Consider the following 72,089-nt stretch of genomic DNA (forward strand, 5'->3'; position numbering starts at 1 on the left):
TTATCTGAATAGATTCCTTAAAAAATATATATATGATGGAACAGTAGCAGAAATGGAACTGGAAAATCACAATACGTTTAGAAATAATAGTGTATGTTGTGTTCTGGCTGAGTGAGATTTTCAAATTTTATTAAAAAAGTGAATTATATTGCATCAAATGAGCAGAACAAGAAGAAAAAACAAATAAATAAAAACTGCATATAGATATGTATAGATGTATGGATTTTCTACCGCAATGCTGACAGAGAAATAGTGATGCTGCCACTGCTGAATACTGGTGCAAGTCCTGTAGAAATTAGAAGTCTTGTTCCTGTCGAGGGCAACAAGTCCTTGCCTCTTATCTGCAGTCCAGCTGAGTTGGTTGGTCCTATCAGCAGGCTGTTATCTTGGTGCCCTCATAAACCTCAGCACTGTATGAGCTACCCAGGCCTTATCACAGTCTGTCCTCCTAGAGAAGGATCCATGGCCGCCGGGCCTTCACCGACCCTGGATCGACCTCTCCTTGGTTCTCCTCTTCCAGCCTCGTTGGTCTGTTTTACCCTGAGCTCTCTCTCTCTTTCTCTCTCTCGCTGTCTCTCTCTCTTTCCCTCCATTCATTTTCTTGCCCTTCTGCTCTCACTCTCCCTCCCTCTTGCTCTCAATGTCATGGCAGATCTCGTCGGATTTAAAGGGAGCCTGCAGTATGTAGCTTCTGAATAAAAAAAACCCATCGTATTCCTCCCCCAAAAAGTTACATCTAGGTAAAAAAATTAAAACAACCATCCTTGATTCTGTGCTCTCAGGGTCTTTATGTGCTCAGGTGGTGGAGGACACGTGTGTTTTGGTCTCTCTCCTCATACTCTCAGTCTGAGAACCTAATCATAACATGATTTGACATTAGAGATCCTTGTAATGCGGCAAAAGCAACCATTTTATCTAATCGCTGCTTTCTCACGAGCTCAAATTGGAAACACTGAGTGGTTCCTATCTTATTTTCAATTACAGCCGTCTATCAGCTGAGAATATTCACCAAAGAAAAAATGCTTTTCGTAGTCTCTCTTTAAATCTATTTAAATTTTCCTAAAAACCTAATGCTTTGCGCCTGACAGCAACAATATGTGTGCATGTGTCTTCATGCTGGGATGCCACATTGGTATTCATGGTGTGCTGTAGTTAGAGCACCCAGCATCCAGCACATTACAGCCAACCAATTATTCCATAACAATTGAGAACATGCATATTAGAAATGTCAAATTACAAAAACTAAATGTGCTCAGTGCTTGCCTTGCAAGACAATAACTGGGTAAACAAGACCGCACACCTTTGCCAAAGTCGACAATAAGATACATAGATAAATACATAATTGCAGCAAATCTAAACCAGGGCGGAATATACAATAATAACCTTTCAGAAGGACGTCATGACTATACATTAGGACAGGAAATTTAATTTTCGGAGGGAAGCAAACTGGTTAAAGAAGTCATGTGGAGAGATAACATATACACACGTGGACAAAATTGTTGGTACCCCTCAGTTAAAGAAGGAAAAACCCACAATTCTCACTGAAATCACTTGAAACTCACAAAAGTAACAATAAATAAAAATTTATTGAAAATTAAATAATCAAAAACAGCCATTACTTTTGAATTGTTGATTAACATAATTATTTAAAAAAACAAACTAATGAAACAGGCCTGGACAAAAATGATGGTACCTCTATAAAAGATTGAAAACTATTTGACCAGAGTGACATGATTAACTCAGGTGTGTCATTTAATTGACATCACAGGTGTTTCCAAACTCATAATCAGTCAGTCTGCCTATTTAAAGGGAGACAAGTAGTCACCCTGCTGTTTGGTGAAAAGGTGTGTACCACACTGAACATGGACAACAGAAAGCGAAGGAGAGAATTGTCCCAGGACATCCGAAAAAAAATTATAGACAAACATCTTAAAGGTAAAGGCTATAAGACCATCTCTAAACAGCTTGAAGTTCCTGTGACAACAGTGGCTCATATTATTCAGAAGTTCAAGACCCACGGGACAGTAGCCAACCTCCCTGGACGTGGCCGCAAGAGGAAAATTGATGACAAATTGAAGAGACGGATCGTTGGAATTGTATCCAAAGAGCCCAGAGCAACCTCCAAAGAAATTAAAGGTGAACTCCAAGGCCAAGGTACATCAGTGTCAGATCGCACCATTCGTCGTTGTTTGAGCCAAAGTGGACTTCATGGGAGACGACCAAGGAGGACACCACTGCTGAAAAAAACTCATAAAAAAGCGAGAGTGGAATTTGCAAAAATGCATGTTGACAAGCCACAAAGCTTCTGGGAGAATGTCCTTTGGACAGATGAGACCAAACTGGAGCTTTTTGGTAAGACACATCAACTCTATGTTCATAGACTCAAAAACCAAGCATACGAAGAAAAGAACACTGTCCCTACGGTGAAACATGGAGGAGGCTCAGTAATGTTTTGGGGCTGCTTTGCTGCATCTGGCACAGGGTGTCTTGAAAGTGTGCAAGGTACGATGAAATCTGAAGACTATCAAGGCATTCTGGAGAGAAATGTGCTGCCTAGTGTCAGAAAGCTTGGTCTCAGTCGCAGGTCATGGGTCTTCCAACAGGACAACGATCCAAAACACACAGCCAAAAACACCCAAGAATGGCTGAGAGAAAAGCGTTGGACTATTCTAAAGTGGCCTTCTATGAGCCCAGATCTGAATCCCATTGAACATATGTGGAAGGAGCTGAAACATGCCATTTGGAGAAGACACCCATCAAACCTGAGACAACTGGAGCTGTTTGCTCATGAGGAGTGGGCCAAAATACCTGTTGACAGCTGCAGAACGCTCATTGACAAATACAGAAATCGTTTAATTGCAGTGATTGCCTCAAAAGGTTGTGCAACAAAATATTAAGTTATGGGTACCATCATTTTTGTCCAGCCCTATTTCATTAGTTTGTTTTTTTAAATAATTATGTTAATCAACAATTCAAAAGTAATGGCTGTTTTTGATTATTTAATTTTCAATAAATTTTTATTTATTGTTACTTTTGTGAGTTTCAAGTGATTTCAGTGAGAATTGTGGGTTTTTCCTTCTTTAACTGAGGGGTACCAACAATTTTGTCCACGTGTGTATACTGTTTACAAAAGCACAACTATTCGGAAAATGAAAGACAAAATACACTGGGCTATTAACATATAGTAAATGGAATTTTATGAATGCTATGAACTATATATTTTCAGAGATTTTTTTTCATTTCATTCCTTAGATATTTAGTCCTGTAAGTAACATCTACACTAGTAAACACAACTCCTGACATTACAACAGTGTTGCAATGGACTGCCGGCATATGTTGCTGACCAGATCATACATCCATACTTGACTTTTTTTTAGCACAAAAATAAAAAAAAGTTGCAAACACCAAAATTTTACAAGATGCAAAATCCTGATCCTGTAATCAAAACCATCATACGGCCATCGCAAATGAAAAATAATTGCTTTGTTGAACCCTTTTGCTTTACACAGAGAATTAGCAAACACTGTAGACTGGGCAACTTGCACGTTTATTAAGGCTGACAGGAAAATGAAAGAGCATCAAAGACCTTTGATGACCCCCTATTCGTGCAAAATTGCCTGTCTCTCACCAGGACATTAAAAAAGGACATTTCATGTGCAAGTAAACCTGTTGAGACTCATGCTAATTGACAGGCTCAAGAATTGGCTCTACTGCTGGGCTGCTCCTATCTCAGGTAGCTGCGTGCTGAGTGGAGCGACACTGGTGAGTTTACAGTGGCAGTAATTATTGGAGTGGCGACAGTGACAGCAGCACTAATGAGTGTTGACAGCCACACCCCCATGGCTGTTTGTTCTAATAGCCTAAACATCAGGCATAGAATGAATTAGTTTTTGCACTCAAACACACACACACACACACACACACACACACACACACACACACACACACACACACACACACACACACACACACACACACACACACACACACACACACACACACACACACACACACACACACACACAAACAAGTCAGCAAACTGACAGACATGTGAGCCTGATCCCTGCCACTAATGCGTGATGTGCATGCAAACAAAAACACAGGCATAACATGCACAATTACTGAAATGACAACTGTTCTAATGCAGAGGAAGTCTGCTGAGCATTCTGCCTCTTTGGGAACAAAACAACTTTCATGATGTTGCTTTCATTGTTGCCCTGTAAAACTGCAACCTGGTCCTGTTGAGTATCTCTGTAACGGTTGGGGGTTGGGTGCCTTGTTCACGGACGCCTCAAGGGTAACATTTTCCTGTGCTTTGATTTGTGTCCTTCTAGTCTAGGGGTTCAAATCTGCGGCTTTCATAAGATAGAACAACATGTTTCCTGGGTAAAATGTTTGTCAGTGAATAGTATTAGTTATATTATCTTCCTCATTTGTGGTTGACTTGGGTGACATGTTTTAGTACATTACATTTTAATGAACTGCACAAAAACTGCATGAGTTTAAAGCCTTACTGGTCTCTGCGTCAGATTTGTCAAACTACCCCTGCTTTAAACTGGTTAACCAAGTCAAGCCCAACATACATAAGAAAATCTTTTCACTGTTAACTGCAGATGTAATATATGAAAAAAGTTATATGTGGCAAATTGTTTAGTAGGTGCCTGTATAGCAGTTGTTGTGCGAGATAATTCCAATTCACCCACCCTGTGACCGCTGCATTAGTCGGCACCCTGTCACCTGCAATTTCTATGTTGAAAATGAATAGGCATGAGCAGTGGGATTGAGTTGCTCTTTTCAGAACAAGAGCAAGGCGAGGCCTAACAACAGAAAACAACTGCTTGCATTTGCCTGATCATTATATTGTGACAACTTATCTGCCTCTAATTTGGAAATAATGAATTATATTAGCCGCAAATCCTGTTCCCTTCTAATTAGTGGCTCTGGGACCAGGTTTGTCGTTCATGAGACGTTCGAGAATGGAGTAATTACATTGTATAAATCAATTAAGGCCCTCCAATTGTGTACACTGTGTTTTCCAAAGCAGATTAAATGGTGCTTATGATAAAGACAGAACCTGTCCAGTACACTGTGAAGTGGGAAATTAAAAGGAGGAACAGGGAGGGAAGGATAAGTAAGGGAAACGAGTCGGAGGAGAAGGGAGGACAGAGGAATCAAAACAGGGCTACAAGGGCAAGGGCATGCTGAGAGGATAATTTGCACTTCCAACTCTCACATACAGCCAGCGAGACCGATGTGTGCAGAAGGGCAGAAAGAGTAAGGGGAGGAAAAAAGAAGGAAAAAACATGCTCGTCTGGTTCGATGCCTTATTAAATTCTGGGAACAATTTAGAAATCTTTTGATTTGACAGCTCAATTTTCTAAAATGCTTTTTCTCATTTAAATACAGTGTAAATTACAAATGCTAAATCATCATTTTGAGGCATTCCTAAATGGACTTAAATATTTTGCTGCATAATTATCAGTAAACTAGTTTGTCTTATTTCATCAAGCCAGTTTCATTAGTCATAATTGTTTCTGTAATATTTATTGCTGTGAAATTAGTCATAATATTTTAAGCTATATGAGTCATCTGTCTCTGCAAAACTAACATTATCTAAAGATGCTCCAGTGGAAAACTGTCAGTAATACTACTCGATGGTTGTCATTCATGATTTATGCTGTATAATGTGAATTACTGTCGTGGAAATTGGGCAAAACACACATGTATGCAAATACTACTGAAACAGCTTTTGAGTATAGAAATGTATAAACTGAAAGTGAGTTCTGATTTTCACAACAATCTGAATCATTGCTTCAGGCATATTGTCATCTTTTAGCTTTTCATTTTTTTTATTTTGTACAGCAACAAATGAATTTAGAGCAGCGTAAATCTAAAGATCATATGACTGAGATTTGGACTGTTCTGCATAGAACGTTTTGATACAGTCTGGCATTAGTGGGGAGAATTAAAGGTGACATTGTATGAGAAATACACATGTTTGACATGACATCTACACAGTAACACTTAAAATGATACAATGACAAATGACACAGTGGTAATAGTCATATAGCTACTTTTTTTCTCCTATTCAACACATTTTATTCTTCTTTACAAGATATATTTTAATGACCCTGGATAAGAAATGTCATAGCTGTCGTTTGTTTCCCTCAATTATTACCCATAATCATTATATCCACCCTTCCTCTCCTATATGTGTCTTCCAAAGCAAATATAGAGCATTTAAACGGATGTGATGTGTATCCTAGAGCCAGGGGCATCTATGCCATGAGGTACTAACCATGAGGGTAATGGGGAAGAGTGATGATGAATAGCCTGAAGCAAAAGAGGTTCCGAGAGAGGTGTGAAGATAAGCTTTGTTTATTTATCCAGGAAATCTTATTGAGATTAATATCTCCTTTGCAAAACCGAGCTGAGAGCTAATTGATATTGGCTTGCAGGTCCCAACAAAGGTAATCCCAATGTGTAACAAGCAATTAGGAAACAGATCCAGTAACAGAATAAAATCAACACAATTGTTGGTCAAATTCACAAATAACCGGTGACAACGAAAACATCAGGAGACTGGACAAAGACAGGCTCCTGAAAGAGAGAATGTGAACATAATAAAAAGAGAGGAAAAGGAACCTTAGGAAGAGATGTACGAACAAATTAGAGGGCGAGATTAAAAAGATTTCTGTTTGTAGCCAATAGCTCACTAAACAGTGTTTGATGTGGTTTAATGTGTGATCCTCTTGTGCACAGATGAAAAAAAGTGGTCTAGTACTGTGGACCATGAAGACAGACGATGTTGTCAGTGGTTTGTTCAAATCTAACACCCACAGGGTCCAGCCTAGTTTCATCAAAATTTCGATTCTGTTCAACTAGATTGCAAAAGGAAATATTTGCAATTCAGTGCAATTAAGAAAGTTGCTGATTAACATATTTGGAAAGCTGCAAATACTTTGATAGTGACTGTGACAGTAATATATTCACTGACCACACTTTTTTTTTTCTAAAAGGGAATGGAAAACACTACAAAATTCACAGCTTTTATTGTGCAAACAGACTAATGTTTCAACAATACTATGTCTTCATCACAGACTGATAAAACACTGCGAGTTTAGTGTCGACTGTGCTACAGCCTCCTTTTGTACTCTGGAAATTTGTTGACTTCAAGCTGAAAAGCACCTGATTCAGCAGCAGTTTCCTGGAAGATGCACAGATGCACTCTATTTACACATCTTTTTTTTGTACCAAAATGTCAGATCATGCAGGACATTATTCATCTGAAATGATTATAGAATTGTTTCATTTCTTTGTCTATATTTAAGCCATCATAACGCATGGTTAAGCTTTGGATTTGGGGCAATAGAAATCCCTTGTGACTTGAGACATGGTGTGTTTACTTACATACAATGCGTTAAGTTCTGGGCTTACAGTATGGTTTGAAATTAACAACTGAAATATAAGACCCAGTCAGTAACAGCTGCAAAATTACAAAATGAGGCCAGAATCAACAACACTGGCCTGCACGGATTACAGTCACGTGAAAGAATTTTAAAATACAGAAAGTATCTCTATCCCCATCACCAAGCCACTGTGAGTTTCGAAAACTTTTACTTGTGCCTCATCAAAATTGCAAATGACAGAAGAAATAACACCCTTACAACAATGAGTCAGTGACACTGATGTCACTGACATTCACCTCAGCCGACTCCTGCTGACACCAATGCAGCTCCTGAATGTGGCTTAATTAATGAGAAGAAGATGAGGTCTGAAGGTGGCCTGGCCAGCAAATGAACCTAAACGCATCCCGGAAAATAAATTCAACAGAAACATCATTTGTAGGAGACATCGTCCTTGTCACATTCAGAGAATATTAAAGACTCGTGAGTCAACATTACTGAATTATTTTACTTCTTTTCTGCAAAGCCTTTTATCGGTTTATATTCCAAAGAATATTTCGTGCCGACTTGTCCAGCTATAGCGTTCTCTGTACTGAACTCAAAGAAGCCTTGTATACACATATGTCGATCGGTTTTCCTCTTATTTTAAATGTACAAAACCCTCCATAGTGACAGTGATGACAAGGGCTCACTTTCCAGCGACTAAGTCATAAATAAATAAAAAAGAAGTGGAGGCTTGCGTGACAAGAAGCAATTTAACAAGCTACTCTTTCCTCTTCGGGAGAGAGGTTAGTGTTTTGGCCTAACTCCTTGTCAAATGTCACAGTTTCTGATGGTGACAGAATTTTCTGGTGCAAGCAAAACAAACGTTAAATGAATTTGGTGTGAATCCCTTACAGACTGGAGAGGAGGAGGGGTGGAAATGGAGCGAGCTTTTAGCAATACACACCATCGCACACGTCACTATTATAAGATCAGGTCAGGTTGTGCTGAAAAAAGACATAGAGCGTCCTCTGCTGATGTCTGCGGCCTTCGGTCTTCTGGTGGCTATTTTGCTATGATGATAGCATGATTATGCTTGTAATATTTTTTTGAGACGTTCTCTTCAGCTGAAATTCTTTCAGTAGCAAAACAGGAAATCCTTGAAACACTTAAAAAAATGGAAAGGGGCAAAAAGTGAAAATCATTCAGTGTTATTTCATTGCTGCTACACTAAACCCATCCAAAATATATCCTCCAAAAATTACAAAACCAGTCGTAAAAAAGTCATTATACTATAAGGTCATGTATGCTGCTGAAATCTGTAAAAACAAAGGCATAAAAAAGGCTAGTCCTGCTGATTTAAAATTTTACAGATAAGGATAAAGACACCAAGGGAGGAAGTTGTAGCAGCGGGAAGAGATAAAGAACTGAATGCATCAAGAGAGGTTCTACAAGTTAGTCAAGACATTAAAGAGAACTTTGGAATATTTTGGATTAAGTCTGGATGGTGTTCTCTTGTCTGTGAAGTCTAAACAAAGAGAATTCAGTCATCAGTTCTGCTTGACTGTCGAGGCAGAAAAACAACTTGGAAGAGTGCAGCATGGACTTTTTAAAGTTGGATAACATTAAAAAAAACATTAAAGAAAAATAAAAAGGAAAAGAAAATTTTGTGATCCTGCCAATCACAGCTGCTTGCCAAATTGATTCTTAATTGGACCACCTCAAAAAGCAGTTGGGAAAACAGTACATTCGCAAAATGCCTCCAGACTATCCCGGCAGCGGAAACATTTCTTTCCTCCCCTGGTTTTTGAAGAAAGTCATCAATACAAAATCATTGTATTGCCCCTCTCAATGTGTCTGCACTACTGCTGGAACAAAATGATAAACTGTAGGTTTGAGATGCATTTGAACAAAAGCATTTTGGTGGTATGATAACCACAATATTGGAAATTTAACTTTTGACTTCAATCTGCTACTAAGCTGCATTTTGAACAGTTTATGTTGATGTATTTAGAACTCTGAAACCTTCTTACCAGCAACAGACTGTAACATTAGAACAGCTGTGGAGTTTCACTTTTACTTGGATGAGCAACTCCAACAACATGTAGTCATAAACCATAAAAGGCTCCAAACAGAAGGTACATAAAGTATGAGCAAATACACGAAACTAAGATTTCAGAACAGTGACGAACATGACCTTGTTCAAAAAGCAACCCTTCATCCCAAAAAAATGCATTTCTTTATAATTAAACTGCATCCTCTTTTGAAAGAAATGTAATTTTGTTTTAAAAAATAAAATAAAACAAAATTAAAAAACAGTTCCTCACCAAAAGATAAGACTGTGGGGTAAGTATTGAAAGAACCAAAAAGTCCATGTAATGAGGGTAAAGATGGAGAACTTTCACGCATTCGACTGTTGTTCACATACGTGCATGCTGAAGGTCACAGTCTGTTGAAGCCAGCAGTACCATGGCCTCTGGAAAAAGCAGAGACATCTTCCTGAGGTCCCCAAGACAGGCACCCTCATCATCCCGGCTGTGATTTGAGAACCAGTCCATGACACCACAAACAGGATTGGAGACAAGGACAGCTCTCACCTTGGTTGTACAGGGAGCGAATGGCTCGTACTAACAAGCTAAGCATCCTATGCTCCCACAGTGTGCCCCACAGAGTCCCTCAGGGGAATCCATAAAACACATGTAGACTGGTTTTTCAAACTTCCATGTCCCCCTAAGCAATTCTGCAGCTGCTCCACTGCCCCATGACCACAACAGAATCTGCATTGCTCCTCCTTCTCCTGGGGAGGCTGAGAGGTGTGATTCCCTGAAAATTGGAGAACACTCTCCAGTCCCCCTTTTTAAAAGGGGAATCACTACCCCAGTATGCCACCCTACAGGCACTGTACTCAATGACTACACAACATTATAGAGACATGTCAGCCAAGACACTTCAGCAATGTCCAGAGCTTTCATCTTGGGGTAAATCTCATCTACACCTGAAGTTTTGGCACCGAGGAGTGTCTTGACTACCTCAGCAACCTGTACCACTGATATGGGCCAATCTGTGGTACCTGAAAAGAGTATGGGCAGCAGCAGTTCAATATGATTTAAAGCGACAAACACTTAAACACACTTTTGTTTCTCCTTTTTCTTTTACACCTGAAAATCACATTTTTGGTACATGTGGGACTTACACTGGGATTTTGACAAGGGGTATATTATGGAACTTTAAATATAAATCTAATATAGCCTGCTTTTAAATATTAATCTAATATAGCCTGCTTTCAAATTTTGTAATAAAAACAAACAAGATATATCTGCATAAAAGTCTTTTTTTTTTTACCAAAGAAATAATAACATATGTTGCTCTAACTCTGTTAGCCCTCAGTTACTTTCATTTTTTATAATTAAATTTCAGTCCTTATTGGTTTAAGAGAAAAAAAAATTAAGCATACTGCACAGATTCATCCTAAATATTATTACCAGCAATAGCTGTCTTACAATTCAGCCTTTTCCACCACTGTGCTGTTACCAGATGCTGACTGTCCAAGAACTTACAAGGCTAATTTATAGAAATACAAAGTGTCACAACAACATGCTTCCTTGAAAAAGCATAATAAAAGACAGATCAATGACAAATTACAACAACAGGGAAACAGGGAAAGCTGAAACATCTTTGGAGATACACAGGGAATGCAGATGCTTCCACAAAGGTGCACTGCATGGTACAATTAAGCAATTATCATCAATCATGTTCTGTAACATCTATAAAAATGCTGAGAAGGCCCAGTTGAGTCTGATATTGTACCAACATAGCAAGAGAAAAAGATCTAAGAGACTTTAAAAGAGGCTCATTGTTGAAGCACAGATGGAAGGAGCTTTAGTCACAAAGACAGTCACAGCCAGTGGAGTTCCACTGACTAAAAAGATGTCTGCATTGAGATTTATTGGAAAGACAATAGCAAATAGGGTTGGATTTAGTGGTTGACCGTACACATTTGATGACTGTGATGGTTGTGCATAAATGAGACATGTTAGGAAAAACTAATCTCTTTCTTATCAATGTGATCAGACTGAGAACAATCTGTCGACAGTTACATAAAGAGGGAAATTATAGTTGGATTGCAGCAGATAAACCTTTGTGTGGAAGATAAATGCACACTTGAGAACTTGATGGTACTAAACCATACAAACCAGTCTAGAGAGGAGTGGAAAAAACATGATATGGTCAGATGAATCATCCTTGACCATATTCTCCACAGGTGGTTGAGCATGTGTGGAGCACACCAAGAGAACAGCCCATAGCTAAATACAGTGATGGCTCTGCTATGCTGTGGGGGGCATTTTGCTGGCATGGGGTTGGTCTTTTAGAAGAAAAGTCACTGAAAATCCAAATAAACATCATTATCATGTGAAGCATTTCTTTTGTGATGGGAGTGGTCTCTTCCAGGATGAAAATGATCACTTCCATATGTCATAAGGGGTCACTGACTGGTTTAATGTTAACTGCAACCATAAGCGATGGCTTTCAAAGTTAGCATCTCAGTGCAATTAAACATTTATGGGAAATTTTGGAGATTCTAAGTAAGACATTGTTCCCCATCACCATCATCAAAGATCCCATTTGGAAGAATGGTGTTTAATCCCTCCAGTGGAGTTCCAATAGAAACAATGCCAAGGCTCAATGAAGCTATTCTGTTAGCAAGTGGTGGCTGAGATTTATACGTAGACACTTTATGTTACCTTTAACTTGTCAATCATTTGTATATTCACATAATTATCAAAAATGGCAAACTGAAATATATACATTCTGCCAAGATGCTTTATATTAAAAAAATATAAAACCTACAAGCAAAAACAGCATAAATGTCTTCATTGCAGAGCATTAAAAATTTGTTTTAGATAGTAGCACAGTGTAGTTTTTAACACAGTTTTACAATCCAGTGTATTCTACTACTATTGTTGTACATGATAACTACGCAGTTGGTACCATGTGTTACCTTACCACTCAATTTGTGTGTGGAGTTAAGAAAGAGAGCGATTGTGTTGTTAAATATGTTACCTTCATACTTGCACCCCTCAATTTCTTTAGACACCTGCTATTATTTGGACAAGAAGATAGGGCTGTATTTTTCATAGCACGATAGCTCTTGCAATGCGACTTCACTAATAGTATTTATTGTTCATCGGTTTGCTTTTCTCTTGGGTAATGACCAGAGCGCAGAATTCAGGCGTATTCAAAGGCTGAAAGAACTCTTAATGCTTCTAGTTATTTTTAAAGAATGAAATAACAAAGCAATCGTTAGGGCCATGGTGATTGCATAAATCCCTCACTGTGAAATATCCTCTGGAGAAAATCATAGCGCATTAAGGCTTGAGGCTTGTCAAAAGCCAAGTCCAGACTGATGTAGCTGGCATCCTTTGATAATTGTCTCCAGTTAGGTAAAGCATGTGCTAAGGACAGGAATATGTAACAGCATGACTAGTGCCTGGCCAACCTTCATGTCTGTTGATATATGCCATCACAGTCAGATTGTGCATGAGTTTTCTGAAAATATTCTTTTTTCTATGCATTTGGCATTTTGTCCTCTTTTAGATCACTGAAAACTGGCCTTTTGGAAAACCTCTTCCATGGTGCAGGCTTTCAGAACTGCCATTTGCATTACTAAAGTGTGGACACTGAGAAACTGAAACTTCTGGAAACAATGGCACAGACACCCATGTTTACTTCCTTTCTTCCTTGGGTCTTCTTCAGTCCCTGTGCGTCCTGTCCTGGTTTGTCGAGTTCTTTTCTCTTGACTTGACAACTAGGCAACCAACTGTTTCCTCCTGTTTACAACAGCGTGCACCTGCTCAGTGTATGTGAATGATTAGGCAATAGATTTTTCAAGCGCTGTAGTATAATCAGAGATAAAGTTGTTCTAAAATATTCCTTGTTATTGTTTAAAATGACATTTTAAAATGAAAACGTATTTGGGCTGACATAGCCCAAGTCATCTCGGTCTTTGAAGTGGAACATTCATAGAATTTTTCTACACCACTATCATTTCTCGATGTTTCAATCCTGTTTTAGAGTGCAAAGCCAGGGACAGGATACCTCCATTTACTTAGTGAGATATGCATCCTTTGGGTCTTTCAGAGTATGATACCCTAATGAATAATTAAAATTTTGACGAGCAAAAAAATAGCTGGCAGGGAATGCTTGACACCTCAAATGACAACGTGTCACAAACTCTGTGACTGCTGACTTTGGTAGCCCCACTGACAGGGCAGCCATCTTGAGGCCCAGAAGTAGCAGATGACTTCTCAACCCTTTGACACCTCCACAACTTGTTTGTCTGTGTAATGATAGCCTGAAAAAGAAACATAAGCACAGGGGAAATGGGGCCAATAACACAAAAGCCAATGAATTTTTAAGTGTTGTCGTAGACATGAAAACAAAGGTGATTTATTTTCAGTTCATCCTGACACTTGGAACGACAACAAAGTCATCAAAATGTGAGTAAATGAGGTAGTCATGACAAATAAATAGAAAAATAAGCAAAAACAAAGCCCAAATGGAAGAATTAATTCTTGGAAAGAGGTGTCTCTAGACAGAAGTTAAGTACGTGCATGAAAAGTGTGACGGGTTTCCTGGCTTACTGAATCCCCCATATCCTACCACATACCTCTTTCTATATCCTTAAAGACTTTGCGTAAACCGTGCAATACAGCTCAGGCAGGCTGACAAAAAAGAAAAATGAGGAAGTGAACTCTTAAGCAATGCTCCTTTTGTTGACATTCCGGGGTGATAACCTCTTGGACCAGGTGAACTCAAGTTGGGTTTTATAAAGCGGTGAATATATATTGTCAAAAATACTGTTTGGATCTTTTCTTGCTTTGCATTCTTTTCTACCCAGTCCTCCATCAGCTTGTTCATCTGTGGGTTGTTTTGCCATAGCATGCTCTTCTGTGCTCAAATGATTAAATCATTAAAAAAAATTCTTTCTTATTTTTTAAAAGCAAATGTTTGTCATCTGATCTTTAATGCACTATTTATTCCACAAGAGTGCAAGTTAAAAAAAAAAACAAACAGCTATCTGCAACTAAAACATTTTTCAGTGAGCAGATGAAGTGTGAAGCAATCTATTCGGTGCATTTCCGAGCTTCGATTCCAATACCCACAACTCTTGGAAGTAGAGAGGGTGTAATTTTGTCGGCACATCTCAGACAATAGTTCAGCACTGGCAAAATGAAGCCGTCATCTTTGCTAAGTTATGTTCCTCAAACAGAAAGAAAAAGGCAGCAGTTTAATGATTGCACTACATATGAGAACTCCACAAGCTTTGACTTTATATCATGGAATGGAAGGAACTGAACAGACAGGGAGGGAAAGACACAGAGACAGATAATGTAGCAAGCAGGTATTCAGACAGTCTGAGTCATGAATCAGGACATCCTATTCCTGCTTCATATCCCTTGTTGTATTGTTCAGTTTCTATTTCTGCAACAATAGGTATCTGGTGAGCTATAGTTTCTCAAGCTCTGTAGGAGCTGAAAGTGTGCTTTCCACTTATTATATTCTAGGAAGAAATCAAAGATGGGAATTAAAAGTAGCAAAGGAAGCAAACAATAGAACTTAATTGCATATATTGAAAAACACAGTGACAACACAACTAACTGACAAGTTACGCTAACTTTAAAGGTATCACATTACCCTAGACTACACAGACATTTAATAAGGGTTCAGTGCCTGTGTAGTGTAGTCTTTTTAGTGTAGACCTACTTGGCTTGACCTGGTCCTTCATCCCAATATCATCATAGCATGGTCTGCACCCTGCACCCCACCACATCCAGGTCCCAGTCCTGCACCAAACATTCCTTCCTTAAGGTCACAGTCAAGACCTACTCACCCGTTTCAGACAAATGAGGTTAACACCAGTACTGTCCAGTTAATAACCCCCTAAACTGCAGAAAAAATTTTCATCTCTCAATTGTGTTTTCCACAGTTTCAGTGCATCTCATCTTCGTCACATCTTTGACTTTACGCCTCGTCAACTTACAAAGCTTTAATTAAAGGATCAGTGTGAAGGATTTAGTGGCATCTAGTGATAAGGTTGCAGACTGCAACCAGATGATTACCATACACTTCACCCTCTCCTACAGGGGGAGATAAAAATGTGGTAGATCATCTGAAGAAGCAGTGCCCACGTTGTGCTCATTTAGAAAGACGGTCGTACAACATGATGGACTTTATGGAAGAGCTGCACCCGATATTATGGATATAATGAAAACAATATACCAGTCTGTTATTAGATCCCTCTAAAATAGTCTATGGTAACTTGAATAGGTCTTAGCAACCACAAGTCACCTAGGAATTACCTCAGCACATTGCCCATAGCTATCGGAATCTTCTGGAAATCTTATCATCCATGTTTTTGAATATGATATTGCAAAACTATTCACATATTACAAATTTAAAGTTGGTCTGACATGTTTTTTCTCTACTTAGCAAAATCCCTGTGGTTGTACTCGTTCTCTTCTCTAACACAGAGTATATAAAATTCTCTTCCAGAAAAGTACCCTTGAGGTAAAGTAAACACAGATCCAAAGCAGCGAGCAGCAGTTCACCATTCTGTCCACAGTAAGGTGGAGATCAAAGGCAGCCGTTCCTCCTCAGTGCCTGGGAACACATGCTTTGATCCTCTATTGGCTTGACCTCCATTCGACCTCGTGATTTCAAACAAAGGCCTTTGTTCTCATTCTCAGACCTCAGGAAGGACCTAGACGAGTGCAAACTCAAAAGTTTGAAGAGTATGAAAGATGGGTGTAATTCAGTTAGGGGCGAAATGAGACATAATGTCAGGAATGGAACAAGAAAATTGCAGGTCCTAAGTGAAAAGCTCCATAGAGATGTATTAGAATATGTATCACACTAGATATTGCTCAAAGTATGTATTGTATGTTTCATAAAGTACTACCATTTTCCTTTATTAACACTTAATTCTTTAGAGCTGAATCCACAACATTACACACATAAAGTACTGACGGAATTACAAAATGTGTACATAATATATTTTAACCCAGACTTTACTGGGTTTCAGTGGCATGTGTCAAATGACAACCTCTATGTGATCAGGTATATGAGTAGGCAAGAACTGTCAGCAAGTGTGACATTTCAACTATAGCATTTCTAAAACTGATAGTCAAACATTGTTTTCTGACCAGACCTTTTGGGTTCTTCTCTAGCAGCAGATGGTTCTCTCATCTTGTGTCATCTCTCTGATATGATGGACCATGTTCCCATATTGACTTATGTTTTGATAACTACGCCTGGCCTTTTATAGATCATAAAATATTGTTGTCAGTTACATTTTGTTCTGCATTTAATGTGTCAGTTCTTGCAGAACACTCAGAAGACACTTCAACTTTGGAAATCAATCATTTCGGTTAACTCTACGTATCAGAGTATGTAGTATATAGAAAGGGTGTGTCATTCTTGTTTTGCACTTGTTTAGAGGTTAAGAGATATTGCTTCATCACAACAAGTTCTGCATCGACTGTTTTCTCCCTTTTTGATAGTTTTTTCTGTCTGGTGGTGCCACATTGTAAAGATTATTCCACTTTCTTCTGACACACTGAAACCAGATGCATGATGTTTTAACTGATGCAATACTCTGATGCAGAGAAGCAGACATGTGTACAGTTTGCAACAACAACCTCCAAACACACACAGAGACACACACACTCCCCAGTCTACACTTTCTCAGCACTAGGACATAATTTCTCCAGTCTAATATGAAACCCACTCTACAGCTGTGCTTCACCCTATATCCCATTACACTGACAATCATCATCTTCCCCCCCCTATGTCAAAGTGTGTCAGGGACTCTGTAGAAGGACTTTGGCCTTGTGTCATACTGCTCCAGTCAGAATGGAAGAGAAATATTTATACCTGCCAGACAGATAGACTGATGTTTAATTCATTGGTTTAAGACTGTGGCCCCACTGACCCCGGACTCTGGGAGACGGAGGTTTTCCTGGGTTTATAACCCCTCATTAACACCCAGTAGGGACACACTCCTTAAATGGGTTCACTCGTGTGCATGGGTTTGTGTGAGCAAGGTTGTGTAGGTGTGTTTCGGGTGTGACTGTTTATATGATGAACAGCGATTTTTATGCAAATGTCTTCCATATAATGTGGTGTTATTTTTTATTTGCCCAGCTGCTTCATGTATCTGTCTATTTGCTGTGTGTGTAGGGGTGTGCCTGCCATGAAAAATAGCCACTGCAGCAGCATTTGTTTGCCCCCTGACCCAGCTGTTGGCCTCCCTGTCAGCTAGTACACACCATATTGCTCCCAAGGCTGTATTCGATACAACCCTTACCATACGAAGTCATTGTTATTCAGGTAAAAGAAATGTAGCGAATGCTGGCAATGAAACGATAATTTATAAAATGAGAGTGAGACGCCTTGAGGGTAAATGATGGGGACGGAGGGAGGACAGGTGCAAGAGTTTGGACATAGTGATGACTCCTCTGGGATTAAGAACTGCTCCCAGCTTTTTATATCTCAATATTTCTGACCTTACCACAACTTTTTCACCCTGTTTCTTGGGGAATAACGTGTACATGAAAAGCTAAATTATCCGCTAAGGACTGATATCAGATCAAAAGCCTGTGCTGGCTAAATGATATAAAGATGAAGAAATAAGGACACAGTATGCTCTTTTTTCTGAATTACTTTATGGCTGCCTGCTCAAGTCCAAAACAAGTGTAAAAAAAAAAACACACGACATAATAGAGCAATCACAGAGGATGTTGAAATCACTTATAACATACGTAGAAGTAACGAAAAGGAATCTGAAGATAAAGGAACACCCTAACACTCTGTCGAGGGTGTGCTATCGAAAGTAAGCATGAGAAAACAGATGGGGTAGCTAAATTGGTATTCAGTCAGTCTTGGTGTTGTGTGCCATCTGTTGAGAATAAGATGGCACCTTCAGATTGCAGAGGATAGATGAGAGGGCCACTTGCTGGTTGCAATCATCCTGTGGAAGCCACAACTTCCAGACTTCACTAGGAGAGTTAAAGGGGCTAAAAAACTGATCTGAAATGTTCTATATTTGTCTGTGCAGTAAATATCTATGATTAAATAGGTTCAATCAGTTTATTCAGATATGCTTGTGCAGGAGTGGTTTGATCGGGTTTATTTGACCGTGGCCTGCCAACATAAGAACAAGCAGCCTCACATGCATCATCGTGTTTTTTTCATTTAAATGTTGCCATGCCTGCTAGGTGTCACTGATAACTGCTGGAGACACAAGCTGTCAGAAAGAACAAATGAGTGTCATGCCTTGCCAAACACACACTCAACTGCTGTCAACTTACTGAGATGCATCTCTCTTTTGCCCCATTAAAATATTCTCATTCCATGTCACATTGGTTTTGACAGTTTCTGACCTGACAGTGCCAACAAACTTTATTAAAGAGCAACATACATTTTTTACTCTTTGAGTTGATAACCAAATAAATAGCAGTGATTAATAGCAAAATTACAAATATACTCACATTTCAGCACATTTACACACAAGCACCTACACATGCACACACACAAGGGCTGTTATAATTGATACTGTGAGCAGTGCAGATGTGAATTCAGCAAGACAGATGCAGGGGTTCAACTCTGGTACCACTGCCTGATTTGCATGAGCTGCTACTTGCTTGTCAGTCATTAGGACGTGTTCAAACTCACAGCACACTGGCAGCTGAAGAAGTCTCCCAACAAGGGAGCGCAGTCATGCTCGTGTGTCAGAGGAGGAATGTGAGAGGCTTGTGTGCCACAGCTTGATTTATACATACGGCTGTATTGCACCATGATAAGGCTGGAACAGGCTTATCATGGTGCAATACAAAGAAAACAAGACAACACTGACTCAAAGCCACCAAAGTCAGTCAAGTGGATGGTTTAATTTTCTCATCTCTTGTTTATGAGAAATACTAAATGTGCAAGTTCATTCATGCTAAGGCTAAGTGGCTAATTTGATTATATAGTTCGGGAATCCTTAGGCTTAATGGAATGACTCATGCATCACTTTACATTTATCTCTGCGCATTCCCTTCTCATTTCTATAACGTTTTACTGCGTTTTGCGTGGATAAGCAGTGGTGACAAGAGCTGACAAGACATTTCATTATATATATATGTATGTGTGTGTGAGTTGTGTGTGTATTTGTGCACCCAGACGCACTCAGGCCCAACAGGTTTTTTTAATTCCTGGTCCTGCAAACCGAGCATCTTGGATACAGTTTCATGCATTCTTATTTATACACTTCTGCATGTTAGAAGCAGAAAACAGACCGGAGGTCACAGAAAAGACTGAAACTTCTCTGTTCGAGAGTCCTGTGAAGTCTCAGAAATGACACTTTCAGTACTTATCGACTTCACATCTCTCATTCTCAGATGTGCGCTGTTGTCTTCAAGAGGACATTGAGTGGAGGCTCATTCGATGTCAAATAATCAAAATTTTAGAACAACATCTGGTCATAAAGTTTTACTGCAACAAGTAGAAATATTTATAAAAACATTTGTGACAATTGACTGAAATTTATCAAATATTTTTTAAGATATACAGCCAAACAATCTTTTTGAGAATGTAATACTTGATTACAATTTTTTTTTTTAAATCTAAATGGTTCCACAAATATGACAAAGAACATCTACATACAGTTTCAATATAGGCAAATCCATTACTTTTGGATACCACTTTGAGGACATGCACTTCGGTTTGGAGCAGATTTGTTATGTAGTTTTGTAATTTCTTTGTGAATTACCAAAAAATCTTGGCCTTTAAGACTAATGTCACAAGACGGACTATGAAAAGACTGTTCTAGTCAAAGCACAGGTATATTTATAATAACTGCTGAAGAGTTTGCCTTCACACATTTTCTAAAAAAGTACATGAATTCAAGAGGGATAATAAATAACACTTCACTCTGTGTTTCTCCAGGCCAAGGATTTTTTTTTAACAATGAACATTTATCTAATCAGTATCTGTTGAACCTTTGATACACAGAGACCTTTACATCAGGAGATATCACATTTCTTCACCAAAAATAAAAAATAAAAAATCTTCTTGGGTTTATAATCTTCACTACAGAAAAAAAGTGCTGAAATCCCTACAAACCACATGCAGCAACAGCTAAAGGAAGTCTGAGGATTTAATTTCATAAGGCAAAACTGATTTCTCAGTTACAAATCCATCATTGATGATGCACCTGTGACAACAAATAGGAGCAATACTCAGCACTCCGTCCCAAAAGAGACACAGGGAGCCACAGTGAACGTACTCACACAAATGTATGGAGTGGAATAGGTGATGTCCAAAGTGACTGAGAACAACATTATGTACCTGAATTCAAAAATAGTTCTTGTCAATTATAAATGGAAAACAGTTTTCAAACCTCAGAACTGTGTTCTACATGGATTAGGATTTCTACCAGTACTTTTAATCTCTTTGTGGAACAACTTGTCCTACCTGCTCACTCTGAAAGTTCAATGAATGTAGCTTCATTTTGTGCCCAAACATTTAATGTAGAAAGTATTCTATATGTTTTCCTTTGTAGTATAGTGACATGCAACTTCATATAGTTCAGAAAATATAAGTAGTTGACTTGTGCATTAACTTTTTTTTGGGTTAATCTGTGCTCAAACATGGGACTTTTAATGATTATCTTCTACTAAGGCTGATTCTGAATCAGTGACATGATGAGCAATGACAGTAAAAAAAAGTTCAAACTTTAATTTTAATTAGTTCCTGAGATATTGTTATTTAAAATAGCCTCAAATTCCAATACGCAAAAATGTGGTGAAAGTGGGTCACCAAGCAATTTTTAAAAATGCCAGAAAATACTTAACTGGTCAAAGTAAGAACTGGAAATTTATACAAAAGTTACAGGAATCATAAAACACAGATTTTCATGAATGTTATCTAATAACTTCTAATAAGATTTTGAACCACTTTCTGATGATGACCACTTTTATAAAGCATTTACATTGTACTGTATTGCATTGTTTAGCTACAGGACAAGGAATTTAACCAGAGGAACATGTTTTCCCCACAGTTATGTGTGGTGATGGTTTATCTCCAGCCATTAGTTACAACCTGGAGCCTCTCTTAAGGGTGGCATTTTTAAGTGTGGAGCAAAAAGTACCATTCAACTGTGTGACTGTTGTGCCTATGAGTTGTCCTCACAGTACCTGTGATGGTCAGAGTTGTTCCAGATAAACTGCTCTTCCATTCAAAGCTCTGTGTTGTAAATTTCAAGTGACACTAGGCTGAATCAGTGTGTCTCAGGTCTCAGATTCTCAGAGTGGAGTCTCTTTCTACTTCAAGGACCTCAACACAACCTGCATACTGAGGATCCTCTCTATTATCCCAAGACTGTGGATGACACCACTGATGACTAAGTTCAGGGCTGAAACAGAATTTTGATTCAATATGATCTTCATGACCGTTGTACATGCAAGAAAAGTCCACCGAAGAGCCTTTAGCACAGCACAGATACTTCTGCTGATGTACATCACTCTGTTGCATGTGTAGTAGAGACATTCGTGTTCAGGCAAATTTAGTATTTCCTGATGACTCTTGAACACACCACCAAAGAATCAGGTCAACTCCTCCTATGGTCCCGCCCCTGACTGAGGGTATTTAAAACACCTGTGGCATCATGGCTCCCTTTTGTCTCTGCTTGATGTTTGCCACATGCTCCCTTGTGACTCTGAGGTAAGTGTAATCAGGATTGTTTAAAGGTTTTTTTTTGCTGTTTCGAAGAGTATTCATTCATATGCAGATGGTGATGAAGTGCATTTGTTTGACAGTCCCCCATTTGTCTCATGTTGGTGTCTGTTTGGCTGAGGTTTGTGATACCAAGTTTGTCTGCCCTGATGTAATATGGATGCTGCCAGTTCCCATCAATTCTTTGCAACCAAGACAGTTATACCAATTTATGGCTTCTTTTGGCCAGCAGTTAACAAGAGTGTGATGGTTTCAAGGTAATCTGTTGGATTTTATTGGCTGCTGTTTTGGCTTTGGTTGTACTAGCTTTGTCTTACTTTTGCTGTGTTTGCCTTCATTCTGTATTTTAGACTGAGCCAACAGTTTTTTTTCTTTTTTTTGTAAATATCCCCCTTTGGCAGAGCTGGTTGCTGGCTGGTGGTGGAGGTTAAGCATTACAATGTGTTTGTTTTCCTTCACGGGCTGTTGTGTAAGAGCACTGAAACACCTTATCTTACAGTTTGTAGTGATTGTGACTAGCCACCTGTCATCATTTCAGCTAAACTACTATTGATAGCATACAGTTTCAGTACATGTGATAGTCATTCCAGGTAAACTACTCATTCCAGGTCAACAGACATGTTGTGAATTTGAAGTGATTCATTGAAGCAGAGCAAATGCTCCATACTAAATTAGTATGTCTCATGTCTTTGATTGTCAAATACCTGAACTTGGCCTGCATACTGGGAGTCTTTGCTGATGTTCTCAGGTTCGGAAGAATTTGGCCACAGATGATGATTCGTATCTAAACCTGAATTTTGATGCGATGGATCGAAGCTGTGGTATGTGCGAGAAAACAGACTAACAAAAAAAATTCCCTTGCGGTGAGCACAGGCGTGCATTACGAATGCATAAATTAAGTATGGATAGTGAATTGCGTGACCAAAATATGTAGCAGGCCATATGAATTGATGCAGGCAGCTGACATACTGTTAACTTGCTGTCATAGTTACAGTGGTGCGATCACACTCTATCGCAATGATACAGAAATCTTTAACACATCCATGGAGCCAGACTATAAGCTGCATCACTGCGAAAATCTTTTGTCAGAGATGTTTTGTTATTTTGAGAGAGAATCACAGTCAGATCTGCTTCTAGACTCAAGAACCTTCATCATCACCGCCACATGTTAAAATGTGTTCATCTGAACTCATTTTAAATCACATTTAAAACAACAGAATATCAAAGTGGACATTGTTGTTCAGTTAAACTCAAACTGCTTTGTTCAGACCATTTCTGCATTAAATTCAGTTATAAAGTTGAACATCTCTTACTTACTTTCATTCTCATTTTATTTCTGAATCTGTTAATATTGTTTGCTACAGTATTTATCCAAACCTTCACCAGCTGTTTAAGCTGTTTGTCAACTTTTATTTCACAGGTTCAGCTGGTAGCCAAACTTCCAGACAGCTTTTTCCACCATGTATTCAGTTTTTCACCATTACTTGTCTTTTTTAATAATTGTGTACTCCATTGTTTCACTCAGTTCTTCTATAAAACTGCAATTTCACATGAGTACACTTGATGTTTCCATGTACCTCCTCACTACTGCGGGAGTTTCCTCTGATTGGGAATCACTGCTCTGAACAACACGTCTGTTTTTTTCTTGTTGACTTGTAGCAGTAATGCACATATTCTGAGGTGCTGTTTTGCAATTTAATGAAAGAGACTTTATTTTTGCAACATACAAAAAGTATGTAAAGTCACAGAAATAAGTGAAGTAAAACAATAAACTCAAAAAGCAAAACTAATGCAACAAATAAAAGAAAGTAAAACACTGAAAGAAGTAAAATAAAGTAAAAGCAATGTAACAACAAAATAAAAAACAATACAAAGACAAACTAATGAAAGATGGAAAATAAAGTAAAAGCAATGTAACAAAATGAAGTAAAAATAAAAAAACAATACAAAGAAACTAATGAAAGAAGAAAAATAAAGTAAAAGCAATGTAACAACAAAATAAAGTCCAATTAATGTAAAAAAGTAAAAGTAATATGGAGAAAATAAAAGAATAGAATCAGTCCTCCTCAGAGTGACGGAAGCAGCAACAAAGAGTCGCCCTGATTCTGCCGAAGAAATTTTGGAGCCTCTTCAGCAGCTTGTTTTTAGGACGACCAGAGGAGACTGTGGAGTTGGTTTCATCCTTTGAACTGCAAACAGACAGCAAGGAGAGATGGAACCACTGGTCTACGGGACCGTCTTCATTGGAGTCGGATGGTTTGACTTTAACAGATAATCTGGTGGGCAGAGTGCGCTGAGAAGACCCGATGCCTGACTCCTGGTCGGGTTCCTCTACTGGACAGACATCTGTCTGTATCTGGGAGGTGACAGAGGAGACAGACACTGTGGAGTCTGGAGTCTGTGAAGACTTGGATGCTGAATCTTCATCGTTTAAACTGCAAAGAGACGTCAAGGAGGCTGAGGTGTACGGGGCCCAGGACCAGGACACTCTGTCAGACTGGTCTGCAGGACCGTCTTCATTGGAGTCGGATGGGTTGACTTCAACAGACGATCTGGTGGGCAGAGTGCCGTGAGAAGCCCTGATGCCCGACTCCTGGTCGGGTTCCTCTACTAGACAGAGATCTGTCTGTATCTGGGAGGTGGTCAGGCTGGATGAAGGATGAAAAACACATTTGTGAACCAGTCAGTCAGCTATGAAAGACATCAGTTTATCATTTGTTCTGTACTAGTGTGAACATCACAGTCACTTACCAGTCTCTGCTCATCTTGGTCAAAGGTTGCCGCAGAGCCTTAAAAGGGGAGAGTCTCTGTCCCGCTTCAGGATGCAGCATCCATTTATGGACATCCTCAACGTCCAATCTGGCCTCCCATTGAACACGGTCTTCTTTTTCATCTATCTGGATCTGGAAACGGAGTAAGACCAACTGATCAGCTCTCACATCTCAGAAACTGATTAATACCTGCTACTGATTCACAGCAGAAAGCACCTACATCGATCGGGTCTTCCAGAGAGCTGGGCAGCTCCGGGACGCTGTTGCATTCCTCTGCTCTCATGCCTGCTGCTGTGTAGTCTACTGGCATCTGAAGGACCAAAAGATATGACAACTATTTAAGAGTTCTGATGACACATTGTGATGGAGTCAAAAACCTAAGCAGGGAAATATGATCAAAAGGAGTCCAAAGACCTACCTCTTGCTCAGGGTGGACAATCAAGTCAATGCTGTTCCTGAGGACAATCACAGCTTCTGTCTCTGTATTTAGTAAAACAGCAGAAATTAAAAAGAGGTCTCGGATCACACTGCAAAAATGCAAAATCTTACAAAGTCTCTTATTTTTAGTCAAAATGTCTCATCCTACTTAATTGAAGATAAATTCACTTGAGTGAAATTTCAGAAAGATGGAGGGACTCGTTTTAAGACGATGCATCTTTAATATCTTAAGTCAAACAATCTTGAAATGATCTTGTTTTGAGTTGTATTTCTCAAGAAACAAGGTTCATTTTACTTTCATATATTTTTCAGGCTGAGGTGTTATTTGCAGAAGCTACACAAGCTTGATTTAAGAAATAAACTTAACTTGATTCAAGTAAATGCGTTCTGTTGGAAAATCACCAATGAGTTCATATTGTCAAGTTTGCTAACTTTTTTTGCATGCAAATTTGAAAATAAATTGTTGGTTTCAATACTAGTTTACATGGTGTAGAGTTATTTATAAATGAGGCAGTAAGAACCACGGTCATATTTACAACAAATGTATTAACTGTATGCGGACGATATCTTAAAATGCTTCAATCACATTTTTAAATCTTGTTTCAAGGGCAAGGTGGTCTTAAATCTAGAGTCATGTCACTGTTATACAACCTAAAATAAGTAAAATACATCTTAAATTTTGTACTCAACATGAATGTTTATAAAGCAAATGTCTACTTTTGAGTTAAAAACAGCTGCTTTTGGGCACAGCTGGCTTACCCTAAAACACAACACCTCCAAATGTTGTCAAAACATGACTGAGTATTAGAATTTCTACCCAACTGTGAGAAGGCATATCTCAAAATGCTTCAATTAATCTTATTTCAAGTACAATCTACTGAAGTGCCACTATAATGCATCTCAAAATAAGTTTAATACAGGGTGCCCGGATAGCTCAACAGGTTAAGTAGGAGACCCATGTACAGGGCTGGTCCCTGATGCAGTGGCCTGGGTTTGTTTTCTGCCCACGGCCCTTTGCTACGTGTTTCCCCCCCACTCTACTCCCTCCTTTCCTGTCTGTCTCCACTACAGCTATCTAATAAAGGACAAAAAAACTATAAAAATGAATAAATAAGTTTAAAACATCTCAAATTAGGAGGGGGCATGAAAGCAAAAATCTATTTTGAATAAAAACATTTATTTTAGCATGTCTGGCTTCTTTTAAGACAAGCTTGACAATCCTGGTAAAATATAGCTAAAAATAAGTCCATTTTTCACTTGTTTTTTCACTTTTTAAAAAAATTATTTCAAGGCAAAAGTTCCTTGCAGTGCAGCTAAGTTTGAAAATCAACACTGGTCTCAAGTAACAAACACTGAGAAGGTTTATAGCAGGATTTTCTAAAAATGATCTTTTACTGTTCTCAAAGCCTGGACAGAATGTGACACAGAGCTGATCTGTCCTGTGTTACATTTAAGAAACAGTTTAACAGTTAGATTTCCAGTTTGATCCATTTTGTTGTCAGAGCAGATAGATTAACTTTGTCTGTGTTGAGTCGGTCTTACCTGATGCCTCTGAGCGATCTGAGCTGGACCAAGATGACATGTTGGTTCTCAGTTTGCTTGAATGAACCTCCAAAGTTACGTCTTCTGTAAGATCAAGGGTTGTTCTTCAGGTTGTCTCCGAAGTGTCTTTCAGTCTCTCGGTACTGATAGTTTAATGATCACTGATGCATCAGAGATGTTTTTCTATGTTGCCATGTCTGGTAACCTCAGAATGTCATTTGAAACTCACTGTGTTCCATTGCATTGTTTGAAAAGCATTTAAAATAAAACAGTTCAAATGAGTGAATTCAGCACCTTATAGTGTCAAGAATAAAGTTTCTCTGTACATCTGTAGTTTTACAATATTTACAGAATAAGTACAGTCAAAGCAGCACACAGTCCACAACAGTTGGTGTGTGTGTTCAGTTTTAGGGTCATTCCAGGTGAAATGACCAGATATTCCCCATTAGTCCTTAAACTATTTGTCATTAACAATGTTTTGGTGTCAAAATGCTGAACATGACACAAGCTTCTTTCTTTCAACTAACAAGTGCATGTTACAAGCTTCATGACATGTTTTTTTGTTGCTCTTTTTTAATTTTTTTTGTCATGACGTACTAGATGATCATTATAAACTTAAGTTCTTCACAAATCCTCCCTTACTTCTACCTCTGACTGCATCAAACACCTTTTGGGCATCTCTGCTAATCAGGGCTGATTCTGTCTCATTCTTGTTGGATTATATGTGATGTTCTTCTAAAGTCAGACTGTGTTGATCAGCATTACTTTACTTTGCCTGCTTCCCATTGTGTGGCTAAAGAAGTCAGTTTGGTTCAAATTGTATATGTCAAACTGTTTTATAGCCAACATTAAATACAAGTTGTTGAAACTGTTTTAATTGGCATGTGAGAAAACCTCCACTGTATATTTTATCCATTTCAAGGAATAATTTATCAGTTTATGAAACTGTTGGAAGTTTTCATCCATACAAGCTCAGCTTCTTCTATTCTCTGAATATTATCAAAAACATTAACAGTGCAAATATTAAACTTTTTTTTTTTATTATTTTCATTTTCATTTTGGCAACCTGCAGTACCAAATAACCAATGAGGTGCTGAGTAGACAAAGAATCAGGACACAGAGTTAAGTGAATGTGGGTGAGACGAAAAGCTTTAAGGATTGATCAAGAAAATAAGGTCAAATAATCAAAGCTGTATTTGTAGGCTACCAACAAAAGTGGAAAAGTGTCTGTAATTGGGCTTTAGTAAACCATGATGATATTTTTTACAGCCACGCTGAAATCAACAATTTTATCAACAATAAAAACATTCCTTTGTTGAAACCACATAGCATTCTAGGATTTTTTTTTCTTTTCTAAATTTAGCCATTCAGATTCAAAACAGAAAAGATTTTTTAGTGAAAATGATCTCATGTGGAAGAACCATAAGAATAAAATCTAGCATAAATAGGCTCATATGATGAACTGTAATTGTAATGTACCAAAAATGTATAAATTGTGTAGCAGAATTGTAGTCTCACATGGAAGGAAAAATTAAGATGTGGCATAACAGCCTGGCACGGCTGCAGCAAATAACAGAATATGTCAAATGTGTAACCTCACTCGACCGCACCACATATGTAGAAACCACACCTTGTGATCAAAATTTCACTCGTTTATCAGGGACATGACCCAGATATTTAAATTTGGCCATCTGAGAGCCTTCTGTTAACAATATTTCAGATCGGATCATCATAAATTTATCAAATCTACTGCATTTATCAGTCTCATTAACAAAAGTCGTGAACTCTGATTTCATTGACCTCCAGTTCCCAAAAAACAAATACATGCTTGAACTGATGACAATTGTACATAAACATTTATGAACTAAAACTACAAACAATGAACAACACCAATGCAACACTGTTAAAGAACAAGATGAATCCATCAAAGCTATGAACAGAGTGGCCACTCATATCAACTCGTAAGCTGCTAAACTGACAAGGGGGAGACAACTAATGTGGACAGAAACCTGGCCCTGCCATTCATTGTTAAGTCAGACCCAGCACCCACTCCAATGGAGCGACTGGCTGCTGTATTGTAATGGATGAGACAAAAGTGGACCGAGATGACCATGTGGCTGCTGCATATATGGCAGGAAGAGAGGCTCCACACCATGAGGTGCGTGTGCTCATGCCAAGGATGTGACTGGCACACCTGAGAAGCACACATCTCATGAATGGTTTCCACAATCCAGCAAGACAGCTGAGACTACAACGAGGGACTGCCCAGTTTGCGGAAGTCAAAGCGGACGACGAGCTCATCAGCCTTCATGACGGACCGTCCGCTCTGGATGTGCTCCAGCAAACCCGGACAGGGCATGGCTAAAACATACACTCTGGACTGCATACATCCATAACACCTAAATCAACTCCTCCTCTGGTCTCTTCTCCTTTCAGTGTTCTCTAGGATGCCAACCACCCCTGCTCCCTTCACAGGAACAGGAACTTACTGTCCCCTCCATCAAAATGTCACTGAGGAAGTGTAAGATGATTTGGAAATGAACTCGGCCACTCTCTCCTTCGCGCTTCCCAGAGGATGGAGCACCAGGTGCACCGTCATCATTCCTCAGCACCCTCCTATGAGCTGGGAGCAAAGGTCTGGATATGGACCAAGGACCTCCTCCTCAGGGTGGAGTCAAGGAACCCCACCCCTCCTCCATAAATGTGTGTGTGTGTGTCTATAAGCACACATACACCCACTAAACTTCTTTCATCTACTATGGGTCTTTGAGGTGCTCATGCATCTAGTTTAGTGTCTGGGTTAATTATTGCTCATTTGGGCATTAATGTCAAGGCTGGTGAGACTAATAGTTTGTTCATATTATCGGAGTGAGGATAATAGGGCTATAAAACTCAGGGGCTCCCTGTACTTATCGCATGCATGGCTACAGCCTCTTAAAATGGTTAAGTGGACACATGCCTGCACATATTTATTGTAATACGCATACCCCAGACAAAAAACAATTAAAGAGTTAAAAGGAAAAAAAATGAGCTTAGACTCCCACTCACAAACTTAGATTACAAACTATTTCTCAAACTTCTTTTGAATTAAATAAGGTTCCTTAATTTGAGAACACTCAGGAGACTTTTTTTTTTTTTTTTTTTAGTTGTACAAGCTTAATCACAATACAGTACACAAAACATTCACAGAACTGTTGTCATCACAGCCCTCCAATATCAAACTAAATGCTGCTCAGAAATAAACCTGTAACCCAGCTGCACTGTCATTATGTATATTGGTGCTGCAGTGAGAAAACAATACCACAACGAAAAAAATGTAGCAATTACAGTGTTGTCCATGACAATTATCATCCAGCATGCTGTTAGTACTATTATAGTACGTTATTACATACCTTGAATTGCTTGGAACCCTTTAGAATTAATAAATATCAGGAGCTTTTCTTTTGTTTTCTTATATTAGAATTTTTTACGCATGTTTTGGAGAGTTTAAAGAACATGACATGTTGAGAGCGTGAAACAAAGTAAATCATTTTCTCAAGGTATTAAATGGTTCAAGGTATCCATCTGAAGGTGAATAATGTGCTGTATCTAGCCTTGGGCATGTTTTCTTACATTGTCTTATTGTATTTTTGCCCCAAGAATCCAAGGTTCCCCATTGACGAGTGGACAACCTTCTGAGGAATAATCGATTACCTTGAAATTGGATAAAATGATGCAGATCAATCATACCATTGCCTGGATTCAGTCAGCGTGATCACATCTCCTGGCAGGGGACAAAATAGAAATAGATGAATCGAGTGCTTGTCAGCAAAACAAACAAGAAAAAATATATTAAAAATAAATGTCAAAAGCACTGCTAAAATGCATTTCTTAAGATCGCAGAACCTTACTATGCTTTCAAATGTATCGCACGTACTGTAACGGCATGCCAGTTGTTTTATTTGGTCCTTCAGATGCCATTTTTTTCTACAAAGTTTAAACATGGTTATTAAACTAGCTTTATTCCATATTTACAATCAAAGTCCTTTGTAGTACCAGTATAAACTCTCACATCTTGTATACTTGAAAGTGTACTTTCAAAATCTGGAACTTGCTGGTTGTGAAGAGTGACAGCTGTTCTTGTAGAAATTTTCATTTAAGACGACAGGACAGCAGTTGGACAGGTTGGTAACAAATGGAGTTTTAGTAGCTACATTACTTTACAAAAATTAGTCATTAAGTTTAGTTCATCAAATGGGTTTTCCAATTAATCCCAACCTGTCTTACTTTCACATCACGTGTTCTGCAATTAGCAGTTGTTGTGATCGAAAACAAGACATTATGATTTAATTTATTTCATTCATATTAAAAACATTCACAAACCTACTAGGCCTTCTTTAGTTATCAAACTGTCACCCTGATTTTTCATAATTTCCATCAATTTGCTCTTTTGATAAATACTTCCACGACATGTTGCTCCTAATGAACCATTTTTCATTCATACTTCCTTTTTTCTCATCAGAACTGATGATCTTGTAATGCTGTAAAATGAATAGATTTGTTAAGCCCCATGATACAAATGGATCATTTGCAATATTCAGCTTTATAAATAAAATCAACTTGGTTTCACTGCAAACAACACTCCAGCAATTCCATCTTCTCTGCCTTTCTGATGGAGGCTACCCATGGAGCCAAGGGCGTAGGTTTGCATAGGGACGGTAGGGACATAACACTACCAACTTTTCAAGAGGGTCAAATTGTCCCCACCAACTTTTAAGCAACCTTATTTGCATTATATAATGAGTTCAGTTATATAGGTAATTTTGATTGTCTTCCCATATGTTGTAAGGATAGAATTGACCCTACCATTATTAAGTGAATTATTTTCATTATGTTCAGACCAGGTTCAGACTTACATTTACCCCTTTTCACTTGCTGAATGTGCCGGTCCAATCAAACGTGCGTTTGATTGGCTGATGACTTGACCCTCCCCCTCCCCCCCACCACCCACACCCACACTCACACGCACACGCACAGTCACACAACCCCGACAGAAATACACAAGAAATAAACATGCCGCCTTCTCCGCCCCCTTCGAAGAGGAGGGATATTAGAAGTTTTTTTCGGCCAGCAGCAGCAGCAGACGACACTGTAAGTAATGTAAAAAGACGTCAATGTTGTGGACGTGGGGAACACACCACTAATGCTGCTACTGAAAGTCCGACCTGCATCAGAGTTAGCATAACATTAAACTGTGTGAACTTGCTAACCTGCAAAACTCGAGTAGGAAGCTGCTTAGAGAGAATTGTCCTCCTGTATGTGTTTTCTACTGTTAACGTTAATTAAACTGTGAGAAATGTAGTGAACTCTGCTGGAAAATATAGAACCAGAAAAACGTGAGCAAGAAGCTGCTTAGAGAGAGAGGTCCCAGTCTGTGTTTCACCGGAAAGTGTTGACAGACAAAAAACAAAAACACATGCTCCTGCTTTTCTTCTTGTAAACGGCCTGGTTTAGAAGGAAATAAGGCTAGAGCATGTTGTGACTTTACACTTTTGAAACCAAATGCCTATTAGTGCATTTATTTATTAATTAAAATGTATTTAATTACTATCACCTGAACCAATACACATGAAAGTTAGTATAAGTCCATACAGATTTATTTTGCATTGATCATTTAGCTTATCAATTATAATTAGGTTCATATTTGTGAGAAATGTAGCCCTGACCCCCATTCACCCAATCTGTTTGGTCTTATTAATGTCCCGTCCCCAGCAAAAAGTGTACATGCAGGATATGCTGTTATATCGTCCCTACCAATGTTGAGACCAAACCTACGCCCTTGCATGGAGCCTATGTATCAAACTTGCAAATTGAAGCTCAACTTCTTCACTAAAAGGACAGAAACTCTGATCATTGTCATTATACTTCGGCTATGTAAGCTTGTTTCAATCGTCTCTGCATTTTGGGGCTAAAAGCTTTCCAACCAGCGTCTCTGAGACTGTCTATTACCTGCTCTCCATCTAGAAAAGTGACCCTCAGTCAAACTGTATGAGGACCCACCACAATAATGCCCCCTGTCTCTGCATCACTCTCCTGCAACTGGTGAAAATGCACAAAACAGGAGAAAAGGAGATGCGAGAAGGACCAGCTGAGGTGGAGGATGTTTGAGATTGGTGATGCCAGGAATGATGCGATGCAAATGGATGCGTAAAGTGTTTGCACATGGCTAATTCCCACCTGTCAATCAACCGGGAGTCTCTGGAGATGTTAAAACCTATCAAAACATGGTGGGAGGGGGAAACGAAGAGAGGGATGGGAGGAAAAGAGGGCGGTAGAGAGCAGAGGAAAGAAAATTTTGTCAGAGTAGAGAAAGAGGAAAGGAAGATATTCAGGAGTTAGTTTGTCCCACTGCTTAACTTCAGTCATCTATTCATTACAGTGAGTGACATCAGGGAAGTACTATCCTATGCAGACATAAAAAAAATAGGAAAAAGAAACCACTTCTGGCTGCTCTAAATCCTGATGGCAGGTAAACATTCATGCCCAGAAGCTGCCCCAGAACAAGCAGAGAGTGGTGTATTCGCCTCGGAGCAGCCTTTCACTTCACAGCGCATCTGGAGATCGATCTTTGATATCACAAGTCTACACAAGCCTGCGTCCGTAACCTTTATGATACAGCTGCTCTATTTTTAATCCTTTATTTATCCAGGCTAGGTTTGCTGACCGCAAATGCTGTATTTTGTTGGAGAAATGCACATTTTTTGGAAGCAAGGAAGCATATTGGTGTACTTACGGTACAACAAAATTGCAACACTTATGATTCAAAACAATGTGCTAACATGAAAAAAAATCATAGCAGTTTGCACAGGACATAATGATCAATATATATAACTGAAGCACAAATTATACTAAAGGGTGATAAGACAGCTGCATTGTTTCATCTGGAAGTGTAGCTGAGAAATGAAGAGCTGAAACACATTAGTTCAGACAAGGTGTTAGAAGCTTCTATTTTTAATGTCTAGACATGTCCTCTAATATCATCTAGACATTTCCTCATTGCGTTTATTTATGACAGTCTTTCCTTATTTTACTGTCTCTGTTGGTAATTTGAGTCTTTTATTTATGACAGGGTTATGGGGATAGGAATGACTGGAGATTGTCACATTCCATTTGTATGAAAAGTTGTATACAAGTAAAGTCTGATTGATTGCTTGATTGACATCATAAAAGCTTGCCCAATCTGTCCGCATATTTTAGAACTAAAATAAACTTGATGAAATACTAGAGGTAAAGGGTTTATGTGCAGCAGTGGATATGGGACATAATCATACTTTGTTTGCTGGAATTGGATTTGTTTTCCACCACCGTCTTTGTTGCTAACTCAGATGTTTTGAGAACTCTTTTTGATTGCTACAGAGAATCACTGTAAACAGTTGAAGGGTCAGTTCCCTGATGGAAGTGTCTCTGAAGGAACTAGAGGTTCAAATCAAATATCTAACATGCCAAAGCAACCACAAGAGTTACAAGACCTAATAAAATAATTTTCAAAATGTGATCCAACATCGGTGGTTAGCACTGTTGCCTTGCAGCTAGAAGATCACTGGTTCACACCCCGGCATGGGATCTTTCTGCATAGAGTTTGCATGTTGTCCCTGTACCTGTGTGGGTTTTCTCCGGGTACTCTGGCTTCCTCCCAGAGTCCAAAGACATGCTGGAGTTAACTGGTGACTCTAAACTGTCCATAGGTGTGAATGTGAGTGTGCTTGTTTCTCTGTGCAGCCCTGTGATAGACTGATGACCTGTCCAGGTATCCACTGCTGGGATAGGCTCCAGCAGCCCCCGTGATCCTAATGAGGATTAAGTGATGCACAGATAATGAATGGATGGATGATTCAACATGTAAAGTCTTATGAACCACTATAAAAACTTGGTACCTCTGTTTATAAGACAGGCAATTTTTGCCATAGGGCTCCTTCACTGAGAGTGTCTGAGAACGGCACAGAAAGCAGGACTAGTTGTGTGAGATATTGAGGATGGGAGCAAGGGAGCCTGTGAACCCAGCGTGCTGATGAGCTGTCATTTTGGTATTATGCAAATGCAAAGCAGGTGGTTCACATGAGGGTCAACCTGACAGGAAGTCACTACAGCAACAGCCAATCACAAAGGCTGCTGGCTGTCAGAAAGGAGACAACCAGTCCTCCAGAAACAAGGTTTTTAGAAAGACAAACCATAATCCAAAAAGTGTGGTTTCTTCTGTCCTTTTCAATGACACAGTGGGTTTGAGTGACATCCATGTTATCCCTTTCTTTTATTTAAATAAACACACTTATTAAATGTTACAGAATGCCAATCACTACGGCATAAGAAACTGTAATTTTTGAAAAATTCTATTCAAGCAGGATCAAAAAAGATCAAAAAGTACTTAATTATGTGGGAAGGACAAAATATTTTCCTAAAGGCTGGGTTGTAACAAGTTGGGGCTCAGATCTTAAATGATCCTAAAGTTAAAACAATTTTATTGCTTTGTAATTTGTTTGTTTTTGTTTGGTTGTAGTTAAATTGGCAGCCAAAAGCATGTCATTTGACATCAGGCATGTCTCGCTTTGCATCGAGAACATGTTTGCAGTTGTTTGCTCAAGGTGTACATGTTGTGGTATTGTTGTGTACAAAACCTGCAGTTGTATTTTAAAGGAAGGGGTTTTAAGACCACTAGTGACTGTGTGCTGTCTCTTTTCTGCTATGGACTTTTACAGACTTTGCATAGGGAGATGGCTTGTGTAGACCATGCTGTGGCTGGTTTGAGAACCTCTCCAGAACCTCTTCAGCTGCCAGTCATTTCAGCTGCTGAGCTTGGAGCTGAAGAGCTGCTCTCCAGCCAGCGTTCTCCCTGCATCCCGATCGGTCTGATTGAGCCACCACCCGGTAACCTCCACCTTCATCCAATCAACTGCAGCCATCATCACACCTGAAAGGTATAAATCCATAACCAAACTCTCGGTTAGGGCAGCTGGGGTTTAATGTGAACAGTTCACCCTGGTGCCTCTTTGGTCTATATTTGTGAGTGTAAATTGCAGCTTTGGTTAGCTGCTGTCAGCTTAGTGATGGAGTTACTGGTCTGTGTGAGTTGTAACTTCGGTTGGCAGCTGGTATTTTAGTGTTGAAGTTACCCACGTCATGGTGTAGTATATTATGTCATTTGACAGCTGATCAACTCAGTTTAGCAGCTACTTGTTGTCCTGTGTGTTTTGAAACAGTTGTTTTAGTTTCTGTTGCTGGTTGTGGGTGTTCCTGTTGTTTAAATTTGGCTAAGGAGCTTAGTTGCTTTGTTTTTTTCTTTAACTAGTTTGATAAGTCTGTTTGGCTTTGTCTGATTTTATTTGATTCTCTGATGTTGCAGCATCCATCAGCCATGTTTTCTTTGTAATGTCATTGTTCGCTTGGGTTCATTTTGTCACTAAGCAATACATTGCTTTACCGTAACCAATAACGGTCGGGTCGTCATGTAAGGAGTTGTTTATCTATCCATAACCACTATGATTTAGGTCAGGAATGAGTCAGCCACCTCAACTTTTAACTCAACGTGGATGTGAAGTCCTGAAGGTCTTTAGAATCATGGGCATTCTATATAACTACTTCTGAAATTCCATACTGTGCATGACATGCTCAATATGTCCATGTTCTATACTTTTGTGTGGAAAAGAAAAAACAAACATAATCTGTATCTTTTCAGACACACTACTTACTTAGTGTAATAAGTCACTTCCTGAAATCCTGCACATAACCATTTTAAAACCTAACTTCATTCCCTATTTTCTCTACCGGGATCTGGCTGCCTGCTATCAGACAGATTTGTGGATTTGTTGAGCTCCATTTCTATCTCTGTAGTAAGTGAAATCTTTACATTTAGACTTAAACTGAAGAGTAATAACAGTAATGTTAGAGCTGAACTGTCAGTGTTTGCCAGTCACTACTGCATTGTATTGAGATATATTTCTGACGACATAGTGTCCAGGGCTTGCATACTGTGGTGTCCCTCTGGAAATAGTATCCACTTTGCACATTTTGGGTTCATGCTAAGGTTTTGGTCATACTAAAAAAATCTCATATACTATTTTAGCATGCCAAATGTCACATTAGTATTTATTTTTAGACACAGTGTATATATGCTTAAAACTTCCAGAACAAGTTTATGAGTGGAACATGGACTTATTATATCTCTCACACACAAAGTGCACAATTTCCAGGTTGCTAACAAGCTCTGCTCCCTTCTCAACCTTCTCTGAAGGCTAAAAAATTTAAATGAGACATCTCAAAGGAGTCTCCTCTCTTCACTTGTGATTCCCACCATCTCTCCTTCAGGAGCCTTTGGAGTGCCCCGGTCAACCTTTCCACCTCTATTCTCAGGTCTCTCCCCAAGGCCCCACATGGTTCTTCACAGCGATGAAGGCGTCTCTGATGTTGCTAATTGATGGGCACCTGGGAACAGACTTGAATTCGGCTGGCCAATTTACTGCCATTTTTCATTCTCACTCATTTTAATGGGGATAGTTTTTCGTGTGGACTTTCTATGAGTATGTGTGCTTGTGCGTATGTGTCAGTGACATTCTACGGGCATTCTATTCTTCTGCCAGAGCCCCTTATTCATACCCTTGTGGTATCACAGCAACATTTATTTTCCACACAGTTTTTGGGTTAGTTTCATGGTTTTGACAGCACTGACATCATTTGTTAGAAGGATCACTTCATGTTTGGTTTTGGCCTTTGCAGGGGACTTGTTGACTGTTGGTAAGACACTGAATGTTGCTGACCTTATCCATAACTATTAAGAAGAAAGGGGCCCATGCGTCCATATGAGGATAATTCTTATCTCTTACTGTTCACAATTTCATCATCACCACCTTCAGTTCAGAGCTGCTGTCCCTATTTGGTTCCACCCTACTAATGCAAGGACAGACTTTGGCACTCAGTGTGACACGTTGATGATAATTAGAAATGGTTGCATTAATTAGATATGTATCTGTTAAATTAAGCTGCCTTAGCATAGGCTAAATAGACCAGTCACCACGTAATCATTATTGATGATTGTCTCTTTCGCTCACACACTATACAGTAAGTCTCCAGAGTGGATAATGTGTGGCCGCTGCAAGCTGCCTGATTGAATCAGTGAAAAGCTTATACTTTGAAAATTTAGTAAGCGATGCTGTTTTTAAGCTATGAAATACACTACAACTATCTTTCTAAAAAAATATCCATCTTCTCCCCTTATTACCGAAACCACATCTGGTGTGTTAACTATGTGATTTGAAAACACATTGGTTTTTCTATTACACAGTTTGAATACAAAACCACAATCCAGAAAAATGTGCGTCAAGACATTTTATTTAAACATGTCAAAAAAACTGAATGCATTGCATACACACATGCACAAATTAAACTTGAAAACACACAGACAAAAGACAACAAACCAAAAGAAATCCAGCTCAATTACTCCAATTCAAATTAATTCAAATGACTGGCAAGCTTTACAGTTTAATGGGTGAAAGGGGAAAAATACTGCTGTGTAAAGTGATACATATGTGGGTGGACGAGAACCATGTTGGAGACAGAGAATGAGTATGAGAGTGTGGGTGTAGTGCACCACGGAAAGGTGTCGGATGAATATGTAAAATGAAACAAAGTAACAAAAAAAAGAAAATGAGGGTGAAACCTGATGAAAAATTCAGCAAAATCTATTTTGAAATATGCTACAGTATGTGGGAAAAGAGGATATGCTGATAGACATGAAAGGCGGCAACTATTGTATAGACGTGTTTAAAATTGCATGACGGGGCTGTAGAGGATTTCAAAAGAATTCAAATTCAGGGTTCAGCGAGAGTTTAAATTAGAATACTGCGCCACTGCTCATCTCACTCTTCCTCTGCTCAGTGTGAGCCATGGAGGAATACATGGAAACGATTCATCCCCTAAAGACAGAGTATTTTTTTGTTGATCTAATATCTGAGATAATTTTTTTTAGACTTAGTATTTCTTTCCTGTTTTATAAGCAATATTACCTGGTGATAAATTAGTATACCAATTGGAACAATGTGCAATCATAAGAGCGTGTTTAAGTGACTTGCACATAGGGGGTTCAAGGCCTTGCTCAAGGGCAAAGGATCTGTTGAAGCCCAACTGGAGGTTCAACATTGTACCACCCATGTTCAGTGAAATCAAGTACGTCAGCCCCTGGTGTGAATGACATGCCACAAAAGGTGTAAAAGAACTGCTCTGTGGTCCAAACACTGCCGTGGGAGCGCCACTGCTCATGTGAACCTCAAAATATCGAGTCATTTAAAGACTTCAAAGTTTGCTATACCACCCAGGAGGTGAAAACCTGGCACTTGTTGGAGGAAGACATAACCATAGGTTTTTAATGCTGTTCAGATTTGCATGAGGCAGACAGTCTAAGGAGACCACAGTCAGGACACAGTTTGCCACTCATACACAGCTACATGGATAATATTACAAACATCCCCCAAATAGCTGCATAGAGTCCAGAAAGGCTTGCAAGGGTCACTCATAAGCACTGGGTTGAAAATAGAACCATCCAAGTCAGTCAGCTTGTCAAAAACTACCACATCTTCTTTGCAGTGAGTGGAGAGAGAATCCCACTTGCTGAACAAACTGAATTTGAAGCCTGGGGCGTTTGTATACAGCGAGTCTATCTGACAAGCACATGGCACCTACAAAACACGAGACAGGTTTTGGAAGGGTTGGAAGCAGGAGACTGTATGACTAGTTTAAGAGCTGAGTCGACAGAACAGCGTATGAAAAAGACTGACCTACCCATTTGAATAGGAAAGAAATGGTAAGTTGAAGAAGCAGTCAGCCATTGGATCAGCAGCCTGAGACATCAGAAGACTGTCGGTAAGACCCACTCAGGCAGGACTGGGCTCATGTGGAACTGGGTAAAGGCAAACTGTGGTCCTTGATCCCTAGAAAGCAAAGAAGAAAACTGGTGTTCACTGACATGAACAAGGTTGAGGAAGAGAAATACAAAATCAAGACAAGCATCAACAACAATGCACCTAGATGTCCTCGGAGGGCTCTGCAGACAGAGCTACTGGTATATATGCTGAAGATGCCACAGGCAACATTCAGTTTCCTCATCAGATTTACAGTCTTCGTAGACCCAGAAACCTGACCCTTTGGTATGCCTAAGAGGAAAAGTGTCACCTCTGTGATACTCCAAATGAAAATGCAAGCCTCTTACACATCCTCTCCAGTTTCCCAAGACACAAACTGCTTAAAGCCTATACAGGCGAAGACAACCTATTTCTTTACAAACTAGCAGAGATCCTGGAGGCAAGCAAACCAGACAACAGCTGAATTGTGAGGTCAGACCTTGCATCTATCAAGAAAAGACCATCCGCGGTACCAGATATAAGCCTCTAATCTCAACTCCTGTATGCAGGTGGGAACTAACGATGGATCTAAGCTAACAGTTCCAGTTTCCAGCTAAAATCATCACACCGTTGCTACTTGCAGACAGCATGTTGTGGTTAGCAGCATCTAAAACAGCAATGGTTGGTGAGCTCATGATTTCCTGGGAGGATGGACTAAAGGCATCCTACAAAGGAAAAGTACACTGCTCTGTCCAACAGTCACCTACACTGCAGAAACCAGAAGCAGAGGCTTTGTGGGAAAGTTTACACCACACTTCCTGGGAAAGATCAGAGTCAGATGTGCAACACAGGAGAAGGCTTGACTGATCTGCCCGAAGGCACAGAGAGACAAAGCTTCCGGGTGTGGCTTAAATGAGAGGATAAGGGTTGTGAAAGGGACAGAGTCGAGGCCAGCTGGTCCTATGAGGTGTTGCAGGAAGAAAGGAGCAAAACAAAAGTAGCTTCTGGCCGGTGAATGTGCAGCCGTCCCAGTGTTTCGCCTTGGGTGACTGAGGTAGGAGGTTTGAATAATTATTTATTCATTTTTTACTGTCGTCCACTCAGTTGATACAGGAGTCTATACTTGTGTAAAATCGCATTTTTTTTTTTTACTAAGACTGTGCTAAGTCATTTTTAAGTTGTGGTGTTTAATCCAGTAATGCTGATACAGTTTTACAGCTTTCTCCTGCAAAAAAAAAAAAAAATTAGTCACTCTTGCTTGCTGTGCACTTTTACACACGGTGGCACTTAAATGTTGTAGCAAATTTGTGGCAATATGTCACCACTTACATGCATAGTTTATCACTACAAGCTCTTAAGGACTCTGTATGCGAAACGGTGTTTTAATCATCGTTTGAGTTTAGATAGTCTCATGCTAATCAAAACAGCTTGCTTCTTTTGTAACCAATATTCAGTAAATGGTTGACTCATTCCATTATGCAGCTTAACTGTTATGCAGCACACACAAACATCCATCTAAAATCATAGGAAAATCAGGCGGTGGTGTATCAGTGATAATGACTTGTAGTCCTGTATGAGAATGAAGGCATGTTTACATTTTTGCAAAATATTGAAGGACAAGAGAAATCCAAAATTAGGAAATAACCAAAAAAGGAAAATCTTCTACCTCTCCTTACCGGTCACAATACTTTTAAATTTACAAAATATAAAATAACACCAGTGCAAAACAGGAGAAAACAGCAACAAAACAAACATCTACAGCAATGAATAAAGTCAACCCCCTTTTAAAGGTGCACATCATGAACTGTAGCAGATAACTTAACACAGGATTTTTTGAAGAAAATGAAAAGGAGGCAAGAAGACACAATAAGGTGTACTTTAGAGCAGCAGTAGACTAAAATACAAGTAAGAGAAGTGTAGGGAAAACAGAGAGGAGAAACAGTCAGAGGGAAACAGCACACCTTAATTTCCTCATTGATTAACCCTGCTAATTTGCTAATCTAGCCTGGTACGCTTTCTCTCTGCAACACCAGCCTCATCAAGAGCCAATTAGCTCCTCTGCAGCCCACGGCCATCCATCATAACAGGACAGACACACTCATCTTTTCTCCTTAATGTTGCAACACACAGCAGCCATCTTCAGTCAATATACTTCCCCATGCAGAACTACAGTAAAATAGTGGCCTTCCTATGATCAATAGGCCACGGGAACTGGTATAAGTTGAATTAAACTCTTATACTTATTCATAAGTTGGCAAAAACAAATATGTGTATGGGTGTTGTTTTCAAAAAGCCAAACAAAAGTTGAGATTGAAGCTCCCCTGTGCGTGAGTTTCAAAGACTAATATCTGACAGTTTGGGCTTTTAATTCTGGCACAAGTTCACTCAAATTTGAGACCAAACTTTGTAGATACAAGCACACTTGCACTTAAAATAATCATATATAGAGATTTTACATTATTACTGTAAAAAAAAACAAAAAAAACAAAACAAAACATAACAAGACCAACTGGCTTTTCAGTCAATCATAAGAAAACTACACTTGGTTCCAGCTGCGATATTTGCACTGCAGAATTTTTTTTTTTCTGGGGTGTTAGTACATCTTTTTCCACATAGGCCTGCTTGATGGTGTCCTGGCTTCAACTGTGCCCATCTGCGCTGAGCTAGATGGAGTGGCACAGCTCAGGTAGTTAATCAGTTCCTGCAGAGAAATTTTGGTTGGGCTAATGGTCAAACAAATGACAGGATGTGTTGTCTACACCTCGCTTGTACCCACTGGTGCTGAGAGACTTTACTTGTGTCACAGGAAAACAAGTCTTGAAAGTGCATGGCTACAAAGCACAATTTAAGAGGAGAAGTAAACTTACTTTGGTCTACATTTTTGCATTATGAATTGTCACCACAATGTGGTATTAGTTTAACCAGAGGACTTCTTGTAATTGGTGTTCATGACTGATAGATTACAGACAAATCATCATATAGAATAAACATATAAAAGCATATCAACTTCTTGGTAGTTATTTAGTTGCTGTGAAATCACTGAACAGCCACGGCACTTTGAGCTTTGCTGTCATGCCAATATACAAACAGCAACTGCATTCTTCAGTCTGTTCACCTTTTGCATTAAAGGTTTTTGGTTTGTTAATTTGGCAGATTAGCAACAATGAAGCAGTTATGAAAATGAAAGCAATCCAGTTACAGTAAACAATAGAACTCTGTCTGCTTTCACTTTTAATATTTGTAATAAAACTGGAACGTCTTAACACTGATGGTGTTGGGATAAAATCATTCACTCATTCATTTGATTTAGATTATTTAAGCTTTGAAATACTGGATTTGTGTCGGGATTATGAAACAAAAATTAACAAAGTTTAGATAGTTAATTTTATAATATGATTCAAATACATTTTCAGGCATTATCTTTTTTTGGCATCAGTGCTGATATGACTGTAAAGACTAAATTCTCCTGATTCTAACAAGCTATTCTCAGCATGATATCTATGTGTTAATGAGAGACTTACAGCTCTGAGTAGAAACATCGATATTTGTAGTAAATTTTGTCAGTCAGGGGTTGTAACACTAGTTCTTCTAACAAAGGAGCTTGTAGTGTTTCCAAACCATGCAGGGAAATGGTCCTGAGGCCATGAGAATAAATTTGATGTGTGAAGAATATGAACCCTTTTATTTGAGGGTTTGTTCCTCCCAGAATAAAGCAGCTTTATTTATTATTATGTGAAAAAGCAGTTTACCTTCCTAGTATAACATTTAACCTTCAAGGATTTCATTTTTCAAAGAAACCTATTGTGCATCCATGCTTGATGTCTCTCCACAAGAGAGTATAAGCCCAATGAACTTTTAATTCATGCATTGCTTCCATTCTAGCAGTTACACCATCATAAAATCAGAACAGATTTGTACTGGGTAATAAATGCATTAGGGCAGTGATATATAAAATATTTCAAGTAAAGCTTTGATGTTATGGGGCTGTGTATGTGCGCTGACCTGCCAAGGTATTGCTCTCATCTGCACATTTCACTTACATTAATGCATCACACCTAACAAACCTTTTCACACACAGTCACACACCGTCTGGTTACAATGGCTGCTGCACAAATTATCACGGTGAGATGACTGGCATTTTCCTCCTCTTCGCCCACAAAGCGCAGACTGCAACAAGTTTCACATATGAACATTTAAACTGTTATTTTCATATCATTGTCAGATGAAGAGAGAATGTATAATTCTGAGCAGTCAACCATTTATTATATCATATTATTCTTGCACAGGGTCACTGTCGGATGCAAAAGCAGGGTGCACCAAGACAGTTTGCCTGGCTGAAATGTTGGCTAGCAAATACAAAGTGACACCCTGACTGCTAAAAATGTATTCAGCTCACCTGGCATGCATGTTCTAAAGCTCTGGGAGGAAACCTACACAAACAGAGCAGAGCCCATGAGCCCAAAACAGAAAGGGTTCAAATTAACTGCTGGAGTAAAGCCATCAGCTTCCTTCTGGAAGGTAACGGTGCCAACTGCCATCACCCTTGTTCAGTGTAGAATTTTATAAGATGAATTATCAACGTACATGCCCCCAGTAAAGTAAATTCTCTTGAGTAATACATTTAAGTGCATGCAAACTGGTTGAAGAATTCCTCAGATTTTTAAATGCCATTCTCCTGGGTGTATATGGCGTCCTGCAGGCAACAGAGGGCCTCCAGAAGAAGCCCAGATGTAACTTTTAATCAGTCGCAGACCCTCAAAAGAACATTTTCATGAGACCAAGGCAACATTATCCGAGGAGCTTTGCATTAATTCTTGAATGTAAAACTTTCAGATCCTTTTGCTTTAGAGGGATGTCTGTTTACTTCTATAATTCATCTAAAGAAGCTCTCATGAATATGAGTGGGTAGTAGCTGTCAGGGCCATTCCTGGACATTTTGGTGGTCTTGATGAGATGTCTACTGGGGCACCGGAGGAGGTTAATCTTTTCATCACTAACATGTGATAACCAATGCAAAACTTTGAGGCTTTTATTTAATATATTAAATACTTTTTAACTTAAGCGAGTTGCTGTTCATGTCGTCTTGTGAAAATCTTTTGATAAGGCAAAACTTTACATTAAAACTAATTGCTATTAGGACGAATCTTGTTTTTTATTATGAGGTGAAATGATTTTAATTCTATTTCTGTTTTTCTTCATTCTAGAATTGAAAACGCACAGTATACATAAATATTACTAAAGCTGATTTTATGTGTTTCATAGCTGAACAACTACATATTAAGAGAATATTGTTTTATTATACAATTTTGTATAGTATAATAGTGTCACAGTGTGTCCTTCATTGTGTGGCCTCTTTTAGAAGGATATTTTTCAACTTCAAAATTGACAAAAACTGAAATCTTCAACAAAGCATTTTTAGATGTGTAGTTAACTTAAACATTATGATGCTGTTTGCTGCCATTTAACTAACTAAAACTGACTGTATAGACTCTAAGGTGCTGTATTAATGAGTGAGAATAAAGCATGATTGTCATTTTCAGAGCAAACATCAACATATAGCCTGTAACTATAAACAAGATTATTTATTATTCAGAACAATTTTAGGGTGTACATACCTGTTTACAATGCTTTCTTTAGTTAAATCTATTTATTTGACCACTGCACACCTAGTATTCATCTTATTTGTCTTATTGACACTGTGAATTATGCTTTATAATTTTGTCAAACATAGATAACCTATTAATTCTAAAGAAATCTTTTTCATATGGCCAGAGTAAGCAGTGTGCTTTTTATATTAGAAATCAAATGTGCTCACTGGAGTACAGAGACAGACTTTTAAGGGTAGAAGGGGAGTCTGAAATTATTCTCAAAAGATTTCTTTCTCCCTTGTGGCTAACGCCAGCTGGTGGCACCCTAGGCGATTCCTTGCTTCACTTTTTTCCTAAAGTTGTTCTGGTAAAAAAGCTGTTGTACTTAACTTAAAAAGTTAGGTACAGTGTATGGGCTTTTACAGAAAGCTTGAAATGCCATAAGACAACGAAGCCAAAGTGAGACACCACCTTGCAAACATACTGCAGTTTACTTTGGGTGAGTATTTGCTGCCAAGACATGTCATTCTGTGCTGCACGTGCCTTTATGTGATTAATTCTAGGCAAAATTTCCAATACACTCCCATCTCTTCATTATATTATTCATAATGCTATTCAAAGGGCTCTAGTTGCTGCATATCTTTTATATGCCATGCCATCAGAAAATGAGCTGAAACCCTGCAAAATTATTCCATTAACTGAAGGTGAGAGTTGATTCCTAATCTTAAGACATAGAGGAAGTGAGATCGAAAAGTTCTGAGACTGTGACAATACAAATCAAAAAACACAGCTGATTTAAATTTGGCGAACATCTGCTTCAAAGCAGTCTACTTGTGCAGTAGCATATCGGGGGCTGCTGTCACATTAGAGCATTCTCTTGGTGCGTTCTGGAGACTGTCGGCTCTTCTGATGTTTGGTCTCTGGTTTGGAGCATCAGACCCAAACTCTCCAATGATGGTCCTCATCGGAAAGTTGGCTCATCTAGGGCTGCTGACTGACAGAGAAATGTTAGCTCTCTGCTCCAGCTTTTGGTCCATGATGGAATCTGCATCAACCAGCGATCACAAAAAACCTCCACAAAAAAACACATGTAACACATCTTGCTGTTAAATGCACTGTGTCATGCAGCCTCCTGACTTTTGAGTTACTGCTTGCATGTGAGTGTGATGTGCTTCAAGCATGTGTACCAGGGACATTCTTTGATCTCTGTGACTGCACCCCATATCTCATAGTTAGTTTAAATATAGACATAGCATTTAATGTACAGAGGGAACCTGTTCGTCATAGAAAAACTCTATATAAGTATAAAAAAATCTTAGTGACACAAAGGATGTGAGTTGTTTCCATTAATACAGTTGCAACCTAATTCGCAGCAAGCACTGTGACTTGAGCTTAATGTAAACTTAGTTAAGCTCAGTGATGAGATCAACAGCTGAAAAGTAGATCTTTTCGATCTAGGCCATAAAATATCACTTATTGGTTGTCTTGATATGCACAAGACACCTTGAGGTGGCAAATTATCGTAAACTTCCCGGTGATCAATATGAGTGGTGCAGCACAGGACCAGCTGTGTTATCTATGCGTTTCCCTCTCCATCTGCTGACATTACAGCTGAGCTGACACACTCCCACTTCACTGGCTCTTGCTTCCCGAGACACACACACACTCACAGTTTTGCACAAACATCACAGCTGTGTTTGCGCTGTTTATTTTTAGGACATCACTTGTGATTGATGTGGCCTCAACACCTTTCATATTCTGACAGTTCATCTGAGCTGAAAGTTGAAATATGTTAAGCTGCACTGTGCAGTCTTTGAGTACAGTTAAGAACACACTTCTTGTTTTTGCTGTGCTTACATGGAATTCATGTAACTGCACCTACAGCTCATTTCAGATTCTTCCTGACACGCCTGCAGTGTTGGTCTGAAAATTGGTCCTCCATTTTGGTCCAAATTGGAAAATCTCCAAAAATGATTGCACCTAAAATGAATCCTACTAACTGGCTGACTGGTGATGACTTTTCTTTCTGAATCAAATTGTAAATTGACAGCTTAAACCCTAGTTAAGCTGTATTATACAGTGCCACAGTGCAGACATATTGCTCTAATTTAATAATATATACCATGGTAATTTGTAAAACAACTGTGGACATAAGTGTCGCAGTAGATCTGTGGAGAGCAAACCTTTGACAGGATTTCATCCATCATCTTTTTATTTTCATCATTAACAAAATGACATAGAAGGGAAAGCCTTGCATGCATCTGTGTCTAACACCTTGCCAAGAGAGATCTGCTTGCATCAGGAGGGAAAGACTGTTTGTAGTAAATCAAGATTCATGTAGCACAACCAATCCATATTAGCTTTTTCAGGAAAATTATGAAAAGACAGACAATAGTAGCAGTAATAGTAAGAATAACTTTAGCTATTGTATACACATTAAGAGACAAAACAAGTTAGAATAAAAATGGTCAAAGTTTGATTTTGTGGACTTTTCAATAAGATGAATTCTAGAACCCCTTGACTGAGAATTGTGATATGCATGTTCCCTTTCATCCAATAATTTCAACAAGTAATTAAAGTAAATCCATACAAGACAAAAATATTTGTGTACCATTAAAATGTTATTCGTGTATATCATATATCAACCAAAGGGAACACTTGGCTCACTTAATTGACCTTAGCATCTGAATCTTTTTGTTTTTCAAGGTCATACACACTATCAATCAGATGCATCTGAATATGTCACTTTAATAAAAGCAATAAATGACAATAAAATCTTCAGTGTGCATTTCCCCAACTTTTCTTTTTGTGTTTTCTACCAGCTTGCAACATCGTTTTACATTTTTAAGTTGTGGCAAAGTAACTGTTCATAAAATTCATTTACTCTACTTTAAAATGATCTAGTCCATTTCACTCGTCACTGCTTTAAAGACATGAAGAGGCTTAACACAGTGGCAGAGAAACCCCACAGCAGAGCAACACAGACAATACAAAATAAATCTGGCTTTAGTGGGCACTCTTGCTGAGGTGTGTCAGTACTCCTTTTGAACCTGTTGTTCCTTGCTTTCGTTTTGCAGTTTTAGGGCAAAAACGGAAAATAACACAAAGGCATGGTGCATTAGAGAGTTCACAGCCCCTACATATGGCAAAGAGCTGTAAATGACTGTAAATTCTTGTGAAGTGTCTGTTTACCTGCCATTGTCTCAGGGGCACTGTCAAGTCTAATCCTGCCTGAGCCTTGCCTCTCATGTTCCTCCTTCAAGTTGACTGAATGTAAATTAGTTCTGCTTCAAAGCAGATGGAAAGGGTGACTGTGGATGTATGTAGAATCAAGTGCAGAGACAAATGTGCAAGCAAGCCTGGGACTAGCGTACATTACCATGATTCCTGGTGATACTATGTTGCTAATATCTGATCATCTTTGAATCAGACTGTTGGATATGCCAGTGTGTTGAGACGCAAAGCAGCTGCAAATGACAGATTTCCTCCCACAGAATGAAATGTGCTTTACAAGACTCATCTACAATATAATTTGTCTGAACTGACATGAGCAGGGTAGCTTTTCCAATTGAATATACTGTGTCCCAGTGTATACTCAATGGCTTCATTTGCAACCTAATTCGCAGCAAGCACTGTTACTTGATAGATTATTTCTAGCAGCAGTCATAACTAAACATGTTTTTCACTTGGGAAATAGTGTGGAATTAGATGTTGCAAGTGGGAGAGGAGACTAATCTAGAAATGGATGTTTATCGACAAGCCCTCAGTGCTACAGAAGAGCAACCGCTGCCAACCACAGAGCACAATACTTATTCTTGGTCTATCGACACACACACACACACACACACACACACACACACACACACACACACACACACACACACACACACACACACACACACACCCCAATATTCAAACCCATCTGAGGCTGTTTGCCAGCTGTCATACACTCAAACATGCGCCAATTTATCATCAAGATAAATGTGAGTTTCTCTGTACTGTTGTCAACCCGTCACCCCGACAACACAGAACCCATGGAAGTGATATCATCATTGAAGCTATGAGCTTGATTCACAGCAGAAGTGCTCACTGCAGGGGGACTGGAGCTTTTACTGTCCTTGGTCATGCCTGTAAAAGAGTGGAGATCAGAGAGAAAACAAGAGTTTGATGGACAGTCTGATGAAGTAGCCCAGCCAGGGGTTCCTAATGGAGATGTCCATCTGCTGCTTTATGCAAAGTACTTCCTCAAACAGCAGCAGGAGATGGTATAAATTACTGGATGAAGGACTGTTCAGGGAAGAAAACTAGGGGACAATGGGTTGTAATCTTGTTTTGTCAGATTGGTATTATGCCATTGTCACTTTTGTTTCCAGGAGATGTGTATAATCTTCTAATTTTCATGGTCTGTCATGTTCTGTGTTTAAAGTCAGCTTGTTGTGATTAGCCTGTTGTTAATTTAATGAAGACTTTTAATTCATCTTGCAAATACATCAAGTTACTTGTAGGTATATACCTGAAGAAAACAGATGCTTCCTGTCTTGGGAAAATTTAAGTGATGTACGGCACATACTTGTGCGTGAAAGATGGAAATGACTTCAAGTGTAAAAATGCCAGGACCTCTATAGACACATACCATGACTGAATATAAATAAAGACAGGCAGGTCCATGAATCACTTCAGTTTAGAACTTCAGCCCTGTCCCTTTTATTCCCTGCAGCCTCGGCGAACAGCAATAACAGCTGCAAGACTGTGAAGACGGTGATCAATCTGCATTACATTTACAAACTACTAAAACAACGCTCACCTTTTCTCCTTGCTGCACAGCTATTGCACTGTGGCTGGGGCCTGAAGCTGAGCAGAGAAAGCATTAAACTAAAAGGTCAGCCCTCAGTTATTAGGCATGGCACTGTTTGCTAATAGCTCTGCCTGGAGAGGCAGCTATTGATCAGGATCTGTCGCTTCTGTGAGGAATACACACATTTTGTTTGTACTTCCTAATTGAACAGGGTTCACCTTGTGCTCAGTCCTTTTGCATGTGCAACTGCATGCCAGGTTCAATTCTTTACAAGTGTGTTATCAAGCAAATAGGCTGACAAACCACAGTGTAAGCACACAAAAATACAAGCACTGACATAACTGGGATGAAGTAGATGTAATAATAAGCTAAAACATTAGTGTGTGCGATTGCATATCTGTACTGTTTCATGTAGACTGAGATGATGGTTTGATATTTTGCTTTTAGCTCCATAAAATGTCTGTGATAATAACTGTAAACAGAATTGCAGTGAACACATGAATGATGATCAAACATCTGTGTTCTGGTTGTTTTTACACTTTTAGCATTTGGAATGGCAAACTGCAGCTACAGAAAAAAAAACCATACATGCAGTAAGCTATTTGTATTTAATCACATAGTAAAGTCAGAATTTAGGAACATGCAATCTTACAAAGGTCTGCCATTAAAAATGAAAGGGGGAGTACAGATGTGTTTCACTAACAGTGATTTAATTGAACATGTACTATATATCTACGGAGAATCATATTACACAGAACACTACAGCTGCACAGGTCACTGCGGGTTGAACCTTTTAAGGGTGTTGCACTTCTGACCACACCCCATTCAGCTTTATCACAGGAGGTGTCTTTGATACTGTGTGGTAATAAATATTTGATAATGTCAACTCTATTTTCAGGAAGAACTTCGATTCCATAGTTGATAAGATAAAAGCAGTTGTCTCAGAAAACCGACTCTAAGGTGATGTGATGTGTACTGGAAAAAATATAAATTAATTCTTCAAGTGCAACACTCCATTTGAACACAGCTGCAGAGAAATTCTAGAAACAGACAGAGGCAGGTGCTCTTTGTTAAAGTTTGGACAAAAGCACTTTAGGAGGTGCCCAAGCAGCAAACTTGCACGTATGATCTGTTAAAATTCAAATCCAGCATGCAATGTTTTCTGCAGAGTTCATTTTATTTAGTTTTTCTACAGACTGTTGTCTCTGCCCCACAGAGAAGTTATGGGAGGGGGAATAGACTTGTTTTTGCACCCACAACAAAGACATCAATCAAATGTCAGTCAGCCCAGCTAGATTCTCAGTCAAATGGACGTCTGTGCATGTGACATGGTCATGCTCTGAACTGCACTTTGGTGAGAACTGCAGCTTCTGGAAAGAGAAACTACATTTAAACTGGACAAAAAATGGAAGCCAGAGATTCCTTCATTTCTTGAATTCATGTCTTGTGAGAAGCCTTTTATCAGCAGCCATGAGGCATATGATGAATTGCTGCAGTTCCTCTAAAGCCTCTGTTCTGTGGGAGGTCAATAACTCATCTATGATCACAGAGTGTGACCATTGTGACGCACTCTGATCAAGAGAGTATAAGACTCTCTAAGATCAACTGCAAATCTGTCATTGCTATGCCGAGTGACACAACCTTAAACAAATCTTCAACAGCTTGATGCCTTTCACACAGTTTCTCCACTGATGCTCTGTCTCCGTGAGTACAGTTCTATAGGGTAGTTGCTCTACACATAAATCATTTCGTAATTATGCATTGTATGCACGGCCCTGGCATGTTGACAAATTAAGCAATCTGGAGAGGCAACAGTATGCAGGGCTTTAAACGAACCATTAACGGATAAGTTGGACCACAGAGTATTATATGTTATCCTCAAAACCTATGGATTGTGAACATCCCCGCATCTAGAGTACATGTAGTGTACGCTGCTTTGTATTCCCATAGACGTTTAAGAGATCAAATGTTGGGGAAAATTTTGTTTTGTTTTCTGACCAAACCTGAGCAAAGAAGGAGGCTACACAACCTTTGTCCTTTTTGGCAGGAGAGAGAGAAGTGTGAAATAGACAAAACACCGACTCACATTTTTTTTTACCTTTTTATGGCTGCTTACAGCAAGTACTGTAGTAGGAATGCAGTATATTCTCTGCACCAATGTCTTAAATCTGACAAACCTTGTAAAACAGAGTTACAAAAGCTATATTCAGAATTTGGCTGCATTTCTAAGTTATCATTTAGAGCAGGAGATGACTTAATGAACAGCTGTGTACCACTGCAGCGTATCAGCTTATGATTTGACATTTGAGCTGTGAAAAATCTCCCCTTCAGCGGTGTGACAAGACATATGCATGCACAAAAAAAACAAGGTGGAAACGAGCACAACTGAAGTGGAGGCAGAATGTTTCCAAACCCCAATAGATTATTAATTTATTTTAAATTAATTGAACTGTTTAGTTCCCCCCCTTAAATTGATCTATACTCAGAAACCAATAATGATGAAATGAAAATATGTTTTTGGAAAAGTTGTCCTATTTTTTAAAATATCAAAACTGACACCTCTCATTTAAAAATGTATTCAGACCTTTGGCTTTGGCTCCAAATTGTGGCTTTATTTTTCTTGAGCTGTGTCTCGCAGCCGACTGTCAAATTAAGTTAATTGGACATAGTTTAGAAATGGAGACACCCATGTAAATAAAGGTCCCAGAGTGTCAGGGAAAAGCCAAGCCATTAAGTCCAAGACCATTAAAGCAGAAGTACTAAAGCTTTTCTAAAATCTGAGTGTTTCCATGAGTACAGTGACTTTAAAAAAAATCTGAAATAGAAGATCTTCTGAAATTCCAGGACTCTTGACTTCAACCTGATTAAGTTAGTTGTCCAGCCTGTGGAGTAAAATGACTCTTTCCCCTTACTAAGGTATTTCCTTGCAAATGTTAGTTGAAGACATGTCAGAATATTATACAAGTTGCATCTATCAACTGCAGTCACATTAAATCATCCTGTAGATCCTATAGGTCACCTCAAATTATCCTACAGGTATCCTACCTTTGAACCCTGTTCCTATTTGCCTCTCCCAAACTCAGACTGTGGACATGATCAGGCTTTCTCTCCCCTTAATATAGCTCTGAGAAAGACCGATGTTGCAGAAGAAGATACATGAGAGAAACGACTGCTTTAGGAATAAGATATGTCAGGACTCCCTGGCCTGGTCAAGAATAGATATTGTCTAGTCTGACATGCTTGAGCAGATAAGTTTTCCCCATGCTAGGTTGTATTCTAAATATGGCTTTCCTCCCAACCCAGTATATATCCAAAGGTTGAAGAGAATCCTCAGAATTGATGCAGGCACTGCTCACATGAATGTGCTGCTTTGTTCCACCACTTCTCCTGATTTCAGAAAACATTATTTTCAACCTAAGCCATCTGAGCCTTCTGAGTGTCTCTGTGTCTGCCTCCTCATCCTCTCTTGACATCGCTTAAATTCCACAACGCAGCTACTGATTAAACAAGCAAGTTCTTCCTTGGGCATTGAGGTGATCCAGTGGTCACTCTAAGAAGGATTTAGAAGTTTTCTGCAGAGGTAGAAGAACAAGTGAAAAGTACAACCATCTAAGCAGTGCCTTATAAATCAGGCCTTTAGGATACACCAGTTAGACAAAAGCCAATCTGAGTAAAAGACACTGAAATGCAGTTTAGTTGTATTTCAAGAACTCTGGTAGCATGAGGAAGAAAATTTCAAGCCAGATAACACAAAGATTGAACATTTTTGCATACTCCATACACTAGTTATGGTGAACACCAGGCACTATCCATTTGGCAACATGGTGTTGGCAGCGTCCTACTGTGAGGCACTCCTCAGTGGCAGGGACAGGGAGACTTATCAGAGTTGAAAGAAGAATTAATGCAACCAAATACAAAGTCATTGAAGACAAAAAACAAACAAAAAAAACCCTCTTGGACTTAAATTTCAGAGAACAGCTGTGGACAGACATGACGATCATTCACAGATGGGTTTCTGCCATTCTCATGCAGCTTGATAGGATTGTTCAAATCCAGGTGTGCTAAACTGTACAGACTCACTATAGAAGACTTCACTGTTATTGCTGCCAAATGAGCTTCTACAAAGTACTTATTTAAAGGTATGAAAAACATCTTCAAATGAAAGATTTCAGTTTTCAATTTTTAGTAAGTTTGCAAAAAAAAAAAATCTGTAAACATGGTTTCACTTTGTCATTATGGAATGTACTTGAATGGCCTAGGCTGCAATTTTTTTCCATTTAAAATTACATATAGAACACAATAAGGTGTGCAACCACTGCTTTAGTCACCATGGAATTTAACGATTAATCGGTTAAATCACGAGGCTGTGTTGTCACTTAGCTGTGTCACAGCACAAATAGAAAAAAATGTTAATGCAGGAAACTTCTGAATTTGGTTTCATTAGCATATAAATGACCAGAAACTAAATTAAAACACACAGGGTAACTAGAGGGGTTGTGACACAAGAGAGACATAGTAACTCCAGCCCCCTTAAGATTATTTTTGGACAACAGCCATGGAGTTGTTTTGTTTTTTTTTTAATATTTTTCTTTCTAGTTTCAGATTTTATTTTTGCTTGTTAAATTTAATAAATATGTAATAATAATGCAATGTGATGAAATATCTAACATTAATCTAATGATTTTTTTTCACTTGCCTGCAGCAGTCCCTTCATCTACCACCTGAATGTAATGCAGAAATACTGTAAAGAGTAAACCTTGTAGCTTCTAATTCAATTTCAGTGCCCTATTAGTTGAATGTTTGAGTTAAATGAAACATAAGGACTTTGACTCATTGCAGTCTGAACTGTTGAAATGATCACTACAATAAAGCAGCACATGATCTATGAGTCATCGAACCACTGTTATCATTATGGGAGAAGGGGGCTTAAGCTGGATTTATAGTCTGTCCAAATTATATCTCAAATGGTCTGAAAATGGTGGACACTCCCCCATACACCTTTTCTGACATTTCTGTCTGTCTTGCCCATCATCTGTAGCTTTCCAAAACCAACGATCCAACATTCACGCCCACTTTACACCATAATCGAACACCTGTGTTAGGTGAGAGGGGTCAGCTGCTGTACCTCTGTTTTTCTTCCAGTTGTTACTCTATGCTGTGTGGCACTTTTTCATGTATGCAAACCTATGAATAGTAGCCCATTTATCCCCACTTTCATGAATGTTGCGTTTTTTCCCCTCTCTGTTAGTACAAACACATTTCATTTCCAATTTATTTGGAAGCATGTCTTACAAATTACAAGGTCGGATGGACTTTTTTTGTCAAATTCATCAACTATATCCTCGCTGCTGGCTAGCTGTCTGTTGTGTTTTCTTTAAAAAAAAAAATCAGGTGTTCATATATGGCCTTGACTCTGTGAATGAGACACAAACAAAGAGGCTTGGCCAATTCACACAACACTATTTCAGTTCAGATCTGAACTGAACAATTTGGAGGCCAAGACAACACCTTGACCTCTTCATCATGTTCCTCAAACCATTGTAGACACCATTCTAACAAAGTCAAGCTTAGTATTTTCAGTTCAATTTGTGCTACAATAGCTCTTCTGAAGGATTGGACCACATGGGCCAACCTTCACTCCCCATACACATTGTTGAATCTTTGATGGTCTTTCCCCTGTTCCCAGTCCAGTTGTTGTTCTACCTTGGACTGCTGTTGGTAGGTACTAACCACTGCATACTGTGAACACCTCAAAGTTAATGCGGGGCATGCTCTGATACCATTGTAGGGTAATAAAATCAACTTCTGGCTGTTCACTTGTTGCCTAATATGTCCTACTTGACAGGTGCCATTGTAGCAAGATAATCGGTGTCATTCACTTCATCTGTCAGTATTATTATACTGGTTGAAGGCTCTAGCTCTCCAGGACCCATTTGCCAAATTACCTGTAATCGGTAATCCAGATTCCCAGCAGTAGTGTGACATAACATTTATTTCCTTTCTGATACAATACCAAGTAAAAGCCAGCCTAATGTTACTGACACCAATAGCAAAACCAATACTAAACATATACACTATTGTGTTATGAAAAGGGAAATAAAAGTCAGCTATACCCATTCAGTTTCCATCTTCGAAACATATAGAAACACAGGGCAAACTGGTTGAGCGCCACACTAAACCTTATTTAACTTTAGCTATGTATGAGTATGTATGTATGTATTAAAGTAAAACTGACAGTATATTGGTAATAAAACAACCATTTTAGAATCACAGGCTTTGAAAGTAAGGATGCAGTGTCAAAATATTTTATTGAATTGATGTGAGGTGATTCCAGAGACACAAATCTCCCTCCAGCTGAACGCAGAAACTACAGCCACAATCAATTGTATAAACCATAGAAATATATTTTTACTCTCTGCCAGTGCCAAATGACTCCATTGCCATAGTCTTTTTCAAATTTCTTCTCCTCTTTGGTGTCTCACGCACTTATAGAGCAATAGTTTGCATATGGCTATGACAGAAGATGTAGTTCCTATTAACCAGGCACTATTTAGACCAGATCCTGATGAAGTGTCACCTGGTGACGTTTACCCCAAGTTACCAAGTTTAAATATCAGTCTTTTAAAATAAGAACTGATTCGTGAGGAGAAACATTGGGATCAGAAGTATTGATATTTCAGTATTGATCTGCACACTAGTCTCCAGCCATTCTTGTTTATAGGTCTTTGTGTCTTCCTGTCTCTTGTTTGTTTTCTTCTTGGATAACTATTGCCAGTTTTTTTTTCTTGCTCTTGTCTGCTCTTCATTTTTAGAAATCATTTTGATTATACCTTTTGATTTTTGTCTTACCTTGGATTTTACCTTTCTGCCTGCTTCCTGTGGTTTGTTTTTCTGTCTGGACCTTGTTGTAATCAATGTTGTGCCATGCAGTTGGGTAAATAAAATTTGCTTTTTGTTGTTCTTTTTCCTGCCTGCCTTCTGTGACATGGGCCTAGGTCCTCTCCTCTTTCAACTCACTGCTCACTAAAATCTTGAGTTTTGTTAGGTTAAAAAAATAGACAAATAACCATCAACATCTCTAATACTGCAATAAAAAATACATGAAACCCACATGAAATCCAATTCAAATTGACTACACTGTCAATATAATTGTGTATATGGGCTGCTCTACCAGTCAATACAGTCTTTATGTATTGTCTGTAATGAGTGTGTCATGATTGATGCTGACATGTCCAGGGTGTCTTAGGCTTATGAGCTGCTTTCAAGTGTTATTTTCTACGTCTGTGCGTAATTATTATGGATTTAATGATCGTTGATTCTGTAGTACACCTCCCAACGGCACTTTCGGTTTCGTAACCACTCTTATGGTTTCACACTGCATCAAAGCTAATGTTTACTTTGACATAATTGTCAGCCGTGTTTCTTCTTTGTCAGCCACAAAAACAAAATCTCATAAAAGAATGCATGCATTAAACTTAGTGACTTTTCACACAGTGACAAATTAGTTGTAAATCAACTTAACTATGAAAGCGGTTGAAATTTGTCGCTGTGACACAGCAGTGATAATTTTTTGTTGTTGTTAATGTTGTCATATTTGGCATTAGATGCAGCCACATCTGAATAAGCTCTCTGTCTGTGCCTCCTTAAACTCCCCAAGATTGTAACAGGTTTTATGACAAACGTATGTATAACCTGCAAAACACTTATCAAACCACTGAATAACCTTGACTAACTTGATCTAAATGCCATTTTTCAGCTGTATGGACCTCTCAGCTATGTGTGGTGCAGTTTGGGAAGTCTTGGTGTCTGTTTTGTGGAGTCTGGGCACCTGCACTGCAATCTTGCTTTTTGATTGGTCCAACATTACCACCTTGTTGTTCGTTAAAAAAAACAACAAAAAAAAACGGGTAAATCTCAACTAAATTGATTAGGCTTTGCATCCAGTTTTCAAGTCATTTCTGGAAAGCACTGAACCCCTGCTGATTCCATCAAATCTATTTTTATAATAATGTTCTATCATGTAATGACATCAACAAACGTCAATCAGAGTGCCCTCATTGCATGATCACTTAAAAACATACATATCAGATATGAGCTGTGAGTGTCAATCAATGTACATCGTGAGCTCCTATCACAGAAAAGCTGACTCTCCAGTGTAAAAATAAAGAAGGGTTAAGCTCTGGAAAAGCTGGAGTAACATCTCAAACCATCCACCAGACCTTCCCCACAGGCAGCAGTTTTGGGAGACAAAAGAGCTTCCAGGTATGAATGTACCTGATTATACCAATGCCCACTGGCAATTTTCCTCACAATGTCAAAGACTGTCACAAACATTCAAATGATGAGGCAGAAAGTTCATTCTTTTTTTCTCAAATGTCTACAACTAAGTCAAAATGGCATACCACAATTTACATTGTTCAGAACCCCATCTGTTCCTGGCACTAAGTCACTAAAGTATGGATTAAATCTTACCAGTCTCATAAGATGTGTTAAATTAAATAATACAATTTAGCGTGAAAAAAAAATGCTTGAATCCATCTGTTTTATTTATAATAAATCAGAAACTTTCTGAGGTTCCCTCAAGGATCTTTTGTATTTGGCTACAATCATTTTCCATTCAATTCCGATCAGACATACAGTGTGAGCCTTTCTCAACTATGTCCCCTCCTTTCAAATTGCCCCCTTTGGACTCCAGTCAAGTTCTGGATGGAAGAATGATTAACGCAAACTCAACACAGGAGTGCCACATCAAATAGTCTGAATACCTTTGCAAATGAGAGATTTAAATTGTTTTAGATAAATTTGCAAAAAACTACATAAAAACATGTTGACTTTATCCCTATCAAATCTACAACACAACAATTGCACAAAAAGTAAAAGAGTCTGAATACTCTCAGAAGTGACTGCAATATTGCACCCTTTCAGAGATTCTCCCCATCAAGTCATTCTTCAAGTTTGGTGCTGTACTTATTTTATTGATGGAAAATGTCAGAAATTGATGTGTAAATCATGAAAAAGATAGCTGGAGATGGACAGCCAAACCTTGCTTACTTTGTCACCTTCACTCATCTGCCAATCACTGCACGAAGTGGGTGGGTTGGATCGTGGATGGTTGGTTTTGAAAAGTTACACAAGTTGTCAACTCATTTGGCAAAGCTGCAAGTTAGTCTTTATGTTTCACTTAAATAAAAATGTAAATGGTTGTATTTATATAGCGCTTTTATCCAAAGCGCTTTACATGATACCTCACATTTACCCATTCACACACTGATGGTGGAAGCTGCCATGCAAGGCACTAACCACGACCCATCAGGAGCAATTAGGTGCTTGCTCAGGGACACCTCGACAGGCCGAGGATCGAACCGGCAACCTTCTAGTTACAAGACAGCCACTCTACCCACTGAGCCATGCCGCCCCTTTTTGTATGTACTTATTATAACTGATATTAATGTAAAAAAAAGTTGCTAAAATAGTGAAGCTTAATGGGGTTTTGTAACATTTACCCTTAAGAAAAAAAGACGAATAAAAAGCATCTTACTGATGTTTGTGGTTTGTGGATGACTATCTGAATCATGAAGATTTTAGAATGCATACATGTCTCCTTACTTGCAGTTACAGTCAAACTCTGCATGTTTTCGCCCACATCAAAGATACTTTGCTGCAGCACGGCTTGAAAGAGATTGAAAGATAACAAAAGAACTGCTATCGGGGTCACAACTAACAATGCCATTGCATATATGTGCAGTATATAATTTGTACAATGTGCTTTTATTTCTTAGGAATCTATTAGATAATGAAACCAACAAAATGTACAAATGTCCTGATATATGTATCAAATTCTGCCCAAATACTCTGACACTTGTGCAACAGCAGGGTTGATTTGGTATTCATTGTCAATGATGAACATAACACCAGCGATAAAAATATTTCATCATCACGCTTTTATGGCACATAAATGAGGAAGAGACAGAAATCAGAGTTTGAAAAGAGAGTGTGTCAGAGAAAAGCGAGCGATAAAATGAGAAGGAAATGAGAGAGTACACAGGGAGAGAGCAGAGGCAGCACTGTGGAGCTTATTAGGATTGACTCCCCCATGCTGCAGACACTTTAATAACTGTTCTTTATGTTATAATAACACGGGGCTGTCCTGCCATAGACGGTTTCAATTTCTCCACCAGTGTCCATCATGTGCTAGGCAGATTAAGGGCCTTGTGTGGCCTAATCGCAGACGGAGTCAGATTGCCCACAGTGTGGCTTCGTTGGCTGTTAATGAGGCCATTTTCCTGGTGCGAGCTCCACTCAGGGAGAACTAATCTCTGAGTGGTGTGAAGTACAGGGTACAGAGGGAGCAGAGAAAGCCACTGAGCATGAAAATAGCTGCAGGACCACTTGTTTTTTAAGCTTTTATGTTTGATGTTTTCAGGGGGATCTGAGGATAGCAGATAAAAGCAAATATTTAATGTTGGACACCTGTAGCTGTCTTAAGCTAAAGGCTAATGCCATAATTAATGCATCCACGTTTTTTTAAAAACTTTCACGTAAATGTAAAAATATGTGAAGAGTAGATTAGACTGTTTACATGTTAATCAGATCAGTTTAAAAATACAATTTTACAGAAACCAATTAATTATGGTAAATAAAAAATAGGATAATACTCTCACAGAGCCTTGTTGAGATGGATGGATTATGAATATTAACCTTCATCGAGTAATTGGTAAAGTAGCCTGGCTTAATGTTAATTAATTCCTGTAGCCATAACAACAGATTATTTCCCTACTTCCTGTGTGACATTTGCATAAGCATGCTATGGTGTTTCAAAGATATCATTCTGAAAACATTGAACAATTCTGCATTTCACATTATATGTCAAATTCCAACATTATTTGTAGCTAGGTGGAGAGGCACAGGGTAATGTTCTGGCTATCGAAGGGGTTGGGAATATGACCTTCATGAAAAAGGCTGCAGTTCAAAAACCTAAAATTTTTACATTAAAAAAAACAACAATTTTCACTAAAGTCTGACCTCATCCACACATATCTATAAAGCTACACTGTTTCTTTAATCATAGCCACCTTGTGGTCGTCATTTGAATTTTAAAATTGGATCGGAACATCTTCCATTAACATCTGTTAACATCTTGTGGTTTCATCTCATTTCACATTTCATTGCACATCTGTGGAGGCTGTGCACTATGGAATGCATTCCCTTCTCTCTCACCCCGACCTCCATAATTACAACTACCTGCATATTTACAGGGATGAACCTTGCTTAGACCTAAATCTAATTCTAACTTCAACTTACCTACTATCAAGCAACTCTTTCAGGGAAATTTAGAAAAAAAAAAAGGTCTGGTCAAAATATTGTCATTCTAAAAAACATCATCACTCTCAGGGTCTAAATCTCCAAAAGGCAAAGATGGGAGTACAAGAGCACACACTGACTCCCCGTATACACTGATGTCTTAAATAGTCAAAAACATTACAGGCTTATTTCCCTCTGCTCCCTGTCAATAGACAATTTATTGGATTGACTAATGTACAGAAATATTTCAGCTGTCTGCAGATGATTAATAGGAGCTTTTAAGCATCTAGATTTCCTTTATTAAATTTATACCAAATTCATCTTCAGCAGCCCAAGCCCAGTGTGGCTTTGTCAAATAATTTATTGACTGCAATGTATAATGACAAACACAGGTCCAAATATTAATGACCAATTGGGGGGTGACAAAATGGAAATTGGTGAGCGGGAGGGAGGGTTCGAGAGAGTTCCTGGAATGAGGGTATGAATTTTATGTCCACACAGTTACAGATAACAGTTTCATTGCAGATAAACTCACCGCACAGTCACTGTGTCAGAACAGAGACATGAATTATCCTGTTACACTCCATAAATTTTGCACATGATTGAGGTCTGCCAGTGTTTAAGAGGGAAAATAAACATTATTACAGTGTATTGAAATAGATAAAATCAGATTTTGCCTTTCATTTGGCAACTGCTATAAGGCTGCTGACTCAGAAGTCACAGCTTTTTGCTTGTGAGTCTATATTTGGGCACAATGGTGCTGCTTAGTTTTTGTGAATGGTAGCATGCTAATGGATGCTAATGCTAAGCAGCTAGGTTGATGGGATTCTACAAGTTTGCAGGTACTTACATAGGTGATTGAGGGAAAAAGCTTTAAAAAATTGTCCTGATTATGGTTTTTATTACAGTTTAAACTATTGTAGACAGAAATATTTGCAAAATATTTAATGGTAACTCACTCTGTAGTTTTTAATGCCTCATAATCAAACAAATGTGACCCTCATAGCGGAACAACAGGAACAGTCAAGGGATTATGAATCATCAGTTTCACCATCTGTGAACCATGAATGTCTATGCAAAAGCTGAGATATTTCCCTTAAAAACTAAGTGCTGAAGGAAAAGTCAGTTTAAAGTTGTCAGAATTTATGCTCCAGATATTTAACACATTTCACTGCAGTCAGTTTGTTGCTGAGATATTTCACTAAAGGCCAAAACACTCATGGCACTGCTGAATGAAAAGTCAGTGAATCACCAAAGTCAACCGGCCTTCTAGTCTGAGAAATAAGAATTTCTGCTCAAACAAAACTGTCAATCTATGTTATGGACGATGAGGTATTTCATTCTGAATCAAGGTGGTAGATCAGCTGACCAACCTGGCAGACTGACATTGCCACTGCTAAAGCCACGTCTCTACCACTGCTAACAATAAAGTTACATCAGAATATCAAGTATATTAAAGTAGTGTGGTACTTCATCAAAATACCATGATATCACATTGTCCTAACGTGTGTGTGTGTGTGTGTGTGTGTGTGTGTGTGTGTGTGTGTGTGTGTGTGTGTGTGTGTGTGTGTGTGTGTGTGTGTGTGTGTGTGTGTGTGTGTGTGTGTGTGTGTGTGTGTGTGTGTGTGTGTGTGTGGTAGTCGTCGAGATGAGATTTCCCTTCTTTCATGTGTTTGTGTAGTCTGGTTTCTTTTCAGGTTTTCATGGCGGATAAGAAGTCATATTAATTAAGTCAAGTCTGTTTGGTGGCATGTGAAAATTACTACATATCCTACATGATCACTTTCTTAATGCATGTTTATAATTTATTCATAACTCTTAACCGTCACTGTGACTGTAAAGTCACTGTTTCTCTATTCTGTACTCACAACATCTATTGCTTATGTGTCCATTCTGGAAGAAGAATCCTTCCACTGTTGCTAACCCTGAGGCTTCTTCCATTTTCTTTTTGTCCCTCCTGTTTTCTCTCCGTTTTCCCCCATCTTTGATATGCTTAAAGAGTCTAAGTATAGGAGGGGTTATCTGCTGTACAGATTTTAAAGCTCCCTGAGGCAAATCTGTGAGTTGTGATGATACTGGGCTATATAAATATAGTTGACTTGACATGCTGTGACCCTAACATTAGCATTGTGACCTCTTACCCTCAGAGGGCAGCGTAAAGCCTCATTACAGTCGCAAATTGCATCGGCACTGTGGGAAAAGAGGGGAAGGAAGAAAGGAAAACAAGACTAAAAGCCAGGGAAAGAAGCAGCAGTGAGGCTGAGAAGTGGGATTACAGCAAGACTGCGATTAGTCCGTGCAGCTTCCAGGGCTTAATTAGTGCAAACTGGATGAGTCGAAAGCTACATTTACCTGTAAATTGAAAAGATTTTCAGTCTAAAAAAATCAGAATAGGTGGATCAGAGAGAAAAAGACAGACTTCATAGAGAAAGCGAGAACACTGGCAGTGAGACAGGGTGATGTACTAGTGACACAGACCTTGGCAGGACAGGATGTGTCTTTGTGTGACGGATGGCAGTTTGGACACTTAACAACTGGCCACTTACATCCACTGACCTGCTTCTGCGGTGTATTTTGGGAAATCTCATTTCCTGTCGCTTATAAAAGGTTACCATCTACATTTAGGAAATGTGATTTTGATGAGGCATTTATTAGTGATGGTACAGACAGGCCAGAGGGAGGATAAATGTTGAGAACAAATGGAGAGGGCTGAAAAGTTAAGGACTTGATGGTTCGTCTAAATCTAAAATTGTGAGTCTAATTAAAGGCAGATACGTACTCTAACATTTCAGCTTCTTGTGTACTGGTTTCATGTCAAGCTATGACTTCTTTTGTTCCCTTATGTTATGATCCATTTTTAATTTTTACATTTAAATTTTTTATTCATTTTGTTTGCTGTACTGTTCTTACTTCAAAGTGTATGTACAAATTTGCAATTATTTATTTTACCATTTTACTTTGTTGAAATTAAATACATATTTACATTTTTTGGTAAATTTTTTCAGCCTTATTTCAAAGAATGCCTATATGTTCTCATAACGTTTTATTGACCACATCATTGCTGACTAAATAAAAGCATAGAAGCCACCAGTGGTACACATTTTAAACCACTTAACAGAACTGTCGATAATCACTAAAGTGTTTTAGTCACACTATTGACCCGGTCTATTGACTAAATTATATTTTCAGACTGAAATGCATCATATTTATTGAAAGGACTGCCATGAACTTTTGCAGGGAAATCCATGTTCCCAGAGGATGAAGTCCAATGTTATTGGTGCTCCTTTGGCTTTTCCTCTGATGCCTCCATGAAGGTGATACATTTAGCACTTGTGTCCTTGCAAACATAGCCATAAAATTTTGTTCACATCTCCAACAAAGCCAGAGGAAGGGTCTATATCTTGTATAACATGCCACGACAAAAGATGATTATTGAGATTCAGTGGTCGAATAAGTTTGGCAACTACAGTTCAAGGAGACTGAATTATTTTCCACAACTTTGTCAGTTTTACATCATGATGAAGACACTGTTTAGATGCCATCAGAAGGTTTTTCATATCATTAATTCTAATGCCATTACAAACAGCGCATCAAATTAGAAGTGTTTCCCAGCACCTCTCACACTTGCGTAAAGCCTATCATTGTTAAATGTGTGCTGCCTTAAACATACTACTGTTCACCCTCACACTGTCTCAGATCATTGTTTTGCCCCGGTAGGTGAGTGAAGGACAGTGTGCACCGGAGTGAACTCGTAGTTGATGAGAAAATCTGCTCTGGTGGTGGAGGCTTGTCCCAAATGAGCCAGTGCATGAGCAGGTGTGAATGAGTCAATTAAGAGTTTTAATGAGGGGGAGGCTAAGATGAAGGAAGGCAAGGAGATGATGGAGAGAGGGGTGCCGAGGAGGGGAGGTGGGACAGTATCTGCATACCTAAGTGAAGGCAGGATTCTGATCTAAGGAGGCTCTCATGTGGATCGGATCTCTGCCAAGCTGCAGCTCTCAGTAGTCTGAGTGCCTGTCTGTCTGTCGGCTGCTGCCAGTTTGTGCTCGCCCTGTTTGTGGAGTCTCTATTATAATTGAGTTGAAGAGAGGATGAAGATACAGAGTTCTTTGGTGGAGAACTTTGCTGCAGCATAAAGCTTCTAATGTTGTTTTTATCTTCATCTGAGCAAAAAAAAAGCCCATCTGATGAGCACTGCTCTTACACAGTACACTGCATCTGCATTTCTTAAGCAACTGTTTTTCTGACAACTTCTTAAACTATAAACTTTCTAGGAACTAACAGTTGAGACTACAGTTGATTTGAAGTCATTGGAGTGCATTCCATTTTTACAAGACATTTTTTGTCGGAAAAATCTATTCATTTTATTTAAAAAAAAACACATTGTAGATTTTAAAAAAGCAGGCATTGAATTAACTCTTTCCACATTTTTGAAATCATTTTACCATCACCATGATTCAAACAGCTCTCCTAACTTTGACAATTCTTATTCAGATTAACTTAAATTTACATTTTTAGTTCAAGTTCTGTAAACTGAAACAAGCCAAATGAATGATGTGTTCAGTGTTTGCCAGATTGCTGCAAGTATAATTAATCAAACGAAGCCCAAAAGAAAAAGTAGGTCTTTCAGTTCGTCCAAAATGGCAAGGTACCGTGCAGTTGTTGTTTCATAACTGTCTGGGTCAGTCATTTTTGGGCATATTTTTTCTTTCCAAAAAATGAAGCTATAGAAAACACTGACCCACTTCTGTTGTAAGTTCTTTACATTTCCTTATATTTACTCTGCGTCTTTCTCTGCAGATCTGCTGGGTTTTTGTCTGCTCCATTTCCATGTGTGACCAGCTTCTTTCTCTTGCTCACTGAGTGGGCCCTGTTCCCAGGCCAGTTGGGATAATTAGATTTGGGAATGCAGAGAATAAGTCGGCGCTCATTCCAATACACATCCACACACACACACACACACACACACACACACACACACACACACACACACACACACACACACACACACACACACGGTACATTCTGGATTATGCAAATCAGTGGCTCATGCTTCCTTTGAAATGCACAGAATGAGGATGGAGGAGGGTTTGCTGCAGAGATAAACACAGGGTTCAGATGGAGGACGCGGAGAATGAGTTGAACTTCGCATGATGTAACCGCATCCTCCAAAAAACGGGCTGTGCATAAGCAGAGACGCAACCTGCAGGCAAAAGACTGTCATATCATTAAGCTTATCATTAGGTTTTGAAAGTTTGTTGATATGCAGAACTGTGCAAAAGTTTTAGGCTCTTCAGATCTTTAGATGAATATTTATCCACTACATAGTGCCATCAGGAGGAGGCCTGACTGCTTCCAAATGTATTTTGCAACATGACAGTGACCCCAAACATACAATCACAGTCATAAAGAACTATCCCGAGTTGTACGGAGAAGTCTTGTAACGGATGGTATAGTGCCCGCAGATCTGAACTGATCATGAACTCTGTCTGGGATTGCATGAAGAGATGGAGGCAGCTGAGACAGCCTAATTAGAGGCAGAGTGTGGACAGTTGCACAAAATGTGAAATGATTTATGGGTTTATTGCACCTGAAGTTATTTGATTAAAAACTATTGAAAGAATCCTGACTTTGCTTTCTGGAATTTAAACCTTTACACAGTACTGTAGCATTAAATTCCTGATTTTACAATGAGCTATTTTCATTCTTTCTGCCCTCTGTTGACTGAGATATTTTCTGTTCTGCAAATGAATACCAATCATAGTCAACACACAATGTGAAGAGAATGAATTTTCTTTTTGCTTGCCACAAATCACCTTCCCATTTTCATAATGTTAAAATCGTTAGAAACTTGCAATAGCTGATTTTTTTTTTTTTTCCCAGGTTCTCCTGTTTTGAGGTCTTCAATGTCCCTGTTAAGTATCTACCAAAAAATCTCTGTTCTTTTCTTCTCGATTTCTTGCTGCCTGCGTGGTTGAGCAGCTCCTATTCATTATCTCTGCACGTGAATATTTTTTGCCTCACAACATCTTCCCCTGTTTGTAGGCGATAATGTGAGGTCCAGTCTTACAAGGCAATTACCCAATGTATGAAAATTGCTGCAATTAAACTGAAATTGCCAGTAGCAATGAACGAAAAAGAAAATACTCTATGTTCTCAGTGTCAACATGCGAGAACAGTTGGTACAGCGCAAAATGATCATCCATATGAAATATTTATACTGTTACAAACTGTTTTGTTGTCACAGCTTGGGAAACCCGGCTTTTGGTGTTCAATAAATATTCTAAAGCTAACTGCACTTAATTAAAAAATACGGTTAAGGGTACAAGCAGACTATGTTTAATGACATTTTAAAGCAGCGTTTTTAAACATGAATGCAATTCGGTCTTTGTTTTACTCTCCTGGGTAACTGTTTGGTAATTCTAACAATATTGCTTTTTTTCTGACGATACTCTCTTTTTAGTTGATATGAAAAATTAATATTACTGAGAACCCGTGTGCTGATGCTGTACATGGAAATGAATCTGTGGTTCATGCAGGCAATGAAACATCCAAAGAGACCAAAGCGAAACCACAGACCTGGCAATGCCGGGCCTATTGTTGCCATGAAATGACCCATATCAGAATAATAGCAGTTTAAGTATGCATGAATTCCGAAGAATACAGGTAGAGTGAGACAATGAATTAGCATGGTGTGTAATTATTATTCATATGTTTGACAAATAGGAAGGAAACTGCTGATATGCATCCAGCCAAAACAGAGAAAGAGCCAGATGAAGAAAAATAGAGTGAGGGAGAGAGAACGTTATTAATCTGTGTGTCAGCACCTCTCAGCCTTTAGCTTCGGGGAGGAAATCCACGCTTATCTAAGCTCTACTTTCTCAGCCTAAAACAACTATAGCTGTCTACACTGAAGGATGAGGGAATTAAAGGCAGAAACAGATGGAGAGATAGACAAAAAGAAAAGACTAGAGAACAAGATGACAACATGTATCCTGTCAATCAAATAATAAATTACCATTTAGCTCTTCTTTTCAGTTTTTTTTTTATAGCTTCGGTGACTGAAGGTGAATCTAGCTAATTAAGAAAAAATGTAGCTGTATCAAATGTCTTTATGTGTAAAATCTGGTTATGATATAGTACAGCGGCTCAGTTACTCCTTTGTGTCCAACAAAAGCAGCCTGGAGATCTTTTATGCTGCAATTTGCTCCCCAGCTTGGGGAAATGTAGCTGGTGAAGCACACTGTTCTCTCCCTAAGCATCCCCTGACAAACTGCCCTTGAGCTGGGCCCAGAAGTGTTTCAAAGTGGATGATCAGGGTGTTGAGAATGCTGCTGTGGTTGGTGGTGCAGCTCCCAGTGCAAAGCTGTCGTATTTTACAAATATGGTGTCCAGCGTTTTTTTTTGTTTGTTTGTTTGTTTTTGGGGGGGGGAGGAACACATTGCTCTGTCAGCTGTCCCTAGAATAAAAACAATATGTTTATAACCTCCAAGGGAGTTTTCAGTGTCAAATATTTTTAAGTTGAACAATATATCTTGCAGCTGATCTTGTATGGCATCAGGAGACAAGAAGATGTTTGGCCTAAAAATGTGTTGCTGAGGTGCTTCTTAGTAGCTGATGATAGCCTGGTTTCTGTCATCTATTAGGCAATCCTATTAAGCGAAACTCAAACATCATGCTTCATCATTAGGCCATTACAACTCCGATGTAATCTTGGCTTATGAATTTAATTACCTGTGTCCTACATGACATTAATATACTCTGAGCAAGGGTTTATGCCAGCAGTGGGGCTAACATTGATAGGAAATGAGTAATTCCTCTGGGGATTGCAAATGAAACAGCCTTAACATTTAAAGCCGTCTAGCATGCACGGCGGGACATTTTATCCTTTAATGAAAAGGGGGAAAAAAGATGACTAAGCAGACTTGATGGCAAGGTGTGTGTTTTTTGCCAAAAAAAAAGCTTAGTAGCCTTGTTAGACTAGGAGGTCATTCTGGATGTTGTTACACTACAGTAAAGTGTATTTTAAAGCACAATATATAGAATAAACCAGAAGTAGTCACATTAACTTTACGTAACAGTTCTACATCTCAATATCGAGAAATCCCACTGATAGCTGTTTGCTTCTTACACACCTGGGTTTACCACTGCAGACATAGGGGGGAAAAAAAAAACTACACAAAAGAATCCCTCAACAGACTGTCTTCTCCAACTGACATTACCAAGAGTTCACGTAGAGGGCATGACAACTTACCCAGACAACAACATATCAAACTATCAGAGAGCTGCAGCAACACAGAAGACATTTTGCTGCCAAGTGTAGAGGCGGTATAAACAGCCTCGAGGCGTCAGTTGATGAGCCTTTTTACCTGGGTTAAACGAGGCCTGGTACACAACATTTGTTTTTCACCTGCCGCTCTGTCTGGGAACCTACAGACATCTGCCTTGGCAAGAAGATGGATTTCTATAGGGTTTGCAAGATAGTAAGAGCTGTAAAGTCTCTGGGGTGGCTGTTTTGATAGTTTAGAAGGTTTTGATCATTCTCCAAAAGCGTTAATACAGGTGTTACAAAATACTCAAGGCAGGAGCAAGAAACAAACAAATGAAAAAAACTTTGATAAAGTAATGAAGTTAGGTAAAGAACTTCACAGGGATTTGTAGAGATACATTATGCATAAACAACCTAAAGTATGCTAAGAAAAAGTTGACTTTGGGATGGATCAGCATCCTGACAGTAGTCCATCAATTCAAGTGTATTCATATCTACATAGATGGTGCTTATATTTATGAATTTTAAATTGATTAAAGTGTGTTTATTTAGCTTTTAGTTATTTATGCAAACTGCAATCTTCAGGGATAAAACAAAATAAGCAAATTGTGGAATAGAAAAAAACGAAAAGTTTCTTGATTTCCTCATTTTGCATCACAAATACACGTTTACAGTCTGTTTTTGGTCTCTATGGCTAATTTTCCCATTCATGACAGCTGTATGGGAGATGTATTTTTATATCCTTTCAAATTATATTCAAGCTTAAATGACGAATACTTAAGGATGCAGCTGCTTTGAGTGACAGATGAGATGCTGACAGTTTACCTCTCTAATTATTTTGGAACTGTCCAGGAGTCTGGAGCACTGCCAAGATGGCAACAGCCAGAACCACTACACTGAGCTCCAAAACATCTCCTTAGGAAATCTATGGGTGATGTCTGGAAAAGTTCTTATATCTTGATATACAGTTGTAGCAGGACTTATTAAAAAAATACATCAATAAAATATAAGTCTGACATTATGCTTCTGAGAAGATACACATGAACATTTCTGAGGATTTGAGCAAAAGTGAGTGGCTGCAGGGGCTAACAGAGGAATCAGCAGCATCCTTCTCTAATCTCAAAAGAGGAAGAGCATGAACATGTCAGCAAGCTGATTGGTTGATATGACTTCTCTCCGGTGACAGGTGCAAAAAAAAGTGCAAAAAAGATAATGCAGGCACTTCTCTAGCACACTTTGGAGTGATATATGCATGAGCACTTAATCTGGGTACTTTCCATGCTGTAGACACCTGCTTAGCTTATGGCTAAATCATGCTTTCCGCGAGTGCAAGGGACGTAAATCTGCACTGTAAGCATGCCAAATGTGCATGTGCCCTGAAAACAAATGCTTGTCACAGTCCTATTTTAATTAGAACGGCATGCAAGTCTGCTGTCCACCTTTAAAGTTTGCGTCAGTCACACTAAAATCACGATTTGGTCATTACTCAGTACATACAGACTGCGTATACTGTAGTATCTGACCATGACATTAAGCATTTTTCTTCTCATTCTGCCCTTAAAATTGGGCAACTCCAGTGTACCAACAAATGTGGTGAGTCAACACAATCTGATGATGGCTGTAACAAATCATGGCATCATTTTTATTATATTTATATGTTGATGTTAATTGTTCAAATTTTTATATGTATATATCTAAGCAATCTAAATAGGAGAAAAGCCAATGAAATTATGAATATTCTGCTTAAGCTGACATGTATTTTATTGCTATCAGGTACATTTGATATATGGTCCTCTATCTGCTTCAACATTAGTGTCAAATAGAATTGAAATCTTGAAAAGGAATTCATTTTTTAAAAAAGTATTTTTACTTAGAATAGAGGAAATTCCACTGAAGCTTTTGTCTAAATCACTCTTTCTGCTCAATACCAAGGCCACCTTTTGATAAAATGTCTGTGTGTGTCAAAATGTACACTTACAATTTAGATTCCAGTGGAAATGTAAATTGGAGATTTCACTTTTATTAGCAGTGTGTGGGCTTTGTTTAATTATTTATTTACTTTTTTGACCTCTTCCATAGACAATTCTTGACACTGTCTCTTTTGTCCTTGCCCACCCTGACTCTTTGGTTGTAGTCACTTCGTCAAAAAGATTATGTATTGTAACTTTTCCTAAAGTATTTTCTTTGACTCTGGTAAGAAATGTGAAGAAAATATGTAAAGGAAAATGTATGCAGACTGAGGAAAGGATAATCATGGTGATAAGAGAATCTAACACAGCCTAAGAGAATCAAACACTTAAGCGACAGACTGCGTCACCCCAGGTACGTGAAGGAACGTTACCGCAGGTCCTTCCTTCC

This window comes from Acanthochromis polyacanthus, chromosome 14 (genome assembly GCF_021347895.1).
Source record: "Acanthochromis polyacanthus isolate Apoly-LR-REF ecotype Palm Island chromosome 14, KAUST_Apoly_ChrSc, whole genome shotgun sequence".
Classification (NCBI taxonomy): domain Eukaryota; kingdom Metazoa; phylum Chordata; class Actinopteri; family Pomacentridae; genus Acanthochromis; species Acanthochromis polyacanthus.